At 37.8% G+C, this 72,089-nt stretch overlaps 1 protein-coding gene across 3 annotated transcripts; it reads left to right on the top strand.

The window, feature by feature from the left end:
* The first annotated feature begins 1,234 nt into the window (after positions 1 to 1,234).
* Positions 1,235 to 49,664, top strand: TRAPPC8 (trafficking protein particle complex subunit 8). 3 transcript variants are annotated; one of them, XM_084282761.1, is made up of 30 exons: positions 1,235 to 1,535; positions 6,248 to 6,442; positions 12,114 to 12,203; positions 13,426 to 13,600; positions 13,982 to 14,135; positions 15,178 to 15,265; positions 16,395 to 16,642; positions 18,109 to 18,224; positions 19,036 to 19,186; positions 19,970 to 20,070; positions 20,566 to 20,671; positions 22,192 to 22,323; positions 24,481 to 24,705; positions 25,503 to 25,611; positions 26,578 to 26,772; positions 26,951 to 27,078; positions 27,445 to 27,519; positions 28,187 to 28,313; positions 29,339 to 29,496; positions 29,970 to 30,412; positions 32,155 to 32,302; positions 33,512 to 33,608; positions 34,375 to 34,443; positions 34,557 to 34,597; positions 35,978 to 36,163; positions 36,721 to 36,822; positions 44,207 to 44,254; positions 45,636 to 45,781; positions 46,534 to 46,623; positions 48,641 to 49,664. In XM_084282761.1, exons 1-30 carry the CDS (start codon positions 1,379 to 1,381, stop codon positions 48,873 to 48,875), a joined length of 4,335 nt encoding a protein of 1,444 aa, XP_084138887.1. In that variant the 5' UTR covers positions 1,235 to 1,378; the 3' UTR covers positions 48,876 to 49,664. The 3 variants fall into 3 exon arrangements, with proteins under 3 accessions (XP_084138887.1, XP_084138888.1, XP_084138889.1); XM_084282762.1 differs by lacking the exon at positions 44,207 to 44,254; XM_084282763.1 differs by lacking the exons at positions 1,235 to 1,535; positions 6,248 to 6,442 and having other exon boundaries at positions 12,198 to 12,310.
* The last annotated feature ends 22,425 nt before the right edge of the window (positions 49,665 to 72,089 follow it).

Consider the following 72,089-nt stretch of genomic DNA (forward strand, 5'->3'; position numbering starts at 1 on the left):
ATGAGGCTTGGGTTCTTACGACTTTGTAAATCATGCGTATGAAAACACGATGTGCAGTCTCCCTCTGAACTTAAGTGATACAAGATATCTCTGGCATTTGTGTTTAGGAAGGAACAATCTTGTGCTATAAATCTTCCATCAGGACTGGCTCTCTCTCTTGTACCTGCTTCACTTTATAGCAACTTTCTACCTCTTGGCAGGCCTGTCAAGTGCACAGAAACCAGCAAGTGATTTCCAAACCTGAGTACTGAAATCATAATCTATTATAGTCTGCTCAGCATTGCTTTCCAAACACCATAGGGCTTTTTCTGTGGTCTTGACAAGTCCCTGACAGCATGTTAAAACCTAACCCTAGTATTGCAATTACTCGTTCTTAATTATCACCGCTCAGCACTGTTGCCTCCCTTCCATGCCATGTCCTTATGCAGGTTACAAATTCAAAACCACAGAATTGTAGAATACCCTGAGGTGGAAGGGACCCACAAGGATCATTGAGTCCAACTCCTGGCTCCACACAGCACCACCCAAAACCAGACTCTGTGTCTGAGAGCATTGCCCAAATGATTCTTGAACTCTGGCAGGCTCAGTGCTGTGACCCCTGCCCTGGGGAGCCTGTCCCAGTGCCTGACCACCCTCTGGGTGCAGACCCTTTCCCTAACCCCCAGCCTGACCCTCCCCTGTCACAGTTTATTTGGGCTGAAATCAGCAGAACTTTGTACAGGACCACGGGCGAAATGCCCACTCAATGTTCGCTTCGTGCGTTCAGCCGAGCAGCGACAGGCCCGCTAGCCAAAACCCAAACAATTCTTTACGCCTTAACTAGTCTTTTATTTATTTATTTATTTATTTGGCGTGAGGGGCGGGTCCTTTTTATTTATTTATGTACGCATTTATTTATTTGGCGTGAGGGAGGGGCTCGTGCCTTTATTTATTTATTTATTCACGCCGGTGCGCGGGGGCTGCCCCCTCACGCCGCCCAACGGTTGGCAGCGACGGTTGGTACCGGCCCCCCAGCCCCCCCCCCCCCCCCCGCACCCCGGAGCACACCAAGCCCCCGCGCATGCGCAGCACCCCCCGCTCCCTCCCCTCCGCTCCCCCGGCCCGCCCCGGCCCCGCCCCTCCGGGCCAATCACATGAGCGGGCGCGGGGGCCGCCGGGAGCGGGCGCTACCTGAGGGGCGCGACATGGCGGCGGCGGCGGCGCTGGGCGCCTGCTGCTGAGCCCCCGGCGGGCCGACAGCGACAACGACAGCGACAACGATAACGACAACGATAACGACAGCGACGAGGGAGAGGACAACGAGGAGGACGAGGAGAAGCCAGCGGGGCCCGGGGGAGGGAGGTGGCGGGGCTGGGTGTCGCCGCGGCGCTCGGCGGCGATGGCCCAGTGCGTGCAGTCGGTGCAGGAGTTCCTCCAGGACTCGTTCGTGCCCTTGGTGGCCGCGCTGTGCAGCGAGGAGGCGGAGCGCCTGGCCCGCAGGAACAACCTGGGCTTCGCCGAGCTGCTCAAGCCCTTCTGCCGCCTCACCTCCGAAGGTCGGTACCCGTGGGGGGGGGGGTGGGGAAGGTGGGGCCGCTCCCTGAAGGCCGGGGGGAGGCGAGGACGCAACCCCCCTGCCCCCTTTTCTTTACCCTTTTTTTCCCCTTCCCTGGGTTTGCCCCGGCTGCCTGCGGCTGTTCCCTTCTGCTCCGTGGGGTTCGGGAAGTTGGGCTTCTCCCCGAGGCGCCGTGAAGCAGAAGGTCAGGGAGGAAGGAGGGTGTGTGTAAAGCCAGCTCTCCCCGGCTGGGGTCTGCCTGGTGCCTGTACCTGGAGCTCCTGCTTTAGCTTCTCTCGGGGTAAGGCTCTTCGTAAGCTGTCTAGATATTGAAAGTCACACAGCTGAAATGACAGCTAACGTCACAAAACCCTGCACCCTTTTGCCTGTCCTGTTGTGTATGCATCTCTTTTTTTTCTCAGTGCTTCTATGAGCAAGACTTGCCCTAATGAGGGGGAGCACTGAACTGATTACATAGCATAGATTAAAAAAAAAAATAACCATGGAAAACAGTAAAACTGGGAATTGACCACTGGAAAAATGATTGGGGTCTTTTACTGTAGCATCTAAAATGTTGCAGGTAATAACTTGAAGCCGTGCTTTTCAATTCACTGCTTGTCAGAACAGAGCTGCAGATCTGCTCATCAGCATAGTGATGCAGTGGCATTTGTCAAATTTGGTTTCTGGCAGACACTTGGCTCAGAAAGACTTCTTTCTTGTGTTGAGAAAGCAGTGTAAGAAACTGGAACTTGTACTGTCACTTGAGCTAAATATTCTGTATTGTTCAGTGAGAGGCAACAACTTGAAAGCTAGTGTGTGTGAAAATCTACCTTAATTTGCGGCGATCCTTCAAAATGTATAAAAATGCGTTTAGCAGTAACTTCTCTATAGCTATTTTTCCTTGTCTGGTAACTCTCACGAATCATGTGAGACTGCAGAACAGATATAAATATTAAATGCAGAAGTTTCAGTCCTTGGAGTTCTGAAACTGCTGATATGTCTTAAACATTATCTTAGGTTCTTTGGCAGAAGGCAGTGCATCTAGAAAATTAACCAGTCAGGCTATTCAAAATGAAGCATCAGTTCTGATGAAGAATGCTTAGTTTTGTTGTTCCTCAATAATAAAGTCTTATCTGACTGTTGTAACAATTAAGGAGCTGTCAAACCTGAATCTTTCTTGGTGTTTCCTGTGTAAATGCAGAGCTCTGTGCCGTAGTGTGTCAATGTTTATAAATCAAGCTATTCCTTCATCCTGTTTTGAAAGTTTTACTCTATAAAGGAGTTGGTTACAGCTGAAGTTTAGACTCCATCCCTCAGTACACTCAAGGATGTTGATTTTTGTTACCTGGGAGACTGATACTGACTGGATTTCGGTATTCTTCTGATAACTGGAGTAGGAAAGCTCTGCCACTTAATGATCTCATTATGATTTCTGATGTTTCTGTGATAGGTCTTCTGTAGGTTCTGTAGTGTAACTGTATAAATAAACATGCCTGTGGACTGCATCCAAATCCCCATGGTACTGTTTTCATTTCCTAATTTCACACCTGTGGCTGTCATGAGGAATCTTTGAGAAGGGGCATCCTTGCTGGTCTTTCCAGGCTGCCTAACTGACAGTCTGAACTGCCCCTTTCAAAACCTGGCCCAGGTTTGGAGAACTGAGAAGCTGAAGCTCAGCACGGTGGGTGTGTGGCTACCCTGCTTGGGGTGTTCTGATTCAGCACACTGTGAGCTTGACTGCAGCTCTTCACTCCAAGCGTGACTTCCTCTGCTAGCTTCATGGAAAATGCATTCCTGCGTGCTGTAAGTAACTTCTTGCAACGAAAGCCAGTGTGTGTGAGGGTAAGCAAAGTGGTAGTAGTCATTTTCTTGAGGCAGAAGACTCATTAAGTGCAATAAAGTTTCTGTGAAGTTAGTGTAGCAGTGAACAATTCCTGTAGCTCTGGAATACCAGGAGCTCTGTGACAGGGAAACCCGTCTGTGGCAGTTTGTACATGGTGTTGCATTAACAGTCACAGCATAGTGGCACTGTTAACTGAATCCCATGCACCAGACTCTGGAAACTGTACATTTTTTGTGAGATAATAAATTTGGCTAGACTTAGCATTACATTTTTTTCTGTGGTCACATTTTTATGCCCAGTAAAAGGAGTGGCATTATTAACGATCTGATCATTCTACAACAGAACGTGTGTGCGCACACCTTTCTCCAAAACTGTGTCTTACGGTTCATGATTGTTTTGATGTCTTCAGACTTAGCACCAGTTTCCTTAATGGAGAAGAAAACTGGAGACCAGATTACATCTAACTTTGGGGAGAACCCCACAAACATGATGTAGGTGCAGGGGGCCTCTGCACTAAGTACTAATCAGAGCTAATCTACTGATCGACTTCTGTCTCTGAATGACTTGCTAATGTTGATATAGCCAAAAATACCTTTACAGTCTAAGGTTGTGATGTTAAGAAGTCCTCACTGCACTTTCAGAATTCTTCAGTGTAGCTATCAGAGTTTTGACTTTGACAATTAAGTCACTTATTGTTATTGAAGGAGAAATCAAGACAACTTTATTCTCCCAGTTAAGTTTTGACTTCACAGGAAAACAAAAACAAGGCCCCCAGACGTCTTTCGTCATGGTCTTTTTTAACTACTGTGTTTGTTACTAACAGTTGCTGGCTAATTTAAGTTACCTATACAATATATGTTTTCTTTAACATTGCATCCCATTCCTTTGATATAATTTAAAAATACTATCTGAACTAGTGCTGCTATGGTAGGAGAATTTGAGTATGCTTCAACTAGCATGTGTCCCTTTGAGATAGCTTTTATTACACTTTGTTTATTTGAGTTTAGTTTGTTAGGAATTCACTGTTCATAAGCGTCTTAGTCAGAGTTTGAATATCCTCATCTTCTTATTGGGAGGATGTTCTGGTACACACCACTTCTGCTTTGGGGAAAATACTTTTTTTTTTTTTTTTTACTAAAAAAAAAAAAGGCTGAAATTTTGTGGTTCCAAATATGTCCTTTGTGTCAGCCCTTAGGATTGCATCTATGCCAAAAATGTCATCTACATCCTGGATGGAAACGTGCATGTTTTTATTATTATGGCTATTATATTTTAGGAGAGACAGCGAGGATGAGTTTTGTTATAGCTGCAATGGGAAAACAAATTGTTCTCTAAGTTGGTTGTCCCTGCTACTTCCTCTTGCATTTGATCTTTTCAGTAATTCTGTAGCTGTAGGGTTAGTAATTTAAGGGTTGAAAATTCACCTCATCTGATGAGTTGGGGGAAGGGGGGGGGAATGAACCCTACAGTTCTACAACTGGAACTCTGTATTTACGAGTCATTTAAAGCTCAAATTATTGCTTCTGGTAAAATTATCTGTAAGATACAAAAGAGTGATTCTTTCCCTAAAAGTGATTGGGCTATGAAGAGCTAGACCTTTAACTTTTACACTTATCTGTAGTGGTCCACCCTTCTGTTTATTTACTTATGATGAATAACTTTTTGCTTTTCAGAAGACTGAGAAGTTGCTGAACTTTCTCCTACCCTACCCCCTCATCATGTCCCTCCCTTTCTTTCCCCCCCAGCTCTTAGGCTGTGGTCTTGGGACTGTTTCGTTCTCAGTGTTTTCTTTTTGATGGCTTTCTTGGAGGAGTTGGTAGAGAGGGAAATCATTTTTGGGGATAAATATCCCAAGTCAGACAGCATAAACCACTGTGCGTTAATAACATAAGGTTGATATCATCAGTTTAAAGGCTCATCTTAATATTGCATCTGCTGCTTTTTTTTGAGTATTGTATGTATTGGTGTCTACTTCCTGTAAATAAGCAACCTTTGTGCCAACTTAAACACTTGTCAGCTATTTGTAGTTCTGTCATAAACATGATGTCCATATGGTATGAACCGCATTGTCAGGATTTTGTTTTTGAGGCTGCCTGCAATAATCCAGGTATACTTATGCGTAATTCTGAAATCAGTGTTTTGTGTTCATAAGATTTCTTTCTGTTTTCAAACAAGGATTTAAAAGTGATTCAGACATGCAGGTGTTATTAACATCGACTTTTTTGGTTAATCAGCTAAAAATAGCTTATCACTTGAGAAATATAGCTTTCAGTAATGTTCTATTAAATCAGTTGCATGGTGTCTTTTGGAGAACAGGTGAATTTAAAAACCATTTCTTCAAGTTAAGGTGATCACACTTTAGTGTTAAAAATGAAAGGGTACATTTGTTAGGATGAACTAATTGTTCATCCTAAAAAAAAAAAGTTGAGTTTCCTAAATGCTGTTATTGTGTGCTAGATTTTTCTGTCACTCCTAGGAATGTGAAAGATAATGTGCCTTCCATGTGGAGTTCCTATGGGCTTTCAGTAGAAGTTCAGCATATTTCTCAAGGAAGAGGGTGTGCAGCAGTGTAGGCTACAGATCTTATGGGTACCTTCTTACTTAGAGTGGGTATTTTTTCTAAACTAAGATCCTGCGTATATTTTCACGTGTCTACCTAGGTGAGCTTAATGCTGAACATGAAATAACCCTCCCCCCCTCTTTTTTGATACTCTAATATTATGGACTGAAATATAAAATTGATGGATGGGGTTTAATGAAGTACATAACCTTTAAAGAAGGAAGTCTGGAGAAATAGTAATTATGGTAACTATTTTAACTCTGTTATACTTCTCAACAAAGCCTCTTTTTTTTTTTTTTTTTTTTTTTAGTTCACATGAGAGATCCCAATAATCAGCTTCATATAATTAAAAATTTGAAGATTGCTGTCAACAACATTATTACTCACCCACCTCAGCCCGCTGCCATTCGAAAGCTTCTGAATGAAGTGGTGTCCGTCAGTCAGCCTGCTGAAGGACTGGTAGCTAACGTGATCACCGCTGGCGATTATGATCTCAACATTAGCGGTATGTAACTGTATTTTCCTGTAATTTAAGCTGGAATTTACTGTAAGGTTCCTAACCTTGATATCAAGTTTGTGACATGTATTGAAGTTGATCTGAGGGTTGATTGGTTTTGAGTCGTTGTTGTACTGAAACTTAAATTAGTAAATATTCTTCTAGCATTTTATAAAAAACAAAACTAATGTAACTATAACTCATAACTTTAAATTTGTTCCCCAGTGTTGTGGTTCTTGTGAACTTCTGTTAAAGCATCATATTATTTTAAAATTGAAAATACTCTTTCTTTGGTTTTATGATTAGCTTATCAGATTAGAAGTTTTCCTATGTCATAATTGAGACACTAACTTGGTACCCTTGCTTGGATAAATACGAATACTGTTGGTACTAACGTATGGGTTTACTTTAAAGTTAGTCCTCCTGTCTTGTGTTTGTCTCTTTTTGCTTAATGTATAGAGTTCATAAAGTCACTGTAAACACTTGAAGGATAAGGAGATCTTTGGGAACAATGTGCAAGTCTCTTATTTTTTTTTTTTTTTGCCATGAAACTCAGTGCTTCATATTTTACTGTCACAATGACTAGAACCTTCTAACAATGACTTCTTTCCAATCTCTAGAGTAAAGACACTGAATAATGCTAATTGAGAACTGATCTTGAGAGCTGAGAAGATTAAACTCCTCCCAATTAAGACCCTAATCTATTAAAGCCTTTGAGTACATACTTAATTCAAACCATGTATGCATTGCCCTATTTAAACACAAGTAATTTATTTTACGTAGTCAGATGTGCAGTAGGGAATTTGGGTCTGTTATAGGGAAAGACAGGGTTTCTGTATACTTTCTATGAAAAATTCATGAGGATTAGTAGCTGATGTCATAGTATATTTTTTAATGTTGATGTTGAAAAATGTGTAATTCTACATCTGCGATTTCTAGCTTGCAAGCTGCATCCTCAACTGGATGTGAAATATCAATAGTAAAGGAAAAGACTTGACCCTGAAAACTCTAATTTTTGAGCTTCTGCTGCAAGCTGTAGCCTCTTTCAGTTTCTGTGCCCATTCTCATCTGAGAAACTGGTTTATTTGCTAGCTATTTTAATATGGAAACTTTTTTTTGGGGTTGGAAAGTCTGTTTGAATTCTAGAGATGAAAGCCATTCTGCTTTCTTGGGGTCATCTAATAAAGTGAATGTTCTAAACTGAGGCCCTTAGAACTATTACAGAAGTGGGGGGAGGAAGAGAATGGGTAACAGTGACTTCCTCAAACCAGAGAAGCTGTGGATGTCCCATCCCTGGAAGTGTTCAAGGCCAGGCTGGATGGGGCTTTGGGCAACCTGGTTTAGTGGGAGATGTCACTGCCCATGGCAGGGGTTTGGCACTGGGGGATCTTTAAGGTTCCTTCTGAAACCATAAGAAACTACTGTGTTTTTATGATTATTTGTAGTTTTGGAAGCAAATAGCTCTCCTTTTGTTTTCCTTATTTGCTTCTGGAGCCTCAGATGTGATAATTCTCACATGACTGTGTTCTGTCTCAATGGTTAGGTTCTTATTTCTGTTCAAACTGGGTGTGTGCTTGGTTGACAGAGGAGGGAGTATAATCTATTTAATGTTGTGCACAAGGAGACAGAAGCATGTGATAATTTCTTAGTTCTGTGGTACGCCTTCTTAAGATTTTAGCACAAAACATGAGCACAGTGTCCTTGATTGTGAAATTTGAATCCCATTATACAGTATATAGGAGGATATATGGAAGTCTCTATCTTGTCAGGTAGAGTTTTTCTGCTTAGAAAAACTTTGAATGTTTCCTAAAATTTTTCTCTACCTTGTTAGAGCATTTTATTAAAAAAATGATGGAAGCATTCATTCCTGGCCATAAAACACACGTGTGTGTATATATATTTTTGCATGAAAATGTAAAATATACTGATCTCTTTAAATTCGCTGCTTTTTTTTGGTAAATTATTTTTTTAGGGTGGCAATACTGAAACATATTTCCTTGATCTTGAATGATGCAATATATTTGGGAGGAATATATAAAGAGAGGGCTTAAGAAAACTATGCATGGGTATTACCAACACTGGGATCACGATACTGCTCTTTTTCAGAGAAGTTCAGGCACTGCTGTAGTGAATGGTTTTAATTGGTTACAATCATTCTTTGTTACACTTGTTAATAGTTGCATTCATAATTCCATCATCTTCTTGTGCTGATGGACCTGTTTGATTACTGGAAGGGTGCTTGCCTTCAGCCATGTGTGCCTCTCCATTGTAGGTGTGTGTGTGTGTGGGGGGGGGGGGGGGGGTGTGTGGGAAGTGATCCTACTAAAGGACTTGTATTTTTCTTCCAAATAGCTTTCAGCTGGGTCACTGCTGTGACTGTTTAGGGCACGACGCTAACTCTGGTGTACAGCAATACAGGAATATGACAGATACAAGGGATAATGTTGGAGCAATTGTTTTCAGCAGTGGACCTCTTCAGTTCAGTTGTAGTTCATTACTACAGGCTGAGAAATCTCACAAATTGGTGGCATACTCCAACTAGAAAAATAAGAATATATTTATATAGAATTCTAATTTTCTACTGCTTCATAGACTTATGTTATTCAGGCCTAGAATTTGGGTGGAATCAGAAATAAATACTGGGTTCTATTAAAGTACGTTGTGAAATGTGGCCTGACAGGGGTTGTCTGAAATCAGATGCCTTTAGTCTACTATGGGCATGCATGGTACAGGTTTTCTACTTCATGCTACCAGACAGTAAAAGCCAATAGTGTGTTTGCACCTGACCCTTTTTAGTATAATAATACCATGTTTTTTCTGTCAGATCGCTCAGTTAAGGCTAGTGTTCCTTGGTACAGTAATTGGAAAGAGACACTGATGGAACTGAACACATCCACGTTTTATTCAGGTATTTTTTTTTGTGGTTGGTGCCAATTTGCCAAGTTGCCCTATATTCCTTTTTCCATGTGCTCCATCCACCTTTCCTTACCATCTTCTACAACTGTTTAGCACCTCTCTTGGCGTAGATGTGCATTCCTCCATTTTTTCCCCTAAAATAATAAAAAATAAATAAATAAAATTGTGGTGGTGGTGGTTTTGATTTTTTTTTTTTTCTTTCAGTTGCATTTCTACTGCTGTTAACCTAAATTGTTTGGTCTTTCCATGGAGTCCAATAAGTGCCTAGCTGGGGCAGGGGAATGGTCTGATGCTGTAAAAGCACTGTCTTGTTTGATCCTGTGGGAACATCTGCTATCACTGTTCTGTATTCCAAATGCAAATACTTTCCTACTTCTTCCTAGAATTTCCTTTCATGGGACAGCGGCACTCCTTCAATTGAAACTGAAGAGTTAACTGTACTAGAGCTCATGTGATTCTGCCATATTGACACTTTTTCTGGTGTATGACTTAAAAACAAAACACTTTGTAGCGTGTCTTTTAAGATCTGTTGCTACCAAAATGCATTGGCTGTTGACCTCTCAATTTGTAGACCACAACATAGAGATTCAATGTAAAGTAGCCAAGTTCTAATGTTCTTCAGTTTTAAACATTAGCAAAGCTTATGCCTTCAGTTAATAGTAACTGTCCTTTTGTGGTGTCCATTCAGGTGCTGCTAAATACTTTCTGAAGGTACTAGCATACTGGTATTTGTGGAATTCATCTTAGTGAGGTAGCTAAAAAGTACAAAGCCTAATGAAGCAGACTTCTTATTCTTAAGCTGTATGTATGAACAGAAAGTATCAGTTTCTGAACATGGTAGCAAGTTATTTAAACTTCAGTTCTTCTTGATTAGCAACCTATAAACATACACTGGAAAAATGCAGAGCATACAGGTTCCTAAATGACAGTGTTGCTATACATTGCTGAAACTTGTATTATATATGAAACTTATATATGTTACATTTGAAATTTTTCTTGGGCACTGTTTTTGTTTTGAATGTGGTGTATGTTTATTTAAATTTTGAATGTGAATGATTTAACAGTATTCACTCAGAAACGTTTTAGGACTGTGAAGTTTGTTGTGTCTGTGTTCAGGAAAGTCAGTTGCCTTTATAGGCACTTCAAGGTTCTTACTAGACAGAGGGGGTGAAAAATAGATGCAGTTCGTTCTTGTTTGTGGATGTGTCAGACTTTAACTTCTTTGCTTGTGTTCAACAGAAATAGAAAACTGAGAATAGAGCTTCAAAGTAAAATCAACTTAATGTTTTTACTGTAATAGTTTAACATTGTTGAACTTGAACCTGAATTATTATAAAGCTTTGTTATATGTGTGAAATTTGTATTTATCACTTTGTTGTGGTTTGTTTTTAATAATAATCTGTTTTCCTTTATTTAAATAGCTGGAATATATATACTTGTTAGCCTTAGTTAAAGCAAAATGATTGTTCACACCATAAATGAGTGTTCAAAGAGCAGTTGGTTAGAAAGACTGTAGTCAAAAGCTAGCTGTTTGCCTTTTATTGATCTTTTTATGAAGTTAGATGTGCTGACTACTAGACTGAGTTCAGATGTGTAGTGTATCTGACCCTTGTGTGGATGAAGCTGATATAAGATGGCCAGACAATGTAAGATTAAATGAAAAGCATTAACTTAATGCACTACAAGAGAATTCCAGTGTACAAATTAAACTCAGTTTGTTGAAGTTGGCTAGGAAATCAAGGGTTTGGGAGGTGGCAGGGGGAGGCTAACAAAGCTTTGGAACTTGTTATGCGAATCAAATCAAGGAATGTACTGGGGCTGTATGTGGAAAGCATACCTTCAATACCTTATTAATGCATTTTTGGTACCAGTTACTGTTTTCTAGTTTGCAGGTGAGTTTACTCAGGGGTCTAACTGCTCATTGTGAAACCTGGTTATTAAAAATGGATTAACTTTTATCTGGTCTTTTTTTTCAACTTAGGCAAAGGAGTTGCAGAATTCAGATGGCATAAAACAGGCTTGAAAGGAGAACAATTGGCTAGATTGTTGTTGTGGAAAGAGACAAGATTAAGTTCACATGTTATTTGTATGTCCCAAACATGCTTGTCTTCCTTTGACTTGATATTCTTAAATGTTAAAGTCCCCCTTGTAAAAGGCCATTTGAACATGACAGGTTAACATTATAAGGCATTAATGGCACAACTTAGATCTGAGATTTCAGCTTTTTGGTTCTCTGCTTGGCAAGCTAACAATGAACTGTTGCTGTTTTTATTTATTTAGTAGAGAGGAGGAGGGGGACTACTGTCAAGCCAATTTACAACACCTTGCAAAAAACTGGCAGGTTAGGGTTTTGGTAATCCTTAGTTCCTTTGCATAGTCAAAAATTACTTTTACTTCTCAGTCAATTGTTACATTCCTAGCCAAGACAAATATAGTGATCATCAGAATAACTTTTCTTTTTTTGCTTTCCTAAGCCTCTGTGGTTTTAGAGGGGTGTTAAGGTTCTTTAACAAGGACTGAATATGTGAGCCTGAAATACTGAAGAAGTTGGTGCTTAAGATGCTATTCAGTTTCACAGGATTTAATTCCAAGTGTTTCTCCTACTTGTGTATATTTTTGATTTCATTTTAGACTGTTTCCCCTTCCTTTCTGTCCCATGCAAATCTTGTCAGAGTTTAGGCATAGTATTTTGTATTTCCTTTTTATAAATGACTAAACGGTGGTTTGGCTAAATACTTAAATTTGGTCTTATTTTGTGTTTCAGCTACTACTCCTTGGTTTGAGTCTTACAGAGAGTGCTTTCTTCAGTCCATGCCTGCATCAGATCATGAGTTCTTAAACCACTATGTTGCATGTATCCTTTGAGCATTACAGACATCTTTGGTGGAGACTATTACAGATGGCTGCAGAAATGTAATGCAGGAAACTTTGGAACAACTTTTTGCCACAGTGCTTTGAAATGTACCCTTTTCAATATGTCCAACTATACAGACTAATTTTGTAAGGGGTCCAGGTTTTCTCTGTAGTAAAAGCCACGCTTCAAACTGAACTCTGAGCTAATATGTGTAACACTTTAAGATGAGTGAATTTCTGCCATAACTCTTTAGGTCCTCAAGCACAACAGAGCTTGTGTGGTTGGGATGCACCTGCAGCCTTTTATAGCTTTTGTAGCAGATGGATGAGGGAGGCTGGGAAGGGTGTGTTGAAAAAACAGTGGACTCTTAGCTGTTTTGGACAAAAAGAAGTCTGGAAAGATGCCTAAATGCTTTCAGTGTTTCTGTTGCTGTGACTTAATCTTGACTTGTTTGCCTGCAGGAAAAATAAAAAATATACACTGTTTCATGGTGTAGCTGGTGTTAAGCTTCACAATAAACATAAGGCTGCAGGTTTCATAATACTTTGTTTCTAACATTTAACTAATTCACAATTTCAGCATGGTATACCTCTGTATAAGATTTGACAGAATCTTGTACAGAATTAATTTGACAAAATATTGAATCTGGCCTTTGTGGTAGTGTGAAGTACAACTTGCTTTCTGGCCTCTCTTATTTAATTTGGTGAATACATGTGGCAGAGCAGGTTATTCCTCATTAATGATAATGGAGTTGCATTGAGGTAAAAGAACACATCTGTTTTTTACTTAGTAGGTGTTGCTGTGTTTATGAACACTGGCTGTTGTTGCGCAGGTGATGCCCTAAAAAGGAAGTTCCAACTCTTCGAACATTTCAAAGTGAGCATTGAAGTGAGCTTCAGCTATATCTCTACAAAAAAAGTTTCATATGGGACCTGGATTTGAAATATAATGAACTACTAGCTGTTATATGTCAAGTTAAACTTGGGTTTAGTTTCAGAACTGGAGCTAGTTACTGTTTCATTTTAAAGATGTTAACAGTTACTTGACTGTTTAAATAGTGTTTTTTTTTTTTTATTGAGACTTAGGCCAAGTTCTAGTTGCACTTTTATGGCAGTATAGTTTATGGGCTTAGAACAGAATGAGTGAAGTGTTTATATGCTGCTTATTTTATCGTCAGTGGCTGTTCCTGGGCTCTTGGTAAATGTCCTTAACATGAATTTAGGTATGCTTGTAGTTTCTTCTAGTGAACCGGAGCCTGTGGAGCAATTTCTGAAGCTGTCTCAAGAACAACATAGAATTCAGCATAGTAGTGAATATATGTATCCAAAATGGTTTATACCAAACACGCTCAAATACTACGTGTTACTGCATGATGTAAGCACAGGAGAAGAGCAAAGGTGGGTCTTCTGTTTTCAGTGAACTTAGAGATAAATTTCTCGACTGAAATGCTTGCAATTCTAAATTACTGTTGAGATTAGGCATATGACAGAATGTATTAACCACTATGCAATTATCAAGGCAAATTTCATTTAGTATTTTAAATCTACTTATTGTGTTCACATAAAATAAAAAGAATCAGTCCCAGGTTCTTGAAGTAGAAGCTTTCTTTGCTAGCTCACTGAGTAATTTGTCAGAGATAGTTGGTTTAACTCTTGCATAAAACACCACTTTAAATTGTTTTTCTTCTTAAACTATACGTGTAATAGTCTAGAATAATTTGTTGTGGTAAACACCTAGAATTGATTTAATATCAAATAATGTTGCTGTGTTTTTTTCAGAGCTGACTCCATTTATGAAGAGATGAAGCAGAGGTATGGAACTCAGGGTTGCTATTTGCTGAAAATAAATTCTCGGGTGTCTAACAGAGGAACAGATGAACAGATACCAGATCCTTGGAGCCAATACCTTCAGAAAAACACTATCCAAAACCAGGTATTATAGTGTTAAAAAAACAAACAAGAAAAAAAAAGCTAGTAGGTAGAAGAAATTAAGGCAGTTACGTAAGATTTCACTTTTTTAACCTGCCTTTTTTGTGAGGGCATTAGGTGAGTCCTTTTTCAGAGAGCTGTCTTCTGTGGTACTTAGTGACTCTAAGAAGTACAGAAGTGCTAGACTGAAAGGAACATGGAAATAGTGGATTCCTGAGGTTGCCTGCAATGCATAAAGCAGAAGTCTTTTGTAGTAACCTTTTACCTTCATTTTGACTAATTTTCATCACTTCCAGAATGTTTCTATTTACAGGTCCATGTAGTTCACTAAACAATATGGCTATTTTTTTGTGGTAATTTCTTGCAGTCAAGTATAGCCTGTAATCTGCTTAGATAGCAAATGATAGTGTATGTTCAGAGTTTTGGATTCTGTTTGCCATGAATGTCTATTTTTGACTTCAAGACCAAAAAACGTGCCTTCTTGAACTTACTTTTGACTGCCCTGCAGTTCTAACAGTATCTGATTTAAAAGATGTCTGTGGAATCATAGTTCTTTACCAAATCTAGCTGGCATTGGAAAATCAAAGCTATTCATATTCTGTAAGCTGTTAAGAGGAGCAGTGAGTAATGTTCCACCATAAACTAGTTAATCTTTATTTTTTTATTTTTTGTTCCATGTCAACTATTCCACACTGTAGGTTTTCTGAGTTTGTCCAGGAGTTGCTTTAGGGAGCATATTTTTATGGCTGTGGGCATTGCTGTGTAAGAGTTCCAATCAGCTGCTGGAACTGCTTGCTTTAGTTGACCGTGAAGCTATTTTGAGCAAACCAGAAGCAGCTTGCTTCATCTGTTGGTGATTATAAGTTTCATCTTTACAATAGGGTGGGACCTTAAAGGCTCAAAACATGTTTCAGTGATTATATATGAACATTAGTTGAATGCACTTTCCTAATCTAGTTAACTGCTATAAAGTTAACAATTACCGTTGACTGGTTTTTGTGTGTGTGTTGTATTATTCTTAAAGTACTAACTTTCCCTTCCGGTAGGATTGCTATGAAGACTGTTCTTATGCTGTCACTTCAAACAAGAGTACCGATCACTTGATATCGGATGGCTTAGATAATGAAATTAAAGGTATTTATATAGCTTTCATCAAACTTCTGGTGTGATAGCTTTTATAGAGCTGCCTTGTCTGTGATAGTAATTCTTTGAATGCTGGGCAGGTTCTGCTGTGACATTATATATACTGCTATGTTAATTGTTAACTATATTGGTTTAAAACTCATGAATATTTTAAAAAATAATTTTAATACATTGTAGATTTATGGAACTTTACCTCAAACTTAATCAAGGTATAGGATAAATATTAGGTAGCCCATAAACTGAGATTGGAAAAAAGTTAGTAATTATAAACTTTGTGTTTTGTTAGGAGATTATAAGTAATTTCCTCAATGCTCAAAGGTAGTAACTGTATGTCAATAAATGAAAACATGGTGTTGATTTATTAGACTGATATTAACTGGAGAGTGTGTCTGTAATGAGATGGGTATTGAAGTTTTAGGCTTGTCTTTAAGACTGTTGTCACTAAATTGTCACTAAACTCTGACAATTAATAATTTGCTTTCACAGCTCAGCTTTGCTTAGAGCTAGCAAGGCCCAGAGAAAGCAAACTGATATAATGGAAGGAGATTATAAATTTGAGGATTATTAAAATCTGAGTGAGTAGGTGTCTTGATGTAGATTGGCTAGCTAGATGCAAAAGTAGTTACCCTTCTTATTGAAGTAAGGTGACTTCAGAGGAGGTTCTTTTTCATCATGATTTCTCAGAAAGGCATGGAGAACTACAGCTTTTAACCCTAGAAATAGAAAAGAATAATTGGATCCATGTTGTCCACTGCATCAATTGATGCATTTCCATCTTTTCATGAATATTTGACTTAAACTTATTGTTTCATTGTTTTGCTTCTGTACTTTTGATACTAATCAGCGTATTTGGGAATTCTTTGCACTCTAGGCTAGAACTGAAAACATACTTTCTGAGGCATGTTGCGTTTCTTAAGACTTCCTGAGCTTTAATTTAAGGAGTGACATAATAATCACATAGTTCTCTGCTGATACTGATCTGTAGTGCAGAATGGCTGAATAGCTCTGCCTAACAGAGGAAATAATAAGGAAAATATTAAGGTTAAGAAAAATAACACTTAAAACCATAAATATTTCAATAACTTCATACAAGGATTTTCATGTTTCAATCTCTTAATAGATGGTCTGTCAAACAACTTCAAGACTCATCCCTTACAACTGGATCATCCCAGCGGCAGTTTGGATAGCAGTGATTATTTGAAGGCTACTACATCACTGCAGGAGTCAAAGAAATTGAACTCTGGAATGCCTCATGGTGCTTGTTTAACACTCACAGACCATGATCGAATTAGGCAATTTATACAGGAATTTACATTTAGGGGGCTTTTGCCACATATAGAGAAGACAATACGGCAACTCAACGATCAGGTCAGTTCACTCTTACATACTCTTAGTCAAAAACAGTTGTGGTATAAATCCAGTTACTCAACAGTCTGTTCTGAAATTAGTACTTCCCTGTGCATCTAGTGATTCAATAATTTTACTGAAAGCTGTAAGCAAATTTAAGAGAAGCCTTTTGGCTCCATTTGTCCTTAAAACAAAAAAAACACACACACCAAAATCCAACACCTGTGTCAATAAAACTTCAGTACAAAGGCTTGGTGAAAGCCTGTCAGAGAACCCTTTGCTCCTAAAATCTTTGTTAGGCTTTTACTGGATGCTTCTAGCATGGAGAACAAAATGTACTTTCTCAATACTTGAATGCACCACTAAAGCTAAGAAATGTATCTTTGTCAATATGTGTCTCCAGAAAAGCTGGACACTTCAATTGCTGCTTCTTGGCAAGGAAAGGAATGCATGGACATCTTAAATCATGCACTTCTGTTCTGATATAAGCATTTTTTGCAGCCAAGTATTTGTCTCTTTCTTCCAAAGTATTCTTTGGAAGTATGCTATTTAACTTCATGCCTATTTCAAGTCATGGGCATGCATTAAAATTTTTTCTCTCAGTAAGATCTTTTAAGAGAAAAGTATTTCAATTCTATGTGTCTTAAAGAGCTGAAGAGACTGACTTAAGTGTAATCAAATTACTGGATTTAGCAGTTGACATGGACCCAAATATCAGTCTGTTATCTGAGCTGTCTTTTAGCTGAATTGTCCAATTAGGCTGTAGTTTTTAGTAGAGGGTTGTTGAGAGTAATGCAGTATGCTGTGAGGAGCACAGTCTCCCTGATTAGACTTCTGGAACATAGTATTTGCTGACTGTGTTTATGTTGGGAAAGTTTTATGGTTAAATAAAGTGTAACCTTATGGCTAGGAATGTAGTAATATATTCCTAATGCATTTAAAAAAAAAAAACGTAACTTTTTTTTACACTATCTTTAAAAAGAGATGTAGCTTTTCTTAGATCTGGAGGAATGGTAATGGTAATTCCCTGTGGAAAACGTCTCATTTGTTGGACTTCCTGAAAGAATAACAAGGTGTAACCTTGCTTGCAGGTATAACTAGCACACTTGACACTGCAAAAGTATTGCAATGTGGTGATGCTTCCCATGGTGATAGGGAGAATGCTCTCTCTTGAAATATACCAGGAAATAGGTGCTCTGTATTCAAGCAAATACATCAGACTTTTTTTTTTCTGGATTGAGATACCTGAAATTTTACAGCAGCAATAGACAGTTTTAGACAGCTGAAGTTCATTAAATATGGATTACGATGTATGTCAGTGATGCACTCCAATGATGTGTGTTTTTTTGCTTTTTTCTTCTGTTTTCTTGAAAAAAATAGAATTTGGGAATTATTAATGGAGCTTGGATCTGTAGTTGGGTGTAACTTATTCATATCCTTTGCAGTCTAGCACTCTAATTTGTTTTTTTTTTTTTTTTTTTTTTTAGTTAATATCCAGGAAAGGCTTGAGTCGATCATTATTTTCTGCTACTAAGAAATGGTTTAGTGGCAGTAAGGTTCCAGAGAAAAGTATAAATGAACTGAAGAATACTTCTGGTTTGCTGTAAGTTATTTCAGTCATTACCTCTGAATCAAAATAAAAATGTACCTCTTTCTTGGGGTGGAAGCCCATGTTTATTAACGGTATTCCTCAAAGTGAACTAAATCAGCAGTACCATAGAAGGCTTAGATTGGTGGAGGAATCATGCAAAGCACTCTGCCTTGTTTATAGCTTTATATTTGTGTTGTTTGTCTTAATTGTCTGATGGCTCATAATCAAGCTGTTCTTCATTTCAATTTTCTATTTTGAATTTGTGAGTATGGTTTGCTTCTCACAAACAAATGTGTGTGAAAACATACTGAATTTGCACTAAAGATTTGTATATACTGACTGGCCAAAAGTTGCTGATACTAGCAGAAGACAGAAAATTGCTTTGTGTTTTGGCACAAGGCATAATTTTTCTAAAATTTTTCTTTGTTGAAGAGTAGTGGGGATAAATAACTACAGCTAGGTGAACAGTCTGTAAAGTCTTATTTTTCCTTCTCCTACAGGTTTCTTTAGCTCTAGCAGTTAATCATAGTCAGCAGCTTCAGTGATAGCTGCATACTTGTTTCAGTATTTCATTCAGAGGAATGCTTTCTTTGAATATTAGTGGGATAGTGAATCTTGTTAATCAGAAAGTAGGCTGCGAAACCACGTTACACATGGCAGAAAGGAAGCAGCTTCACTTTTCTTAGTAAGTTGTTTTTTGGTAATGTTGAAAGTAATGCAGATTATATTCCTTCTCTCTGAATAGAAATTAAGATGAGAATGAAATATATTATGCTCTATATATTGAAATCAGGGCTTTAAATTGAAGTGTTTGTACTTATAGGTATCCACCAGAAGCACCAGAACTTCAAATCCGGAAAATGGCAGACTTGTGCTTTTTGGTGCAACACTATGAGCTCGCATATAGCTGTTACCATACAGCAAAGAAAGACTTCTTAAATGATCAGGCAATGCTTTATGCAGCTGGAGCGCTGGTTGGTACTTCACATTCTAAATATCCTATGACTTTTTCACTATAATTTCTAATATGTCTGGAAGTAACAAAACACAATCTCTTCTCTCCACATCCAAATTTGTAATGGTCTTGACAAACTTACGGCATATCTTCGGCAAGTCCTAAAGTATTCTCAAAGCTGTTGGCTGCTGTTTTACGAAGGGAATAAAAGCATGAATAAAAATAGGAGACTCAATTCTTAAAATCTAAAACACAGAAAGGAGAATGCTTATAGTGTAACCTCTAGCAAAATGGGTCTTTAAACTTGTCTAATAACTCAAGTGGGTCAGAAGCAACTTAATAGTATATCCTGTAATAATTAGTCTTGACTTCCTGGCAAATATATCACTAAATATGGTGCTGTACAATTTAGAATAAATACAAATTTGATCAGAAATATTCCTGCAGTAGATAATTCGCCTCTTAGACTTGTAAAGCAGTACTGAATCATCATTGCTGCATACTGTTGAGGTGTGCTATCAACTGAACAGTTGTGTGAATGTGTATAACTTTTGCTGCTGTTTAGTTAATTAAAAGCAGAGCTGTTAAGTAAACTATTTTATTTAAGTAAGCTATTTTATGTTAAGCAAGCTATTTTATTAAACCTTCTATCAGTTACAGTGTGTACGGTGCATTCTTATATGCCAGTAATTGATAACATGAATATTTTGAGACAGTAGCTGTTGAGATGTGTTCGTCAGTGTTTGGAAATTTTCAACGTGTTGAAAACATCTGCAGTGACAGTACTGACTTTTCCTTGTAGGAAATGGCAGCAGTATCAGCTTTTCTTCAGCCTGGAGCTCCTAGACCTTATCCTGCTCATTATATGGAAACAGCAATTCAGACTTACCGAGATATCTGCAAGTATGTTGTTTACTTTCATGGTGATCCTATGAAAGATGAATTAGTTGGTAGCTTAACATTCTTTCTGCAGACAGTGGCAGGTAACTGAAAGATCAGAAGTTGATAACCTGTTTAAAGAGTAAGTTACGTTAGCTCATCTAGGAACGACACGCATGCTGTTCTTAACAGAGTACTTATTAAATTTGTTTCTGATAGTTGGACTTCTTGTTTTTCAGATCATTTAGTTGTCAGTTGCATTATTTTAGTTAGTGTTTTATAAATATGATGTACTCAAAGGTTTCCTAGCTTTGACTTAAAGCTGCTGTTACAGGAAGATGAGACGCTTAATGGTATAAGTTCTTCCCTTACAAAACAGGTTGACACTTAACCTTTTTTAAATTCAAAAAGGATAAATAACACCAATCTGTAATGTGGAGGAAACTTGTCAGACTTGAGGTGAAAAGTTTTCCGATGTTTCTTTTCAATAAATATTCAATATATTTGTTTTTGCTTTAGGAACATGGTTCTAGCTGAACGCTGTGTACTTCTCAGTGCTGAAATCTTAAAAAGTCAAAGCAAATATTCAGAAGCAGCTGCTCTTCTGATTCGTTTAACCAGTGAGGTAAAATGCTAGTTTATTCCACTCATGTCCTCCCTCTACTTGTGTACTTACTGAAGTGCTTTTAGGTGACACTGCTTTTTATCCTGGGGTACTTCCTTTCCAATGATGGCAAATGGCCAATTAAAGCTTGAAGTGAAGAAAGCTGTTTATGCTGCAAGTGAAAAAATAAGTACTTGATTTTTTTCTTTCAAGTCAGGTGACTTACTTGATTTCTTTAAACAGCTGCTAAATGTGCATTTGTTGTCTTAGGCTTTGGAATTAGTTTTCTTTAATATCTGCTCAGCTTTTGTGTGTTATATTTTGAATTTAAGAACTTGTGGGTTAAAAATACTAGCATGGCTTGCCAGAGCTGTGATGAATACTGTCTCTCATATAATCAGAAGTTCTCAATAGTTTAAGCAATGAAGCCATAACTGCAGCTTAGCTGCTATGAATCATTAGAAGCTTACTGGGTAAGTGAAAGCTAGCCTGAACACTTCGGTAATACTAATTGGTTTAAATTAGGCATGGAACTAGTTCTTAACAGCCCAGAAAGGGTCTGCTAAACTGTTACTGGTATTACATCTGTTTCACACTTTCTCAAGCTGTGTAGCTTGGAGGAAAGTCTATCTAGCAGTTAGTTCTAGCTTTGTAGCAAGCTGCACCAAATTTGATGCTTCCGAGAATTCCTGGAATTTATTAAGCATGGAATAAATTTACTTAGTTTCATAAGTTATTCTCTCAAGTGTCTTTATAGCTTCATTCTTGCCCTTTTACCTTAAACTTGGAACCAAATTTCTATGTGAGCAGTGTAAGTTACTTACATTTAAATACTAGTGGCTGTGTGCGATCATATTTCTTTAAATTATATGTAGTATACTTTCATTGTCTTTTGCCAGTTGCAAGGAAAATATAGGATACTGTAAAATTGTCCCAGAGTGTATTTGTAGTCCAGGCACATACTTAGACGCTACTGATAACAGACTTGAGTGGTGGTAAAATCAAACAGATTCTGTTCTTATTGCTTGAAGTAATGTAGCTGTCTTGGCATGAGAAGAGGGTAATAGTAAGGAATTGTATACTGTAAGGAAAGCATTCTGGTTCTTGTGATCTAAATTCAATAAGCTACATTTCCTTTATTTTCCCTTAGTCTTATTTTTTATTTTGAGGCTTAATAAAATTACCTGAAATAAAGGGAGAGAGGGAGGAAAAAGGATAGAGTCCTTCATAGCCTGAGTAACTGAAGTGACAGAACATATTTATATTAATCCACACTGGAGCTGGTTGATAAATGGGGATGGAGGCAGGTGATTGTTAACAGCACTTTTTGTGATCACTATTTGTTTATCACTATGCATGTGACAGTGAAAAATACTTCTAGTCTTCATTTATTTTTGTGTTCATACATACAATGTTTGCATTTAACTTTTCAACTTTACAGCAATGTTACATCTTTTTCCTGTTAGCATTAAAACAAGCTACTGTTACAGTTACATTCATATTTGATTTTGAGGCTAATTCTCCTTCTCCCTTTTTAATAGGATTCGGATCTTCGTAGTGCACTTCTGTTGGAGCAGGCAGCACACTGCTTTATAAACATGAAAAGTCCCATGGTTAGGAAGTTTGCATTTCATATGATATTAGCAGGACACAGGTTTAGTAAAGCAGGACAGGTAAGTCTTATCTTTCCAGATGGAAAATATGATAAGTATTTGATACTTAACACATTTAACATGCCATTCAGATTATTAGTTTGGTAAAAGACATGGAGCTTCTGATAGTTTTGTGTTAGAAGTGTTGAGCTCCGTGATCTTCTGAGAATGATTCCTGCCTTGGTCTTTTATATTCACTGGAACAGGCTCCCCAGGGAAGTGGTCACTGCTCCGAGCCTGTCTGAATTTAAGAAGAGATTGGACTGTGCACTTAGGCACATGGTCTAAACTTTTGGGTAGACCTGTGCGGTGTCAAGAGTTGGACTTGATGATCCTTAAGGGTCCCTTCCAACTCAGGATATTCTATGATTCTATGATTCTATAATATTTGTATTGTAAGTAATATTGAAGATCACTGGCTTGAAATTCAGTAATGCCTTTTTCATTTCTTAGTCTCAATTTTATCCCCAAATAAAGAGTTGTATTTCGTTGTGTAAGGAACTATTTTTATTCTTGAGATGTGTGAGTTGCGGAAGTTAATTTTGTTAAACGCTATTAGAATAATACGAAGCTTAAATATACAGCTAAAGCATGAGGAAGACAGGATACTTTTCAGTGGAGTTTTAAGTGTATGAATAGTACAAGACAAACCTTAGAATCTGGTTATGGATCAATTCTACCAATTAAACCACTACAAACTAATTCTACTTCCACTCACATTCCTGGGCAGGCAGCTCTAACTCTGTGATAAAACTCAGTTTGGACACAAATCATGTGCTTTGTGTCTCAGTTGTGCGGTAGACTCTATGGGCATCTTGTTTGATTTCTGTTGAGCTTAACCACTGGAATTCAGTTATGGGGCTGTCCACAAATAGTCAATTTCTTTTTACTTAAAAGCTGCAAACCTGTGATATAAGGCATCAATACAACTTGTATTTCAAGTCAATAATACAGGAGAACCTAGGCATCAGATCTACATTTGAAACCAAACTGTGTGTGTATAGAGGTGTTTTCAGATCTCCCCTTTCTTCCCCTCTGGCAAAAATAATAAGAGTATTCTCCCATTTTGTTCTCTTCTTGCACTAGCTTTTTTATCTGTAGTTCTGACAGTGCTGCTGATAACTAGCTGCTGATCAGTTTTTTCTATTTTAACTTTTTAAAATCTAATTCTTCTGCCTGGGAAACTGCATACGTTTTGTAATGCTTTGAGTCAATATTCAGGTAACAGCTCTGTTGCTTGTTTAATTCTTGTAAAGATTCTGTTTTCCAGGAAATGCTTTTCAGTGTTACAGTAAATATAGGCTATTTTTTTCAATATCATTATAAGCACCAAAATATTAAAAAAACTACTGAAAAGTCAGCCAGGCTGCTCAGTTACATACTACAATACTAAATATTACCATATTAAAATATCCTGATGCTAGGCTATTACTGCTTGTCCTCTGCTGTTGTTGCCATGCTTATTTGAACTTATCTTGGATTAATTCCCATTAATGATGTAAATAAGGGAATGTTTTGAGAAGCTGTGACTTGCCTGTATAGTGAATACCTATGAAAATGTTCAGTATGTAGACTTGGGGTTGAATGCCCAGGTCCTGATGTATCCAGTTAAGGAGCTGTAGAGGTCATTGGGAGTAAAACATATATTTCCCATTGGCTGATGCTATTGGTAATTTTGTCCTGCATGTACTCTAGGGGCTGTTTGTTGCTTTACTTGGTGTGAATTTTGTCCTAAGCGTCTTTTTTTTTTTTTTTACTGAACAATTAAGTGGAGACGTGGCATGAAGATTCAGTTACTAGAGTGAGATGTAATAAATGTAGTTTACTCTAAGGCTTGCTAATAGGCCTCTACAAGCTCCTGCAGTCAGTTCAAAAGTAATGCAGAACAGTATTTTTAAAACTAGTCTTCTCTTGTTTTCTAACTCTACTGCATGTTACTGATATTGGAGAACGTGAACTTTATCTGCAAGCTAGGCACTGCACTGTAGGAGCCAACACAGAAATAGTGTTTAGATTAATGCTGACCATGTTCTATGAGGTACAGTTCTGCAAATGTTGTTATGCTTAATATAGTGGGGATTGTGGTAAACAACTTGCTGTTCAATCTTCCTGGTATTACAGTTGCAGTGCTTGGTTAATGGGACTATCTGAGAAATAATCTTTTTATTTTTCTTTCAGAAAAAACATGCCTTACGTTGCTACTGTCAAGCCATGCAGGTTTACAAGGGGAAAGGCTGGTCTCTTGCAGAAGATCATATTAACTTCACTATTGGTCGCCAGTCCTTTACGCTTCGTCAGCTTGATAATGCTGTGTCTGCATTCAGGCATATTTTGATCAATGATAGTAAACAACCTCCAGCTCAGCAAGGAGCTTTTTTAAGAGAGTATCTTTATGTTTATAAGGTAAATGATTTTCTTTTAATTCCTGAAGTGGTCAGCAATTTCATTAATGGTAATTTCTTATTACATGTATATTACTGAATGATTTTCTGTCACACCTGCGTTGTTCCAGGCTTGTTTTTTTTCTAGTTGATATGCTTATTTTTTACTTTAGGTTTCAAAAAGCAAATTTGCTCCATCTAGTGTGTGTGTGTGTGTGTTAAGTTTATTTACTTAACAGATGTTAATTTAAACTTCCTAACGGAAACTTATTTACTTAACGGATTTACATGGATGAGTGTATGTTACAGGGTGTTTTAGTGCTGATATCTCCACACAACTTGCGGTCTTCCAGTTGCTTAGTGTTCTCTAAAGCTTAAAAGCAGAATGATTGTAGTATTTGCTATTTTATGTTAGACCTTTTTTTGAGACTGGTGTTTGAATCCACAGTGTGGTGAAAGTCTATCAAATAGTGGTGGTGTAGTGAATGTAGCTTATCAAATTCTGAGTTAGGCCTTGCATCATAATAAAGCTGGCAAAAGCCATGCAGTCACACCACTGGTTAGATTACACAATGGAGATTTTGTTTAACTTTTTTCTGTAGACTTCATGGACTTTAAGATCTTATTGAGAGAAAATACTACCTAAAACTGAGACAGAATGAGCTCTCAGAACAGTTGATTGAAATGACTCATTTCATATTTAATAATAATTCAAGTGTTGAATGCTTAAAACTTGGTCTCCTTATCATTCAAACATTAGTAACATGCAGCATATATATTATGCACTTTGATAATGATTCTTTTCTTCCTTTACTCTAGAATGTAACCCAGCTGTCACCTGATGGTCCTTTACCACAGCTTCCTTTACCATATATTAACAGTTCAGCAACCCGTATTTTCTTTGGGCATGATCGAAGACCAGCAGAAGGTTAGAAAGCTTTATGTAAACAGCTTAAAATTATTATTTTTTTTATGGAACTAAAACCTATGCAACTTCTCTTCTTAAAAATCATTGTTACATAAAAATGTAGCAAGATAACTTCTGAGGTTGGATTTTAAAAAGAAAAGCTTCAGCTTAGCACCTGCTCTCTAAACATATCTATACAAGGAGTCTGAATATGAAATCCTTATAGGCAGTTGTACTGAGTTTCATTAGCTTTCATAGCTTGAAAGCTTCAGTGTAAGTCTGTAATGAACTTCATGAAAGGGATTTAAATGCTTTAGTAAATGATAGATGCTAGTGTCAGAGCTAGAAATTATCTTTACAGTTTTCTCTAAGGTGATGTTTGAAACACTGATTCGTGAATGGAAAGCATGTTGAGTGAAAATTCTTATTTAAACTGGGTCTGTATTGCTGAGTATACTATATAGCATGCTAAAATCATAGAATTCCAATATTTGCACTTAAGTGTTCTCAGTCCTTGGTAACTTCTATGCGTGTATCTCAGAATCATATGATCATTTAAATTGGAAAAGACCTCCAAGTCATCTGGTTTAACTATCCCCATACTGCCAATATCATCCACAAAACCATGTCCCTAAGCACCAAGTCCAACCTTTCCTTAAAAATCCTCACGGATGGTGATACCACCAGTGCTCTGGACGACCCTTTCCAAAGCCTGACTGCTCTTTCTGAGAAGAAACGTCTCCTAATTTCCAACCTAACCCTCCCCTGGGGCAACTTGAGGCCATTGCCTCTAGTCCTATTACTAGTTATCTGTGAGAAGAGGCTGACCCCAGCTCCCCACAACGAAGTCTTTGGCAATCTGCTGACTGGTTGATTAATTGACTGAGAACTGAATCTTTTTAACATTGCTTACCAAATTGCCAGTGCAGCCCTCTGCAGTTGTATGCCGAATGTTATCACTTTCTAAGATTGCCTTACTCTTATTAGGTGAAAAGCAGGCAGCAACACATGTAAGTCTGGATCAGGAGTATGACTCGGAGTCATCACAACAGTGGAAGGAACTTGAGGAGCAGGTTGTTTCTGTGATCAACAAAGGAATAGTACCTGCAAACTTTCAACCAACGCAGTTCTGCTTAAATCGCTATTCAGATAACTCCAGATTTCCCCTTGCTGTGGTAGAAGGTAAAGTTGAGATTTATACAGTTAGTTCACTTATTTCTGAAATGAATTTGTACAGTGTTTTCTGCTCTGTTGTAGATTTAAACCAATTTTTTTATTGTATTGGCCTTCTGAGTTAAGTGAGCCTTCAGAATGATGGGGGGTAGGCTGTTGTCATTATTTTCTTGTATTTCTTTAATAGAACCAATAACTGTAGAAGTCTCTTTCCGAAACCCACTGAAAGTTCCACTTTTGTTGACTGACCTTTCATTGCTGTGGAAATTTCAACCCAAAGACTTCAGTGCTAAACATGATGAAGCAAAAGAGCCGGTAAGGAAAGCGTTATCTTTTTCCAACCCAAAATAGGCAGTTACAGTTAAGGAGTTATAAGTTTGGAAATTTAAGTTTTTGAAGTTTAAGAGTGTGAAAACAGCTCTTTTTAAAACAAACAAACAAACAAAAAAACCTGTTTAGATTTGAAAGGCGGAAGGTGTGGGGAAAGGGAATTCAGAAAGTCCAAGAGGATGGGCATGCAACACTGCCAATTTTTAAGTCTGTAAACTGGAATGTGTGTTTTTTGTCCCTGAACACTCTAGGAAAGCTGCAAGAAATAGTATATATAGTATTATATATACTATATATAGGCAATCTTCCTGTCTAGGAGTAATATCTGAGAAGGTCTGCCTTCTTTTTCAGGGAAAATGCGATGATGATATGATAGGAACTGAAGCAATAGCAGAATTTCTGATTAATAGCGAGGAGACAAAAGTGGTAAGTACCACTTTATATAACATTGATAAGACTATTCTAAAAAAAAAAAAAAAAAGAAAAACAAAAAAAACCTTTGGGATAGGATGGAGTTCAGTCATGTTACAACCTGAGTTCAAACTTAGAGGAAATGTTACTGTGTGTGAAGAACTGGATCTTTTAGATCTCATCAGTGTGTATAAGTAACTGAAAGGAGAGTGAGATAGGACAAGATGCAATGGGCACATACTGAAACATGAAATATTCTGTCTGAACATCTGGAAGCAGAGCTTACTGTGTGGGTGATGGAGCATTGGCACAGGCAGCCCAGAGAGGTTGTGGAGTCTCCCTCAGGGACATTCCAAACCTAACTGGAAGAGGTTCTTGGGCAAGCATCTTCAGGCGGCCCTGCTTGAGCAAGGTTGTCAGGCAAGAAGACCTCCAGTGGTCCCTTCAAATCTTAAGAATTCTGAAATTGTGCCTCTGTTCAAGTTAAGTTGTGTTACAATTTAGGATTCTTTTCTTATGTAACAAGTACTTTCCAGCGAATGGCCTGTAGTTACTATATATAGTTATATCTAATGCAACTGTAAAGTAAATGTAGCTATGAGTGTCTTTAGTAATTGGACATTTAAATGTAATATTACTTACTTAGTAGCAACAACACCAAAAATTTAACATATCTCCACAGGCAAGACTAAAGCTCTTTCCCCATCAAACAGGGGAGCTACATATTCTGGGAGTCGTTTATAATCTTGGCACTGTTCAGGGTACTGTGACATTAGATGGGATAGATCCTTCTATCGGATTACAGGAAGGTAAGTGTATTATTCCTTCAAGTATGTGTGTCTGGAAGGGGGAGTTGTGAATTCCATTGAATAAAAAAGCGTTCAATGTTTTGACAATGTAAGGCCTTTCTTTAAGTAAAGATATAGAAACTGGAAATAACTGGAACGGGGAAATAATGAATTGGCACCCATATTATTACCGTAAAAAAGGAAGTAACTTCTGCAAAACCTGTTCTTACATTCTTTTCAAATCTTTAGAAATTCTGAAACCCTTAAATTCATATATTCTATCTATGGTGTTTATAACAAATTTATTGACTCCTTTACCATTTATTTTTGTTCCTTGTTTTACTTTTAAATTCTTTGTGTTGCACTAAACATTTTGGTATAGATTCCCAAATACAAATTTAGCTGATATAGATTTACTTATCTTGACTTTTTTTGCTTGTCTTGCCTTTATATTAACATATAAATGCCTTAATTGCATGTTCATTAATCTGTTTTGTTGTTTCATTCATCTGAAACTGTCTCACACAGGGAAAATTTATTTCTTGAATTAAGTGGGGATTAAAGTACATACTTGCAAATGTCTAAAAGAAATAAGCTTAGTTAACTATATATGAATTGGAAATTTGTGGAAAAGACTTTCAAATAAAAATCGTTTTAGTGGCCTGTTCTTGAAAGAAAGTGTTCTGAGCAACTTTTCCCTAGCTTGGCAGAGGTGAAATGGATCACCTTCACTCAATAGCCTTTCCCACTTTCCCAGTCAGTCTGGTATCCCTATTCTCATTACTGACAGAACTTTTAAAGAATTGAAGTAAAACTTAAAGGGCAAAACTTAAATGGATACCTGGCTGTCAGAACTTGCAATAGCAATGAATTCTGTGTCACAATAAACTGTGAATATTTCTTTGTCAGTGACGCTGCTTAATAAGTGAACACTGCATGTTCACAGTAGCAAAAATCAACATGATGTGTAAGATTGGGAAGGGAAGTTCAGATTACTTTCTAAAAAGAGTTGCTTTAAAAAAGAATACTTCTAAAAACTGTTTCAGGAAAGTTTGTCTCCAATGGGTTATCTGTACGAGGACGACAAGACTTAGAAATCCAGGGGCCTCGACTTAATAACACAAAGGAAGAAAAAACATCTATTAAGTATGGACCTGATCGACGTTTAGATCCCATTATTACAGAAGAAATGCCTTTGTTGGAGGTATGTAGCTTTTTCTACTGGTAATTTTGAGCAAATTGCTGAATCTAGAACTATAAATATAGTTGTAACAATGAAGTCTTAAACTTTGTTTATGTCTAAGTTTTTCCAGTTAAATTTGGCACTGACAGGTCATAATTTGTTTTACTTTCCAAAGGAGACCTGAAGCCTCCAAATTAATATAATTCTGAAATTGTTATGCTCCCTTTTGAGTTTTTAGTTTGCAACAGCTTTTGTAGCCAAATTATAACTATGGGTAGGGAAGAGTCATAGGTATTTTTGTTTGCCGTTCTTTATCTAGAACACTACAATTTGGTTGGTTAATAGAAGTGGTAGCTTTTCTTCCTAGTGTTATTGAAGTACTCTTAGCTGGCTAATGACAGCACTCTGTAGTTTAAATATTAGATTTTTTTTTAAGATCATTCATAACTTTACTCAGTGTTCAGTTTTTTCTCCTCCTGTTCTCTCCGATACAGGTGTTCTTTATAAACTTTCCTACAGGGCTTCTCTGTGGAGAAATCAGAAAAGCATATGTGGAATTTGTGAATGTAAGCAAGTGTCCTCTTACTGCGCTGAAGGTTGTGTCCAAACATCCAGAGTTTTTTACTTTTGGTGGAAATACTGCAGTTCTAACGCCACTAAGTCCTTCAGCTTCTGAAAACTGTAGTGCTTACAAGACTGTTGTGACAGATCCTACCTCTGTGCGTACAGCACTGCTATCTTCAGCTTCTTCTGCAGACTTTGGGGTTGGCACTGGAGGTCAGCCTGAGGTAATACATGTCCCACTTCCTGACTCAGTGCTTCTTCCTGGGGCATCAGTGCAGCTGCCAATGTGGTTACGAGGACCGGATGAAGAAGGTGTTCATGAAATAAACTTTTTATTTTACTACGAAAGTGTTAAAAGACACTCAAAAATGTGGTAAGCTCTCTACCTTTTTCTCCTACTTACTAGGCTGTTTATAATAAACACCATAAGCATAAATTTAAAACCTACTGAAGTTCTCTGAATTGCCGTGAAGATATATGTGGCCTATTATTGGCTGTTCTAAGCAATAATTTTACTGTATGATGCAATTTTCATGTGAAACTATATAGCCTATACTTCTTCCGTCAGAGTGCCAATATTTCTTAACAGAGGGAGAGTTAATGGAACTGTTTAATACAGACGCTGTTCGTAGTTTGGGTTTCTGGGAGCACATCACTCTGTGAGATAGAAGAAAAGCTTCATGACTTTTCTGTACTTTACAGAAAAAGTCTGCTTTAAACCAACGATTTTTTTTTTTCCTAATTAAAATATGGCTAGTGCTTGTATTATGATACAAGGGGCTAAATACCAAGTTTGACTTGCATGCTGTTGTATAGCTCTTCTTTGGAGCATTCCTGGGATGATGAACAGTTGAGTTTGATACTAGAGGCTAACAATAGCATTTTTAACTTTAATTTTACTATTGCTTATTCTAAAGTCCCACATGTTTCCTAAGCTAAGGCAGCTCAGGAGAACTTATCTTGAGAAACCTGTTTTTCAAAGATTCTGGGGTAGATATGCCTTTGCTCAGAAAGCGAAGGTATCAGCCTTTAGGAAGGCATTTCTGAATTTATCTGTTTACTAAAGCTTCACTATGAAGACTGTCTATTCTCTTCACCTCCTGCCCCTACAAGCTGTCTTTCACTATTTTATAAGTACTGTGCTTACATTATTATTTTACAACTGTTAAAGTTCAAAGCTAGAGCAGAAAGTTTTAATAGGCTTTATCTAAATTTAGTTTTCAGTCCAGTAAGAAATCTGGTTGTGGACTTGATAAATGTTATTTTGTGGGGGAGAATTTCATCATGGAGATATGTGCTACATTGATTTGTCTGGAGAAGTGCATCTCAGCCTTCCTTAAGTAGCAGTGCAGGCTAGGAGGAATACATCTGTAGCATCAGGGCTGAGGAGTTGCCTCCATATGGTAGATATTAAGGATGATGGTACCTTAGGTAAGCTCTAGTCCCATGGACTTAAGCTCCAGCCACAAGCTGACATTGTTTTTCAGGCTAGTTCTGAGAAAGAGCAAGTGAGCTTGGCTTCTGAGACTTTTTCATCCTGTAAACCAAAGCAAAGTAAGTTGAAGACTGTCAAGAGCAGATCAACAGCATGTTCTTGAAAATCAAACTACAATTCATGTAAATGTACCCTTTGATAATTCCCAGTTCATAGGAATTTGTTGAATGTGGTGGTGTTTCAGTAAGTGTTTGTGCAGGAGGTGTGATTCACTAGTGGGCCTTTTATGGTTTACTTGCTGAAAAACTGTATTTCCAAAGCATGTGGTGAAGTTAAATTGCATCCCTCTGCCAATAAATGCCTGTTTGCTTTCATTATGCCACTTGTCTTATAAGAAATATTAACAAAGTATTTTTTTTTTTTTGTCATGGTAACTTCTGAACTTTTTTCTGGTATTTTGAACTGGATAAGAAACTGTTTGAACAATGCCTACCCATTGCAGCATGGTTGTTTAGCATCCTATCAAAATGATATGTTGAAAAGAAAAATGCCTTTTTGGTCGTTGAAGGGAATAAATTGTTTAATAGCTTGATATTGAAGAGAAATCTAAAAGCTAGACTTGTTGAGAAGCTATGGATGGCAGTCCTGGTTCTTCAAAATGTTTTTTCTTCCATTTCTAGTCATAGAGTATTAAGGCACACTGCAGTTATTTGTACTAGTCGATCTCTACATATTCGAGCTACTGTCTGCAGAAGTAATGCACTTGAAGATGATGAAGGCAGAGGGGACAACATGTTGGTGTTTGTGGATGTAGAAAATATCAATACTGTAAGTTCTTTTTCTTTTAATGACAGTACTACTCTTAAGCTCAGCAGACATGTAAACATCTCCAGTAGAACCAATATTTAATTCAGAGCTTTTATACTAGCACTCTGACTGGAAATATTAAGTAAGCCTTGCATATTTAGACTTTTCAATTAATGTTGGAAAGAAAGTACTAACAGTAAGTAAGTTATGACTCAAAACTAGCTTTGGATATCTGCTAGAACCACCTCTACGTTAAATGTATGTGATTTTGAATTCGTCTTCAAGTTCCTTTTGGAAGACTTATTCCGAATTTATGGATGTTCCTAATGCTTGCGACTTCCTGAATGAGACAACCTGTGTTCCTTCTCTGTGCTACACCCCCGACAGAATTAGTGATAATCTGAAGGAAGTTTGTGTCCGCATTCATTAATAAACTCTCACGTTTTTGGAAGCACAATCCAAATGCAGATATGTCTGTTGGCTTAGCAAAGCAAATGTTAAAGCTGCTCTCATTTTGTCAACAACAAGGCCAGGAAATCAAATCCTCTGCTTATTAGAATTCCTGGACACTTAAATGGTAGTGGAATCACAGAGAACTTTGGAGCTGTTTTGTCATTTCATGTTAAGTGTGTAGTTCTTCTTCAGATATTAAGGTGAATATTGCCAGCGTTCTTTGAGGAGGAGGAAGTGTACAAAGCACTCAGTGAGTTTACAGATGATATTGTGTAAAAGTTAACTTTCCACTGTCATTTCATTCTTTCCAATAGAGAAAATGATCCCAAAAGCTACTTTCCATCATGTCTATATATACACGTAATTTTAAGAGTTGTTGAATTTCTGGGATTTGTTTTTTCTAAGAATCTTGAAGTAATCTTAGAAATTAAGTCCCCTTCTGGACAGTGGTCTGCACTGGAGTTTAAACAAGTCTAGGTTTTATTATAGTCATGTTATTCTAAAATGCCACCTCACGGGAGTTTTTCCATAGGATTTTTTTCATCTTCTTATAGCTTTGCTTACTGGAATTTGAAGTTCCTGGGAGCTGGGACTGTTTTATATTACAGTGGGTCTTCAGTCTGTTCTTGTCTCCTTAGTACTGTATTGCAGATGGTGTGAATGAGGAGTTAAATGAAGATTTCAACAATACCACTTTGTGATGAATGCTTACTGTGCAATGAAGAACATTACAAGTATGACTGGTCTTATTTGACATTATTTTTGTCTCTTTCTTAGAGTGAGGCTGGTGTTAAAGAATTTCATATAGTTCAAGTTTCGAGTAATAGCAAACACTGGAAGCTTCAAAAATCTGTTAACATCTCTGAAGACAAAGGTGTGTATCCTTAGTACCAAAAAGATAGCAAGTCCAGCTTCTGCCTGATGAGAAAATTAAGCTTCTAAGAAATTGAACTTGCATTTCAGATTAACCCAGCTATAGGTGTTTTTGTGTTCCTTTCAAGTGAAATGTTTTTTAACTTTCATTAATTAAAAAATGGTCTTAAAAAAATGGTCTTAATTTACAGGTAAATTATTTTAAGTTTTGTGGAGAAATCCATGTTTAAGTTGGTTGATAACTTGCCTTACAAGAAAAATGTCTCATGGCATTTTTTGTTTGTTTATATCAGTGTAATCAACAGAATATTTCACAAATGCTCTATTCAGTTATTAGAAATATACCGGAATTGCTAGTGCTGTGTATCCTGCCTGAGCTAATATAACCTAATAATTTTTGAAAAGGCAACCCAAGAAAATAGACATCTATTACTGTATCTGATGTGCTATCTTTACATGCATGCCTATGCTTTATATATTTAAAGTAAATCTAGACAAATCTTCCTCTTGCATTAGTATTGAAGGATGTGATTTTACCTTCTGTTCCTTCTTTCTCTTTATCTGCTTTACATAGTAAAGCTTGTTTTGTGATAAACAAGTAAGTGGAATGGGTTAGCAGAAGGTCATCTTTACTTTCTGCTTGTTCAGACATGCTATGTAAGTGTCAGTGTGGTTTTATTTGTGAAGTTCAAAGGCTGACTTATGGCTAATGTGTGATCCTATGTGATTATGCTGAGGGGAAAAAATCTTGCAATTTTTTCTTTCAGATACTAAACTTGCTAGCAGAGAGAAAGCAAAGCTGTGCTTTAAAGCAGTAAGATGCAAAAACTCAGAAGGTAGGTTCTCTTTTGAATGAGGTAACACTTCTGAAGGGGAATACAGTTGGGATGTTGTATACTGCAGTTGACTCTGTGATGCTGAAATAACGCCTTCTCTTTTTATCCCTTAGAAAACTACACATTTGCAGATATTGTCTTTGGAAATGAGCAGGTAAGTTAACTGGTACAACTGCATATTTTGTCTTTTGCGAGTAGCCTAGTGAAACCCTTTTTTACTTATCCTATTGCTTTTTTTTTTATCTTTTCACAAAGATAAGTTAAAAATTCTAACTCCAGATTATTGTAAACAGTGGAAACCTCTAATGAATGTAGGTACTGAAATTTCAAAAACCAGTAATTTAGCTTGCAATCAATTCAGGGAGTCTATTTCTCTGATTTCTTGAAAGATGGTTAAAATTACAGGCTACCCCATCCTATTACTCTGTTTAAGCATACAAATGTCTGAAGAAGAATCAGTTTAAAAATGATCTTGGTACGTGGAATATTTTTCCAAAACCTGAGAAAATAAGACACTGTATTGGATCAGAAATTACACGAGGATAGTGAATTTGGTTAGTTGGATGTTAGTACTAGGTTGCTTGTTTTATGTTGAGATTGTATTTTCCATGTATGCACCTGGCTTTTAAAAGCCAAAGAAAAGCTACTCAATGCCATTTCTCTAATAGATGTATAGACATATACTCAATTTATGACTGAAAATCTGGATAGGCTTCATGAACTTGCGCTTTCTTGTAAGAAAATATTCTCCACTTGGCCTGTGGGAAGGGTTCTTTCCCTTCTAGACAGTTACTTCAAAAAGCAGTTTTTCTCCTTGGATATAAGTATTCTGCTGAGGAAAAAAATAAGCAGCTCTGCAAGAGAGTATTCTCGAATGTCTAACACTTTTTTTAAATGGAGGTAGTCTTATTTATCATGTTTGTCCAGGCATCATTGATGTCTGTCTTAACCATCACTTCCTTAACAAGCTTTTGATATTTGTCATAGCTTATGCTAAGCTTTTCCAAACTTGACAAACAGCACAGTACTTCTGTACCTGTAAAACAGGTGGAACATGCTATGCAATCTCTAATTTTTGCTAGTAACGTGTACGTTCCCAACTAGCAGTTAGGGTAATTAACTGGAAGAATCTTATTATTAACCTAATAATTAGTCAAAATACTAATCACTATTAATAAAGCAATAGTGATTTGCGTATATGTTAGTTCAGAGGAGACACTCCAGCTCTCTCCTCCACACTTGATTATATCTTGATAGGCTGTCTGGTAATAATCAAAGACCTTATTTCTGAGTTCAGTACTTATGATTTTAGACCAGTGATCTGTAGCTCTGTTCCCGTATGTTGCTTTGGAAGCTTCACTATGTAGTGTTGATGGCTGTAAAAAGAGCAAGTATTGTAACCAAAATGACATATGCTACGTATTTACAAGAGATTGTTTGAGAATGGAACTGAAATACTACAATGATAAGTTCTGTTAGAGAAACGTGTAACAGCTTGCATCTTTTCCTGAGAGCACTTTCTTTCATCTTCCAGATAATAAGTTCAGCTAGTCCTTGTGCAGACTTTCTTTTTCAAAGCTTATCCTCTGAATTAAAAAAAACACATGTGCAATCTCATACTCATGGATCTCAGAGGGCTGTGAAACAATCATTTGATGATGCAGTCAGATTGGTACAAAGATGCAGTGAAGTGGACTTGAATGTCGTTGTACTGTGGAAGGTACGTATAGTTGCAAGCTCTCTGGAATTTGAGTTTTAACATGTAGAAAATAATGTGGCATCCTGAACTTTCCAGCATACTTGTACAAAACTTGCAGATGTAACTTTTTAAAACCAGACTAATGAACTAAAAAAGTGGTAAGTAAACAAAACAGTCCTAATACTTGTAGTAAATCACTTAAATGGTTTTATGCTGTCCTAGATGCACCCAGTTCTTATCAGCTCTTTTTTTTTTTAAAGAGAAAATTTAACAAAACATACATTTTAAGTTTTCATAATGCTTGCTTTTATCATAGATCTGTAAGAGTGACCCCGTCTGCTTTGAAGAGGAAGACCCAATTTACCAGAATGCAAATCTTAAGTAGTGGCAATTAGCAGTCTGAACCACAGTTGTTGTCTGTGCTTGCAAAGTTTAAAGCATAAACATAAATATGTAAGTCAAGTTAGTATTTAGGTTTTTGACAAAACATCTTCTAGTTAAGGAGAGAATGTTGACTATAAAGCTTAACATATATTTTGGTCTGCTAATGTCTGTGGTCTCTACTCTGTATTTTGTAGGCATATGTTGTGGAAGACAATAAGCAGCTTATTTTGGAAGGTCAGCATCATATTGCCCTTAACACAGTTGGGAAGGAGGCTTTTTCATTTCCTCAGAAGCAGGTAATCTACTATGAAACTTTCCTTTGCAATTGCTTCTTTCTCAAACTGCATGTGATCTGTTTACTTGTAAATGGAAGTAAGTGGAATCATTTTGTGTGCTTTTTGTAAAATCTAAAATAAGACTTCAGTGAGGTACAGCTATGTCATTTTGTAAACTGTTCTGTGGTATTTCAGACTACATCTAGCAGCTTATTAATGGATTAAGTCAAAGTTAAAACTAAGTAATGAAGTGTTAACAGGATAAAAATTTTGTGAATTCTACTACACACAACTTCTAAGTGAAGGCCTTTATTGTAAAATTTTTAAAAACAAAAGCAGAAACTCTGGGGAAATTAGTTAGACATTGAAATATTTGAATATATAAACTAATAATATATTTCATTTTCAAATTTTATAGCCTGTGTGGTTATACAAAGAAAATAACATCTGCAAGAAATTTGTCTCTTGGTACACAAACAGTAACAGTTAATGAGAGTTAGGTTTGCATAAAAACATGTGTATGACAGATGCAATTTGTGTATGAAAGTGGCTCATGTATAAAATAAAAAACATAATTATTTAGTTTTCTGTTGACCAGTACAATGCCTTTCCTTCTTGCTTTGGTGCTGGTTTCTTTGTTTTTACCAACATTGCATTTCATATATAGTGAGCCCTCTTACTCTTCTCTGGTAAGAAAGCATTAAGACAAATATGACTTTCTATAGAGATTGTTATAGCACAAATAGTGAATTACTTGGATATCTGAAGCTGTGCATTTGGCTTTGGTTCATAAGCCTGTAAGTATTTTACATCACTAAGACTTTTCCGTTTAGTCCTTTTATGCTATGAAATTTAAACAGATCAGAAGGGACATAAGTTTGATCTAAACCTGCTGCTGTTCATTCTCACTGAAGAATCAGAAAATCTAAACCCAAACTTCTGAAAAAGCTTCTGTTGCAAAAATAACAACAGAAGCCTCTGCATGTGTGGACTGAAGTTATGCTGTACAATATTATGCTTTATTAGTCTGACTACTTCCCATTCTAATATTCTGTCCCGTATTGTAAAGTTGTATGTAGAACAGTAGATCATACTGTAAACATCTGAAGTTCCAAGAGAAAATGCTGTTGACTTTGCTCCTTGATCTCATTGAGGTCTTGTTCTAGCAAATAGATGGGGAGAGAAGTAGGAATGAATTGCATCTGCATCCTAAAATAAACATATCACCAAACATTAGACATGCTAGGCATAGGGGTTTTCATTTTTTGTTGACTGTATCAGAACACTGGATGCTTGCATTGAGTTCAGTTGTTTCAAGCTAAACAAAAATGATCACAACTTGTTTTGAGGAGTGCATGCTACCCTCTTAAAGATTAGAGGCTGCATTCTCATCAATATTGTTGTTACAGCTACAAATAGATGCTACATTGATTGTATGTACCTTCTTAATGAACAAATTCTCAGAGCTTCTTTTAAACCATTCTGTTCTGCGGGAGCAGAAATCTATCTGTACTGTCATGCTATTGAAATCTAGTTTAAGAATAGGGTGGTTGTTTTTAATAAATGCTCAACTCCTCTGTCTTCATGGTAACCAAAGCTCAGGTTGAAATTGGACTTTAAGAGCCTGTAATTTCAGGATGGCAGAAGGAGAGACTTTGTATGCTCACATACAATTTTATATTGTGAGAAGACAAACTCTGAGTTCGAGGGTTGGGAAAGACCTTCATGATCAAGCCCAACTGTGAGCCTGACGTACGGAATCCCTACCCTGTCCTTTGGTGTCCATATGTCTCTTGAATACCTCCGCTACTCCCATGGGTGGCCTGTTCCAAAGCTAGACCACCCTGTCCACGAAGAAATATAAACCTCCCCTTGTGCAATTTGAGACAGTTTCCTCACATGCTGTTATTTGAGAAAAGAGATGGACACCCTCCTTATTACAGCCTCCTTTAAGGTAGTTGTGGAGAGGAATGAGGTCTCCCCTCAGCCTGCTGTTGTCCACACTAAACCCTGGTTCCCATGGTTGCTCCTTATAAGCCTTGTTTTCTGCTCCCTTCACCAGCTTCAGTGCTCTTCTCTGCATACACTGGAGCAAGTCAACACCCTTATTGTAGTGAGGGGCCCTAAACCAAACAGTATTTGAAGTGTGGTCTCATTGGTGCCCTGTGCAGGGGTCCAATTACTTCCCTGGTCCTGCTGGCCATGCTTTTTTTTTTTTTTGTATGGGTCAGGATGCCTTTGGCTGCCTTGGCCAGCTGGGCACACTGCTGGCTCATGTTCAGCTTGACAAGCGCCCCCCAGGTCCTTTTTTGCCAGGCAACTAGCCATTCTTTCCCAAGCCTGTACCACTGCTTGGGGTTGTTATGACCTGGGTGCAGAACCCAGCACCAAGCCCTGTTGAATGTCATGACTGGGATCCATGTTGATTTAGCCTATTGAGAACCCTCTGCAAAGCTTCCCTTACATTCAAGCAGATCAACAGGCCTGCCTAACTTGGTATCATCTGGAAACTTACTGAGGGTACCCTCAATCCCCTCACCAAAATTTTGATGAAAATGTTAAGCAAAACTGTCCCTAAAACTGAGCCCTGGAGAGCACTACTGATGACTGGCCATCAGCCAGATTGAACTCCTATGCACTGCGACTCTTCGGCCAGTTCTTCACCCAAAGAACTGTACACCTGTCCAAGCCATGAGCAACCATGTTCTTCCAGAGAAACTATAGGAAACAATGTCAAACGTGTTACCAAAATCCAGGTAACATCCGCAGTCTTGTCCTTATCTGCTTATTAGGTCATCTTGCCTCAGAAGGAGGTCAGGTTAATCAAGCAGGACCTACCTTTTATAAACCCATGCTGGCTACTTCTGATCAGTTGATTGTCCTCTGTGACAAGTTAAATGAACACAGGCTTTGCAGCAGTTAAATATGTGGAGCGAATGAAGTTAAGAATTAAAGAATACCAAAAAATCCCCCAAAATAGGATTAAATGAGGCTATGCAGGGAAAATAATATACTTCATCTGTTAGTTAAGGCTTGCATATTCTGTTTAAAATATGTTGCTCTTTAGTTAAAGTTACACAAGCAGTGAAATGGGGTGGAGGAAATCACGAAGTCAAACAGTACTTGTGCCATTATGTTTTCAGTATGTAGCTTGTGGATTTGCAACAGTCAAATAGTTTCTGTGTAAATCTGTGTTTGTTTTGTATAAGTCATCAACAGGGTTGGAAACTAGGCAGTTTGAGTGTCTTGGGCTGACAGTATAGCATTTAGCTGTTTTCTGTCGACTAGACAGCAGAGGGAGATGGAGATGCATGCTTTCTACCACCAGTAAATGCTACTCAGTTCTGGAAAGTAGATGTATGCAGATTCCAAACAGTGGTCACCTAGGATGCAAGAATCTGATCCACTCCCTGCATTTCTTGCTATGTTTCTGCTTGTTGCTTTTTGAGTGGCTTTTTTTCCTCTTTACTTGAACTGCTTCTGCTTCATGGTGTTGTAACCACCAACGAAACTGTTGCTTCTGGCAATACAGCAACTCCCAACAAAGAACAATTTCACAGTAGAGTTCTAGAAAACGTGAATAAAACTGTACCCCGTCCCACTTTGTTTTGTATTATTAATTTATTTTAAAGTAAACTCCAAGTGATTCCAATCTTAATGGAATTCTTCAAATAATTGCATTAAATAAATTTGGATAGCTTGCTCTTGGGGGGAGGGGGGGGCGGGATTAACTTCTCTGTACTTGCTGACCTCTGCTTTGTCAGTTACTGACTTAATTCTTTGCTAGCCTTTAAGGGTTTTGTTTGGAGTTGTTCAAACTTGAATGACTTGTCAGAGAAACAAAGCTTCAGTAAAGGTCTGCATTAGAGAAGTGCTGGATCTGCATTCATTGACATGTTTCTCAAGTTCTTTAGGCAGTTGCTGATAGATTGGTAATTGCGTGTGCTGATACATAAGTCATCTTAAGGTTTCTCAGCTAAAATGTTAAGTCTTCTGACCGAAATGCAAGGACAGGTTACTTCCATTTGGTTCATTGTGGAACAGACAACAGGATGCGATTATTCCTGTAGCACAGCAACATAACTTGGCAAAACATTTGATTTAAAAAAAAGTATGGTTTCCACAAAATACAGGATAATGGGGTTAAGGGAACGCTTAAAATGTTTCTGGCTAAAATTTCTCTATACCTTCTCTATAAAAAAGAGAAAAAGTGAAATTCTATATGAACTTTATTTGAAAGCTCAAATGCACATGCTTTACTTTATTCCCATGTGTGTTCAATATATAATTACAGACGTTAAACTTTTTTCATTATAAACAAGGCAGTGATAACTACATCTTTGAAGCTTACTGGTTTTCTGTCACTGTAGAGAGACTTTTTGTTTACACTACGATGTTTTTATCTGCAAAATTGAGTAGGTGATTAAATGTTTTTGAGCATAGGTTGCTGGACACAGTAGGTATGTCAGGTGATGTGAGGAGCTATTTGCATCTTCTAGAACTTCAGAATTGGAACACAATGCTGACAGAACGTTTAACGAATACTGATTCTGTTAAACCAGAGGAAAGTTTTTATAGAGAGGACTGTTTTTTATATATTTATATAAAAGTATATAAATAGTTTTATATAGAGGAATGTTTTTATATGTCATATAGAAAGCTCTCTGAACAGTACAGAAAATGTTTATCTTCCTGTCCTTTCCATCACATGTACTTTGAGGGGGGGGGGGAACTTTTGCAAAAGGTAAGAAAAAAACTGCTAAATACAGCTTTTTGCTGAATCAGAAACTCAGAGGTGCAACATGGTATGTGGCCTAAGCAAAGTAAGAACCTCACTAATAAAAACTAACTGGTACTTGTAGATAATGTCTTTTTTGACAGCAATACTGCTAGGGAGTCTGTTTCTCTTTAGAAGTCTGTTTTCAGAAATTCAGCTGTGTTAAATGGAGGTCAAAATATGACTGCATCTAAAATACAGCTATTCTGCCACTTGAGTTCTTTACCTCCCTACCATAACTTAAAGGATAGAGTAACTTCAGATGTCTTCAAATGTCCATTCTCAGCTAGGGCTGTTGCTCAATACTACTTTCTATTTTTTTCTCCTATTTTTTTCCTAATCCAGTCAATTCAAGCAGAAAGGTTCTGAAGCAAAAGCACAGTGCAGTCAATATAGTGGGGTTGAAGTAGCATTGCAGGCTGGGGTGTTTGCTGTAATTTTGATTAACAGAGACTTGACCCTGACTAAAGATGAGGAGCAGCCTAGTAGAGACTTAGCACTTTAGAATTTCATCATCATCTTACACTACTAGCACCCATACCTGTGGAACGTCTTAGCTTATGAGCGTGATTTAGTTCTAACTTGTTTACGTGAGGTTATGTATGTATGAGTGCCTTAAATCAAGCATACTTTAAGTGATTCTATTCCCATGTATGGCTCTCTCCTTTTATTGTGGAGGGGTCCTGTAATGCACAAGCTTATAGATTTCTTCCAGAGAGGAATAATCTGTGTACGTCCTAGGACTGCGCAAGATGTGCTTCTGGGCTGCTATTTCAGTTCTGTGGATCGGACTAGGTCTAGCCCAAAGGAAACTCCATGAAGTACTTAGGGCATGGATGAAACTTCAGAGATGATCGCTTTTGGTAGCGCTGCTTCTTAATATCGATGTAACTCGGGAGTTAGGGTGAATATAGACAAATCATGTGGTAAGGAAAATCAGTTTAAAACTGAGATTTAAAAATGGTACTCTGGTTTTATTTTTTTCTAATATCTTTAAGAGCACGTTGACCCAATCATTGAGAAGATTGTCTCTGAACTTGAAAACTTTAAGTTGTCCAAAACTCCTTAAAAGAAAAAATTAAATGGTTGCATGTAAGGATACCATAGTTTCTGCCCATCTGATGGAAAGGAAGGACTTCGTACTTCAAAAGTGCCTTTTAAAGTTAAAGGATTTATTATGGGCAGACCTATCTGTTACACGTATCATATAATGCAAAAGCTATGTTGATCAGTGTGTAAACTTTGAGTTTTCTAGTTATAATTAGTTTATTAGTGCAGTTTCAGGAGAAATCAAAAACTGGTGTGAATAGTACACAATTTCAGAAGTGTAACTAGGGATAATACACTTTGTTTCAAAGAAGCAAAAAACCTCACTCTAATGGTCCTTTTTTTTTAATAATTACAGAATAAATAGCAAAGTTATGAAGATTATTCTAGTTGGAACAGTAAGCTTGTGTTTTTCTATAGGTGTATGTTTTAAGCTGACCTTTGTAGATGACTTTGGACAGTAAAAAGGTTTCTATTAACAGAAACAGCTTTTCTAGTACCAGTCGTACAGTTCGAAGCTATTGGAAGGCACATGTGGGAGCAGTGCAGATCTGTTGCTGCTATCTATTGAATGTTTCCATTAAAAAAAAAGTCCAACTTAAAGTCCAACTTAAATGCAGCTATAGTACTTGACAGGGGAAAAAAGGTTCTGCTGTAACTGTCAAGTTCAATTCTTCCAAACTCTTTCTATGATGAAATCCATTCCGTTCGAGCTTGTCTGTGTTGCTACTGTTACAATGTTGAGATCTTCAAATTGCGCCTAAACTATTATTTAAAGGGAGCATGCTGAATGTCGTTGTGGCCTTCTTGTATGGAACATACAGTGCTTGCTGTGTACTGTGGCCCACAGAGGCTTTACAAAGAACTATAATGGGTCAACAAGCTGACTTTAGGTCTCAGAACTTTAAAAAGGCAAAACTCCGTTTGGGTTGGTGTTCTAGAATTTGAGCAACAAAATACCGCTCATTTAATTTTTGGTCTTGTTTTACTTTAAGTGTGACTTGAGGCTATTATCTGTTTGGTGCGTATTCTTGAAGGGGAGGGTACAGGTACCCAAGTGAGTATGGGTTTCTTTTTTTTGGTAGTTTTGATTCAATTTCTGAAACTCCAGGGTAGGGAAGGAGTTTAATGCATCTTTAAACTTGGCATTTCTTACTAGGTATCTCTAGGTAGCTCCATGATCTGCATGCAGATCTTCTTGGTTACCATTTGTAAGTGTTTAATTCCCTCCTGAAGCATGAAGTAAGAGAATCGTGCTAAATATCATACAGCCCTTGTTACAGATAGATTGCAAAAAAAAAAAAAAAAAAAAAAGACTTGGGCAGCTGAATGAAGAAATGAATGAAATGAATGTCTTTAGCTGAATCTGACACCTAGAGCGTGACTGGAATTAAAATTTAGCCCTGTTATGGTAAACTGTTAATCTTGCTACCTTCCAGTCCTTCAATAGAGGTGTAGTGTTAGAAATAGAGATTTGAAATATTACTAGTATACTGCACTTTCACCAGTAAATGTTCCTGCTGCATTTCATGATGTTTTTGTCTATTTGTAGAGATAAATCTTCGTATTTGTCTTTTGTAGGGTTTTAAAAAAATACTCGGGAGTTCTGATTGGGAGGACTTGGAACAGGTAATTAACTCTAGGGCAAACTACAGTATGTAGGATATTGGTGTATGGTCAAAGAGGTTGTTATAATTTGAGATACATTCAAATGAAAAACTATAATTCGAACTCTCAAAGGCTGGTGTTTTTCATGCTGTCAAGTTCCATCAAAATAGGTACATATAAGGTTAGGGTGGAACTAATAAATTCATTCAGGGCTTAAAGTAATTTGGGGGGAGAGAGACTACACAGTAACAATGAAATATATTTTAAGAAAGCTACTTGTACTTTCAAGAAGAAAGGGGAAAAAAAAATAACACCAAAAAAACCCTGGCTTATCTGGGAAATCAGAGGCTAACATTGATGTTTACAGATTGCAGAATGCTTGCAGATTTCACTGAGCCCCGTGAGTATGTTTGAGTCAGGTTTTATTGCCTTTAGTATTTCTGTTCAACTTAGAAGGTATAATTCCCCATCCTTAAATGAAAAGTATTACTTTGCGCAGTGTACTGTCTTATTTGTGTGTTTAAATCTTTCCTCACTTTAAGTAGTCACATTTATTGCTGTAAAATCTATTTTTTCTAAAGGTGGACTTTTGTAGAATAGTTTCTTTAGACAATGAAGAAGGTAGCCCCTGCCTCAATAAATCCTGCTTGCAAAACAGATTAAATGTTGATCAGAGTTCAGCATTACTGTAATGCTCGACCAAATGTAGCCAGATTGTCTCATTTGGTGTTGCATCTTTGTCATCTGATTTCTTCTGCTTCAGAGATTGATTCTGCTTATAATGTTAGGATGAATCCCAAGTAATGACGGTGCTTTACTTGGGCTTTCAGCTGGGGACAAGGAAAGGCAACTTCTGTGTCTACAAGAGCTTGATATACAATTCTTAAGATATTCTGTGTTTTCAAATCCTCCTGTCACTGCTAGCATGTTTTCCATAAACTTGTTTGCTTTACTTTGGATCTGTTCTGGGAAACTTGGTTATTGGCTTTTCTGTTGTGAACTTCCCAGGGTAGGTGATGGTTTTTTTTCTAGTTACAGCTTCTGAATTAGGGAACTAAACGCTGTCCCTTTTTCTTCAAATAATAGAAATAAAAGAAAATAAAAGAAAACAAAACCAAAACCAAAACGCATCAAATTACCACAACACTAGCCTGCTTTTGTGAAACTTGCACAGATAGTTTTTTCACAGTCAACTGTGAAATCTCTCTCAAAAGAAGGTAACTGATAACCATATCATTTCCTTACTTAGAATGCTTAAATACAAAAATTGGAATAATTAAGCTGTAGGCATGTCCCTGGAATTAGAGTTCATAATAAAAACTTGTAACTTCTGTGACTGGATTTACTGTGTTACATGGTGTTTCATGCCAGTGTTTTAAATGTCATTCTGAATTTGTTTCAGGAGTTACCGGAAATGGCTCTCTTAAAGTTTTTTCGACCAGAAAGTACACCAGGACCTGCAAGACCAACACCAGAGCAGCTTTCCAGTCTTATCAAGACGAGTCTTCATTACCCAGAGTCTTTCAGTCATTCTTTTCATCAAAAAAGGTTAGTGGAATGCTTTCTGCAGAACCTTTTGAAATATTGTTAATTTGATGTAAATCCTGTTGAGAGATGCAATGTGGATTATAGTACAGAAGACAAAACAGCATGAAATCTTGCTGAGTTCCTAAACTTGCTGCTTAGGTAATGCATAAGTAAAATGGAAGTTTAGAGTAGAAAAAACAGGCTATAATATCACAGTTTGCAGTTTTAATGTTAACTGGTAACTTACTGAAAACAAAATAAATAGTCTGGTGCCTTTGTGTGCATTTTGGTGGGTGTCAAAGGAGGAAACAGCATAACTGCTCTGAGGAGCTCAGCAAAGCTACAGTACTCTTAAATTAAAAGAATTGCTATGTCTACAGTATATGACTTGTCAAGATCAGCCATTGTTCAGACTTATGTCAAAAATAAAGATGATAATGGTCTAGATTGCTTGGGCTCCTGGAAGAATCTCAAAATTAACCTGTCAAATAGACGACTACTAGGGTGAATTAGTTGATACCTGCAAAAATGCTTGACTCTCCTAAAATGAAAATGATCTGAACAGAATTGGCTTAATTGGCTTGATAGTTTTTTTACATTGAGTTACTGACACTAAGTGATTGTATTATGTACACTGTCTCAGACTGTTGTATAATAGACAACTACATGTTAATTTTGCATGACCTGAAATTTCTTTTGACTACTTAAATCTTATTCTGGATAGTCTTTAATTATACTTTTTTTAATTGCTGTGAAACTATTTGTCTTTGCAGCCTCTGTCTGGTACCTGTCACTCTCCTACTTTCCAATTGTTCCCAGGCTGTTGTAGATGTGATGATTGATTTGCGGCATAAAACAACAAGGTAATGCATGGATGTTAATCAAAACATTTCCTGAGATTGCTTCCTAGTTTTAGGAAGTTTTGCAGTTTAACTACACTGAATATCTAGAACAAGATCTTTATAATAGTGGCTTCAATAGAAGAATGCAAGGTGATCTAGGCTTCATACAGTCAAATGTCTGTCTTCAGTCACTTACCAATTTTTGTTTTGCTTTTGGCTGTATCTAAGAGAGGGCCAAGTAGTTAAATTAAACTTTGCAGACCTTTTCTGGAAAAAAAGTGGAAACATTCTTAAACTTGCAGAATACTGGCTTTAGCAAACTTCCATTACTAAACAGGTTGCTTTTTTCATTTTTAAAATATCAAGTCATTTGTAGAAAACAACTTTTGAAGTATAAACTTGAATAGTTTATGCTGTAATGTGATCTAGTATAAAATGTTGTCATAAAAATACCTAAGGTTCTAAGATTTCCCCTAGTATTTTACCAGCTTACATGTATTCTTATTCTATGTAAGAATACTACACTGGGGAAACATTTTGTGAATTGTTTCTAAAAGTTTTAGATATTTCAGTGGGATAGATGGAATTCAGTAGTACTGAGGTACTGTTAGTTTTCATTTCTGTTAATAAAAGGCAGTTTAACTCGTGTAAAATTCATGTGAACCCTAATCCTAGATACAATGCTACCTGATTTACCTTGATTTACCACAAAATAAACCTGTGGGACTCTTGATTTGAATGATCTTGGGGGAGGGGGTAGGGAGGGAGATGACATGACGGATTGAGAGACATTGAGGTCTTGTTTATGGGGAATGCTTGCTTCTTGCCAATGGACTGTCTTACGTGGTAAACAAGAAATTAAAAACCCAGAGCTTAACACACGGGTTCAGAAACAAAGATTAGAAGGATAAAGTCTTCAATTTATTGGTTAAAACTGGAAAGCTATTCACTGAACTTCGTTTTCATGAGGTGGTTGCTCTCTTAAAGCATTATAAGACCCAGTCTGACTGGGTATTGCAGTTACATGCCTTGACACTTATTTTAAAAAAAAAAATAAAAAAAGCAAAATACCAAACCACCTCCCTCCACCGTAACCACCAAATTACTGCAGTGCCTGTGTATATCCATGTTAACTATTTCTGTTGATGTGACATGATCTGTCTCTAGTTCATGGGACAGGCCTTAAGAATGCCTTATGCAATACTTTTTAAAAACTGACAATTGGTATCTTGTTACCTAGGCTATTGTTATGTCATGGTTCTATAAAAGCTGGCAGTACACTGGAATTTATAATTACAAATAGATATATCAAGTTTTGTGTATGGTGTGCAATATATTTAGAACTTAATGTATTAAGAATATATTAAGTTTTTTAAAGAAACTGGTCCATCTAAGCCAAAGGAAGAATAGTTGTAAAAGTTCATGTGAGTTTCAGAGCAGTAAAAAGGTATTTGGAAAGAAGTAAAGAGGACTCAGTTAAATGTACCCGATGAGTGGGCGTTGAGTATCTTAATGGATCCCTAAGGTGATGTCGTGGTATGCATGGTGGGAAAGAGGACAAACATGCTGAAAACAAACATCTTGAAACTGTGTTTAGCATCTTGGTTAAATGTTAAGCACACTTCTGTCTGTATCTTTGATTGCTATTGCCTTTCAAAATCTAGGCTTGTCTTCCTAGAAAAATCATAACCTCTTAATGATAAGGTTGGGAGGGTGGAACAATGAAGTATTTGAGGAATGCAGTGATTTAAGGGAAAATATTATAGGCAAGTAATGAAAAAGACCCAGCAACTTCTAAGATTCCGAAGAAGACCAACGGTTCGCACTCTAGCATCTAAAGACTGCCAGAGTAGGAACTTAGTTGTCCAATTCCTGGTTTTCGGTTAGTTTTCAGAAAGCATAAACGAGCATATTTGTAAGGGGCTGATTGTGAACACAGTGCATTCGGAAGTTTTGGGAAAGCTTCAAATTGAGGGGTTCGTGTAAACTGCTAATGTCTGAAATGCGGAGAAATAACTCCTGTTACCTTCTTTTTCAGCCCAGAAGCACTAGAAATCCATGGATCTTTTACGTGGCTTGGGCAAACACAGTACAAGCTTCAACTGAAAAGCCAGGAAGTCTATAGCTTGCAGCTAAAAGCTTGCTTTGTTCATACAGGTGTCTATAATCTTGGAACCCCCAGAGTATTTGCCAAGCTAGCGGACCAAGTTACTTTGTTTGAAACGAGTCAGCAGAACTCCATGCCTGCACTGATTATTATTAATAATATCTGACCACTTCTGAAAAATCATACTAAAAGACAAAATAAATGGGATTCTTTTCTTATATTGCTGGTTGACATTTTGCTGCAGTTTTTTGAAATAGCACCTCAAACATCTAACTTGTTACTAGAGATTGTGTAGGAAAGAAAATAGCAAAATATTCAGACTACTTGTCAATTTGTTTCTCAATGCAACGCACGTTGGACTGAAAATTCGTTTATCCTTTTATAATGTATTTCTTCTCCGGTAATTAAGATATTCATAACACAAAATAATCTTTAACTCCAAATCTGAACATATTTGTATGTCCTATGCCCTGTCAAAAACGCAGCTTGACTGCTGTTACAACTTCCAGCATGGTGTGTTTAATATTTGTGGCTGTATTAGGATATGGTTCAGGAAGAAACCATCACTGGCTTTTTCCTGTCTAAAGCCATTAGTCATGATAAATCCCAACCTTACTGTGAAGTTCAATAGGGTATCTCCAATCTGTTCCTCAATTCTTTAGTATAAAACTTTGTTTTGAGTTTTCATGTTTATGAAAGCTGATGACCTGTCAAGGTTTACATACAAGCCCCACCTATGGTGTTTAAAAAATAATTTCTTCAACCAGTTTGAGTATTTCTTTCTCATTCATCTCAGCACAGAATGCACTATTTCACAACCATGAGATTGTCATTTAAATTGTCACTTGCTTTATTATGTAACTAAAACAATTGATCTGTTTTAAAAAAAATCTACTCAAGATTTTCAAGAAATGTATTATATTTATAACAAATGTACTGTAAATAGAATAAAACATACACCATATTCACTGTATGGACTGCTGCCTTTAATTTTTTTTCCTTCCTTTTTATACAGCTTTGGCGACCTACTAGTGCTGATTTTGTATATAAATTCAGTTGTGTACATTAGAATATGTTCATTCTAGTCCTTTTTGCTCTGAAGTTTCTATCTTGTTGTCATGTGTAGTGTTGGTATACATGGAAAATTGCAGAGGTTGCTATATTTGGCTTTTGAGTTCTCACATGGTATTTCTGGGAGCAAGTCTCAGGATTCAGCTACCTGGGGAATATCAGTATGTGGTGAGGATTTTTAATTTGAGTAGTAGCTGCTGAACGTAGAGAAGGCTGTGAAGTAATCGAGTGCAGCAAAACCAGCGTAGAGTTAGGAGATGTGGTTTATGGTGGATTATCTGAGTACAAGGAGAAACAGAAGACTTCTGTCTGCTGTGTCATGTGGCTGAAGGAAATTCCATCACAGAACAACACTGACTTATGAAACAGTAAATCTGCCTTCAGAAGCTTTTTTTTTTTTTTGACACCTTTTATGCAGCACTACTGTATGTCTGTTTCCAGGACTTAAATTCCTGAAAAGTCTTTGAATTCATTCACAGCACGTGGCCTTTCATAGTCATACTTAATGACTATGCTGATGTATTAACAGAATAGTTGAATATTATAAAACAAACGTGCTGCTTCTGGGGCAGAGTTCTTTTCTGCTGTTGGGCAGCTTTCAAGGCTACACTTGCTAAATTTTTCTTGGCATTGCACTGTGTCATGAGTGCTCTGTCTTGGCAATCTTTTTAGGAGTGAAAGTGTTATTTATGCCAGCCAGCTATCCTGCTGTAGGCCACTAAGTAGTAAGTCACATCTGATGTGTTTTCAGCACTTCTTTGAATACTTGAGTGGCAGAAGTCACATTATTCAGACAGAGGATGTTTCCACGTGAGTTTTGTGACATATGAGTCAGAATTTAACTGACTTTCAGCATGTCAAAATAAACTGCTAATAAATATCTCGTGACTTGGAAGTTCCACTGTTGTAAAGAGTAGCCTTACTGCTGACTCAATTAACTGCTGCCTGGCATAGTTTTTTTTAATGATCCTAACTTTTAGATTAAGTAAACCAGTCCTTGATGTTTCTACTGGTGTATATCTAGGTTTTTAAAACAAAGAAACTGTCACAGATCATGTAGCTTGGCTTGAAAGAACTACCATATGTAGATCAACCCTTCATGTTTCTCAATGCTTATAGGAACAGGGTGAGCAGGAGGCTTAAGGAGATGGAGGAATGTTTTATTCCGTATGGGCAAAATTAGCAGCCTCTTCATCATATACTTATGAGATGCTTTTCTATGTCTGTTTATGTAGACATGAGGTGTTTTTTTTCCTGTGCATAGCAACTGTTCCCAAGGAGTTCTCAACTAAGCAAAACTCAGAAAACTCAGCATTCTAAGCTGTTTCAACCCTACAAATAAACCAGACTTTGATTATGCTGTTGATATAATATCATGTTGCTTTAAAAAAAAAAAAAAAAAAAAACCACCAACAACAAAGCATTTGCTTTCTTTTCGCCCTTCATTGAAATCTCCCTTTTGTTCTCTTTCCCAGCATGCTGCTTAAAAAAACTGAGATTCTCAACTTGTCATATTCTAAAATAACGATGGAAGGGTGGTATCTGAGTCTAACTCTTTAAAGCATGTTAGAAAAGACTGTTATGATGTGTCTGTGGAATGACTCTATTGTAAACATTAAACCACAAACCAAAGTGCTTTATTTCCAAATCAGCATCAGTTCCTTCATGCAGCGTTGTCAGTTGTATAGATCATGTTCTGTATAAAGCATGGAGCTGACCAAAGAGATCAAAATCTCTAAATTCAGTAAAAATGTACAGTTTCACAAATTCTCTACCACGTTCAAAATGAGAAAATTAGACTTGTATCAAGTAAAACATAGGAGTAGTTACACACCTTTGTGTACCTAAATCCTAATTTATTTTTTTTTGTGCTGTGTCACCAACTAGCATGGTCCTGGAACGAGGTGGGTGAATTTCTGTCATCTATTCCATATTTAGGAGTGTGCCCTTCTAACATCCTATGCTATGGGGAAGCAAATGATGTGAGAATTCAGCTAGTTCCAGGCTCCTTTGCCAAGATTTGTTGAAGTGCTGCATTGACAGGTTACGATTTTGTGCAATGAGTATCTGGAATAATACGGTTTTCTAATGTCTTCAATACACGTAGGCCCTGAATATGACTTAGAAGGCACACAACACTTCTGAAAGGATGGTTTGAGAATGGTGGGAACATCAGGCCATGTAGTTGGTGGCTTTTATGTTTTATATCACTTCTGAAGCTTGAGAGGGAATTCCAATATTTAAATTAAAATCTAAAATTACTAAATTAAAATCTAAATTTCTTGTGATGGAAACGCATTTATAATGTCTTTGTCTTAAACTGCATTATTTAAATCTTGTTTAAACATTCAGTATAATAGAGTAAGGCTTTAACTAGCAATAAATACCAAAAAGTAAGCCATATATTGCAAATGCACAGGATTCACAGTAATTGTCTGATCTATGTAGAAACTAACTTTTTTTGCTATTATGGTACTGAGTGTAGATAGCGTCTTACAAGGAAAAAAATTTGGAAGATTTGGCCTTTGTCACAGTCTTCATTCTGACTAACAAAAAATTATCTTCAGTCCACTTGATGTAAAAGTTACTTCCTAAAATTAAACTGTTATGTTTCTGAAATTATATGCTTGGAAAAAAAAATAATTATAATGTCTCTAGCCACACATGGTCAGTGATAAGTTTAGAATGATAAATGAGGGGAAAAATGGGGAAAACTGGTTAACAAGTTAAAACCATTGTGAAATGAACTTTTTTTTTTTTTACAACTTCAAAATATAAAAAAATTATTTTTATAATTAGGAAGAGGACACTGGGATAGTTTCCCCATCAGATTTTTGTAATATCAAAAAACTTTCCCAAACAAAAGAACTTCTGCAATTAGCTCTCCTAGAGGCAGTGAAAATGCTTCAACTTTTTGGCATTCAGTTTTTAGTGATAAATAGGGTAGGCAATATCTTGTCAAAATCAAAAATAAAATCAGAACGTCTGACAGTGCTGTCCAAAAGCTTAGATAGCTCGTGGGAAAAGCACCATGTATATATAATGAGGAGGTTACAGATAAATCCTTATACCTATACAATGTATTCACTACACTGGCTTTAAAGATGTGTAGACCATTATATGGAGGGAAAATAATCTTATTTTAATCTTTACGAAGAATGGGATGCTTGATGGAGGGTTACTTTAACTGAGCTTCACTTCTATTCTTACAGCCCATATAGTTTCTTTTGGACCATTCAGTATATGGACTGTTCTTCCAGCAAAGAAGTCCAATTCTGAGGCTGAGAGAAGCACTTCACATCATACGCAGTCCAAAGATAATCATAGTTATGCATTCTGTGTATTTCAAACAAAGTTGGCAGAGAGATGCTTCTGATACTTACTATCTTTCCATAACTCAAGACCTGGCACCTGAGGATTTTTGTAATGTATCAGGAGAGGGCATCCCAGATTTGTAAAGCTTTGCTTCTTAGATTGTTTGGCTGTGCATTTTCTCTGGCAAGAAACTGTGAGTCATATGTTTTTGGCTGTTTGTATAACTGAATTTACTTCTCAGTGCTGTTTCCTGTAGGTGGGCAGGGGGCTGCAGTAAGTGCAGTTGTGGGAGCCATATCAATATAGCCAATGATATTGTCAGGGATATCCACAGTGACAGTAGACATCTCTCCATCACATATGCCATCACAGAAGTCAGCCTATGCAAAAGAAGAGACATTCTGCTGCTCCAGAATTATATGCAAGAGTTATTGGATGTTTCTGTCACATAAAAGTCCAATTTCTATTACATTTGCACTGAAAGCCAGCACATGTGAATTGCTGCCTGTCACCAAGTGAATGAACATCTTGTCAGGCTTGGGCACAAATAGAGTTTTCAAAGTCATATTTCTATGCATGTCAGTGCAATAGATATTGTTCCCAAAGTTTCCTGTGAGGATCTCCACAGTGCAGGACTGCTGAGATTTCCAGACTGCTAACTTCAAGTCAAGTTTGCATTTCTTGGTCATACAGCTGAGAAAAAATTGCTGATCACAGGGCTGAGCATGGTCAACCACCCTATCTCTTCAAATGATATGTTTTTCACATCCATGTTCTCATCCATGGCAACATGCATCATGCTAGTGACAAGCCTGATGCTGCTACAGGAGATGTCCATTCTGGGTCAAGGCTACAATTTGGGAGACACCTGCAGTTACAAGGAAGAAACCATTGTCAGGAAAAGTAGTACTTTGAAACCTCTTTGAAGGCAGGACAGCCACTTCTTCCATGATCTAGCAGGATCATGGAAGGATATAGATAAAACATTTGTTGTCCAGAGAATGATTAAAATCTTTGGGGACAAGGTTCTGGATATTCCAAAGCTTATTGGTGCCTGTGGGCAGCAGGTGAAAGATGGGAGAGGTATGGCTGGACATATGTCTGTTCATGGTGCCATTGAATCTGAAATTGGTCCCTGCTGCTACCTTCCCTGCCTCATCCTCTCCAGTTCTGCTGATAAGCAAGCCGGTCATGGCAAGGGAGATGAAGTTGTAAACCCCAAACAGTGCTCTTTGCTTTCTTATATTACTCTTGATAGATGTAAATGTGTAACTCCCATCCTCTGAAACAAAGATGTGACTGTTGGAGACTGAGCACCTGGTGTCATAAGCAAAAAGGGTCCAGCTGAGCTCCTTGCACTGGGAGTCTGCCCCCATGTAGCAGCAATGTGTGTACGAGTGTTCAAACACAGGGGAAGTGACTCCTGCTGGTGGGATCCATCTGTCAAGGCTCTTGAAGTACAGGTAAACGTGACCATTGATCACTATTGTGACTGTGTGCACACAGGTGATGGCGCTGATGGCAGCTTCTTTGGCCTTAAGTTCTTCTGGGATGGGGAGGGGGGAGATGCTGCTCTCAGAAGCATTCATGCTGATGAAATCATCCTTCCCCAGGTATGTGGATACCTTTGGCTGCTTCTTAGAGCCAAACCCTTCATGGGGGTGCTGCAGGATGGTGGGGCTGGCACTGTAGTAGCTCATATAGGTTCCTCTCATCAATGTCACTGTGAGGCCAAAAAGTATCGCGTATGCCAGCTACGTGTGGCTGCAATCCAAGGTGTCCCTGCTGCCCTACGAGCAGAGCCACAACCTGGCCACCAGTGTCCACCAAGGCTAAAGCACCGTGTCCCTGGCTCCTGGAGGGCTGAGGGCCGTGCTGAAGGGCTGGGACAAGTGGCAGTGGGGGCTGTGCAGAACATGGCGGCAGCCGGCTCCTCCCCTCCCCTCCTGGTGAGGTTTCTCTGTGGCAGAGGCGGCTGCTGCTGAGGGGTGCCCTGCCCAGGGGACCCCAGACAGGGACAGAGTCTGGCTGGATCGGGGTGGGGATGTGCTGAGGAGATGAGTTCTTGAATGAAGAGAAGCTGCTTTCATCAGAGTATTTCTCCAGCAGCAAGGTTTCCTCATGGACTTTCTCTATCATTGCCTGAACAAAAAGCTCCACAATCACACTTTTTCAGTAGGTCTTAAGACACTTCAACCATCTGGAGTTTAAGCCTTATCAAAAACAACCACTAATTGCCATTAATTGCACAGATGTTGGCAGTCCTTGGCACTGTGGGGTTTCTCATGTGTCTTCCTCCTCCTCTTCAGCAGCATCAGGGTAGTGCTGGCGCTGCCAGGGTAGGCAGGCAGAGGGGAGAGGGGTGACATCGCCCAACCAAATGGAAGTGGGAGGTAGATGATGGGACAGAATTATGTACATGCTTGAAGTGACATAAACCTCAGAAGGGAAGAAAGAAAAATGAAAAAAAAATATTGAAAACAAACAAAAAAAACTTGGGAGCTTTAAACTTTTAGGGGAAGCAGTACTTCTGTCAAACAAGGTTAGAGCTAGGACAACCATTCTGAAATAAAGCAGCTGTCTATCCAGGCAAGCAAGGTGAAGACAATAAGATGTCATGAGAAGCAGAGGGTAAACACAAAGAAACATCTGGTAGGTCAGGGAGTGCAGGGTACATAAGGCAAGCTTAAAATACAGGGAAATGCAAAGTACTGGAGACAGCTGAGGTCAAGTTAACATGAAAAGCAAGAAGGCCTTGAAATGGATCACAGGAAAATGTGATGAAGCAAAAAGATTGAAAAAAACGATGATGGACATGGGAACAGGCATGAAAAGAGAGTGGAAGTGAGTATTTATCTAGGTATGAAGGAGGGTAGAGAGCGCCCTGTCCCAAGAATGTCCCCATAGAACCAGTATTTCATGGGGTTCTTTGAGTCTAGGCACTTTGTATTTTTTCTTGTCTGTATGCAGGGTTTAATTTAGGAGCACTGTATTCCAGTTCTGCAATATTTTTGTCTCTGACATTGAAAAATGCATTCAATAGTTACTACTAAATTATTACGTCATGTCATATTACTACTATTCCTGTTTTATATCGGCATGAAGTTGGAAAATCTTGATTCTGCTATTGCCTTCTGTATTCACTGGCATTTTATCAACAGTTTTGTGAGATTTATCTACGTTGTCTTTAGTTTTAAATTCGTGCCTCGGGTGCCATGGGAAATACATAGAAACTCCATTGTATTGCTGAGTGTGGGTGGCTGCTCTCCTACTTGTGTATCCAAATTATATGAGTTAAGCACTGCTGCCATCTAGTGCTTTCAGCTCCTAAACGTGTTCTGTCTCATCAGTAGGTGGACGTGACTTTTTATTTTCAGGAAAAAATTTGTTAGGTTATATGATAAAAGACTCTTCTCCACAAAAAACAGAGGAGCAGAGAAGACCAATGGCAGGTGGAGGAGCCCCAATAATCAATCTAACCAGAGAAATGAGGCACCATGACTTGGCTTCTCCCAGAGCAGTCCAAGGTGAGCCAACAGCCCCATGGTCTGTGTGTGATGCCCACTGAGATAATGGGGCAGGTTCCCCAAATCCCCTGACAGATTGAGAGGGGTTACTGCCTAGGGCTATGGAAATCTCTATGGGATGCAAGGAAAGATCCTCTTGGGACTGTACAAAACTCATGACAGTATATTTGGAGAGGGGAACCCAAGGTGGGAAAAGAAAAGAGATCACAGTGATTTGTGGAGGGACAAACATGGGGAAAAAAGGACAGAAGGGATCAGTCTAGTGTAAGCAAGCTGCTGGTCAGGGTGCATGTCCAGCCATACCCAGTGCCTGACTATCACGGTCTGTCCTGCATTGTTATTAACTCAATTTCTAACTATTTTCCTAGGTGAGGGGATTCTCAATTCTGCAAATATGTATTTGCAACTCCTGACATCATGTTGCTATTGTTCAGAGCTTCAGGTAAAAGAAGGAAAAAAAATAAAATGCTTGATTCAGCAATTAGAAAATTTTCAAGAGAGAGGTTTTGGAGATCTATTTCTCTGCCAGTGAGACCTTCTGTAGAGAGCCAAATAATAGTCTTCATTCTTCTTGGTGTCGTAGATCATAGATAAATGTTACCTACTGTCAGGATTCAAGATTTAAAGACAGCAGAGAATGAGTACTGATTTACTTTGAGTAAATCCTTGTCAGTCAAATTAAAGATACAAATTTTCTACTGACTTGTGCCTTGAAACATCTTTTTCATAATGAGGATTATATATTCCTTGGTTCAATGTGTTTAAAAACTTTTGTTCTAGCTTTGTTTACTAAGTAGCTTGGGAGTCCTGAAATTAGCTGTCTCTACTCAGGATAAACTACATCAAAATATACCTAAACCATGTTTATTAGTGTAATTTCTTGACCTTTGGGCAAAGTTCTTAGTATTTGGAAGTGACTGCATTTCTTGAAACGTATTCAGCTACACTTTGATTTCACTTTTGAAATTGGCTTTTGCTAAGGTCAGCAGCAGAATACAGAGGTTTAGAGTAATTGTTCTTTGACACTTGCTTATATTGTGTATTGCTCCAGGACAAACACAAAAGGTGTCAAAATAAAAACAGAAGATTTTTCACATTTAGTGTCTGTTTATTGACAGAATTACTGTGCAATAGAAATAATACTCAGTACCTGTGGCCTTTGTGGGTCCCAGTGCACAGTTTGTGTTTTGAACTGTTACCAAAAGGATTCTCTTTTCTGTTGCCATTTATGTACAACAAATTTGTTAAGATAAAAAGATAAGTAAAATCAATTGTTTTAAGTTGTAAGAAACACTCTGCCAAAGTGGTAGAATGAGTGGAAAATACCTATACTTTGCTGAGGGAGCTTGTATTATAAATAATACAATGAAAATAACAATAATAAAAAATACAGGTTTTGGATGGCTTACATTATTTAAACCTGAGGTCATAATAACTGAACATTTTGAGGAAGCTCAGTAATAAACCAAAGCTTCCTTACTGATTTCCTTTTCAATCCACCGATGAAACCACAAAATCAACATTTCTAATATTCTTTTTGAAAATGGAAGTGTGACTGCTCTACTGGCAGCAGCCATCCTGTCAGTGAGACTGCTTAAAGGAAAATGGAATCATGTGGTAAAGTCATGGCTATGATCAGGTTAATGGGGACAGAGTTTCTCTTCAAAATTATTATTCTCAATTATATTTATGAAATATGTAAAACCTACCTTCCAATTTTACTCAAACGTTTTAATTTTAAAGCTCTTCTATTTCAGCATCTATTGTGATACAGAGCTGTCTACACGGAAGTGTCGTCTAGCACAGATAAGAGAAATCAGGTCTCTGAATTGCAGTGGATATAGCAATGACTCCTGGATCTTTTCTGCTTATTCTACTGTTACTCCAGTGAGGTAAGAAATTATTTTTGAGTATTGTAAAATATATTTTCAGTAGTGGAAATCCACCAAAGGAACTTCAACTTTTCTTCATATGCATATTGTCATTATCTCAGTCTCTTAGTATTTGCTGTCCTTTCAAACTTATTACCCTTGAATAATTTCATGGAAAAGAAAAAAAAAATAGAGTAAAAAATAGGCTGGTGCAGAGGATAATCATTTTCTCAACAATTCTGTTTTAACCATGAATGCTGATTAAATGTATTCCAGGACTGAGTGATTTCCTGATCCCATTTAAATCAAGATTTATTTACTATGCATTTCTATCGGTTTACAAGAGTAAATCATCAATTTGTAAAATGTCACTTGGTTAATGACTTCTGCTAATTGCCTTAGTAGTATCTGAAAAAGTGAAAAATTAATGTTTTAAAAATGTTGCTTATAGACTATAGCAGTGTATAAATCAATTCAGCTGATGCTTGTGAATTTAGTCTCTTTTTAAGTTAGAATAGATGTGGTGTTCTCCTCCTGATAACTGTGGCATACTTCCTTACCCTGTTTCCTCCAGGAAAATGGAAATGCTGCTCAAAAAATAAAATAATAATAATAAAAAAAAAATAGAATTTTACTTACTGAGGGAAATAACTTAATGATAGTCCTTAAACAAATGTCTCTGGGTATTTTGATGCCCTAGGCCACAGAAGATATTTTTGTATGTTGAGGAGATTGCAGAGAAAGTAACAATTACTTCTGACCAAGAAAATAAATACTTACACTTGAATACATGATCTGAGTGTACCAAAAAGCTCAGCAGCCACAAGACAAATTAAAAATAAAACAAACAGGCAAAACATTGCATCTCTCCCTATTGTGCTGCCATGGGCTACCAAAGGGAGCTGCTGTAGGAGGGAAAGGGCAGTGGTGGCTCAAAGCACTTCTAGCTCTGCTTGGGAGAAGGAGTAGGAGGAAAGAATACTCCAGAATGTTTTCCTGTTGTGACAGAACTGATTGAATGCATCACTTGAGTTCAGGGGATGTGGCTCAGGGATCACAACTAATACCATTTTTCATCTTAACATCTGTCCTTAAAGATCACAGTTTTATTTTCCAGACTGCAGAGGAGAGATGCCTTAGAGGTTCATGCTCTGTTTCTGGCTGTTTTTCAGATCCTCCCTGGTTATCTATAGGTCAAAAGAGCCTCAAGCATTCTGAATGAATTGTATTCTCAGCTACACAAAAAACAATATTATATTCCTTTATTCTTTTATAGACATATATTACAGCAGAACTTGCCTTTAACTTACTGAAATCCCATTTAGAATTATTTGCATTTTTAGTATAATATGTAGAACTTTTATGTAACAGGACCTTAAAAGGTTACAAGGAAAAAAGGAATATTTTATTGTTTGTCTGGGTCTTTTATTTTTTTTTCCTACCAGGTAAGGAATTTCTTCTGTACATGCTAGGGTTCAGAGAAAATGAATGGGTGCTGAACATACTCATCAGAAAAGTTACCTTTTCTTCTGTCCAAGATATTGCTATAGTTTTGTTCAGTATTTTATTAAACTGGCTACTGGCTGTAACTTTTCTGAAGACTCTGTACCTATTTTTAGTATTCTATAATATCCTTTCTGAGGGTGTGAAACGTGGTGTTGATGAAGACTGCCAAGAAAAATCTTAAATTTTCTCAGCATTGATAACTTCCCATTGAAAACAGGTTGTTTAAACCCCTTTCATTGAAGATCTTTGCATATTTATATGCCTCCGCTACACAAGAGGAATGAGAATGTATGCATTGGGATGACAGTGGCAGGGCAAGTATGTAATGGAAACTTTCTTCACTATGCTGCCATCTTCCTCATTACTTTGGCTGCTAATTATTGATAGAAATTAGTGTTTTTTTTTTTTTTTTTTTTTTAAAAAGCAGCACTGCTGCATATTTTCTTTTGTCTCAAACATAATATTTACAATGAAAATCCATAAACTTAAGTGTAAAGGTTTAAAACTAAGAGACCTTATCCAAGTGAATGTTCTGCCTGAGCTGTCAGTGCTCTGTATCTCAGTGTGAATGAGGACACTGAGTGACAGGGAAGTGCCAGCCTTGCAGAAGCCCTGTAGTAGTGCCAAGCAGCTTTGGAAGAAGAGTATGGAAATAAGAGCTCAAGCTCCTGCTCTTACATTGATCATATATTGAAATGACCACCAAGCCAGCTGTACCAGCCAAAGCACCAGTGTTAGCATCCTCAGGAGCAGATGGGATAGCAGTCCAGAAACCCATGCTTGCTAGAAGAGCTTACGTTGCTGCACTGTCTGGTGGTAAATGACTGTACTCTCAACAATCTTAACTAGTTTGAACAGTTTACCAAATAGAACTGTGTCCTGAATATATATATGGCTCTGCTCATTATGAATGCTGTGCACCAGCTCTTAATAAAAATCTTATATGCTGCAGTAGACAGTTAAGTTTGTTAAACAGGTAATTATTCTTGTCAGGAGGGTTTAGTCAGGTATGGCTTCCTAGGAATGATGATAATATTTCAGCATGGTGTTACTTAAACAGTATCTGCATGATAGATGCATTAACCAATGTAGCATTTCCAAAGACACCGAAATGAGAAATAGATCCAACCTTGACAGCCCCACAGTGGACACTGACTTCTGGCTCAGGAGATTAAAGTCTTTATTTCAAGATACTGCTTTTATGCATGAAGCATGCAAAAACAAGTCTTTGGCACTGGATACCACGGACTAATAGAGTCCCTGTCCATTCATAAAATGAATTTGAAATTTGCTATATTTCTTTAAGCAACAAGGTAGGCAGGTTTGGGGCTGAACTCCAAAAAGTGAAGGGGTAGATTGAGAACTGGGAAAAGTAGTGACTTTCCGGACTCCTGGCTTTCTGTCATTATCAAATGCAGTTGGGAAAGAAAGGTCTCCCTGATTTATTTATTTATTTATTTGTCATTTTATTTTTTTCCTGGTAAACCACTAGCACTTTTTTCCTGGTAAACCACTAGCATTCTGTCATAGTATTACTTCATTTTAATTATCAGTGCAAATCAATTACTTCATTTTAATTATCAGTGCAAATCAATCCCAATTCCCTGAATATTAATTGTACAGGTCAAAAGTGCCAAAAGGTTGTATAAAGGTTCCTAGGAAATTCAGTTCTCTTTACAAATGCTGTTTTTGGAAAGCAAGAGAGTGTTTCAGCTACACATTGTAATTTTGCCAAGAACTGTTATTTTGTTGAATCCTTCTGTGGAGATTTTAGCCAGTTGCTGAGGTTCTGGAAGGACATTAAAGGAGAAGACTCTCTTTTCGCTAATCTATGTATGAGAAGCAGATGAAACTAAATTATTTTAATAAGAAGCTGATATTGTTTTGCAGCATCCTTTCAGTTAGTACCCAGAATGTTTTAAATGAAACACAATGTGACACTTCTGCTAATGGGATCTCTACTTGGTAGGAAGAGTATAACAGTACTCTTCTGGGTAGCATCCCTGCTTGTGTCAGTGGAGATGGAACTACATGTAGATGATCTTTAAGGTCTCTTCCAACCCAAGCCATTCTATGACAATGGGCAAAGATCTACATATGAGGAACAGACATATATGAAGAATGCATACTGCAGCTGTAGGAAACTGCACAAGGATGCAAATAAAAAATAATAATAATAATCTTGTCTGAAAAAAACTGTCCATGGGAGATCAAGGCATGAAAAGGCAAGTCAAGTTTTATTAGGAGAGAGAAATTATTTAAGAAATATTATTACAAAAATTAATAATTAAATGCTACTGTAAAGGCCAAATGATTACCTTTGAACTGTTCTATGGCTGCAGAATTAGATTTTGATGACTACAAACAAAACAAAACAAAACAAAGGATATGATTAAGCTGAGATCTGATACCCATGTACAAATATGGGCATGATATTCCCAATTAAAGACAGGATTGCTTGTGATACTTAAGATCCTAGATAATGCGCTGTTGACAGCAACAGATTAGACACTGTAAAAGAACTTCCAAATGAAAGGTTACTGGTGTTCAGATACTGGTTCAAAGTAGTTGCATTCATTAATACAGGACCAGATATGTTGATTCAAGCTGAAAAAAAAAACAAACACAAAAAAGCAGAGCAGAGACAGAGTGACAAAGAAATCATTTGTAACCAAGAAATTGTGTGTGTGTGTGTGTATGTACACACACGGAAAAAATATGAAAGATAGAAGAAAAAAAAGCAACCTGAATTGAGTAAGGATATTAGAGGTTACAATTAAGATGATGTGAGTAATCTAGCCATAGTCTCTCAAGAGGTGCATGCTGCTTTATCTTCTTGCATGAAAAAAACAAACAAAACAAACAAAAAAAACCCCAACAAACAACAACTTATCATGATTGGTCTATATCTCATGTTTCTGATGTTTTATTTAACTATGTTATAAATATCAGATTTTTCCTATGATACTAGTGCTATCTTGGATAAATATTACACTTATAATTGGCAGATTTTATAGAATTCTCTTCAGCAACAAAACAGGGGAACTTTTTGACTAAAAGCCCAAAGAAAATTTATTGCAATATTTTATATAGGCAAAATATTTGGCCTTACGAACCACTACAGAAAGTGTTTCTGAGGCCATAATCCATTTTTGCACAAATGCCCTTCTCAGATATGTTATTTAAGTTATTGCTGAAAGCGCTCATATTTCCAAAACTATGTTGCTGCATGCTTATAGAGTTGTTTTAAAAAAATAACTTTTGTAGGCACCCGTATTCCATTTATTGTAAACAATGTGACTAGAGCTCAGTGCTTTCTCTTCAGTTTCTTTTTTCATTTTCTTTTTTTTTTTTTTTTAAATAAATCTTTCAGGATCTTCATTTCATCTTGAAATTCTTCAGCAGCGTTTTGAAAATCTATCTTTCTAAATTTATTTGTAGTACCTGAAAATCTTCATTTTCTCAACTGCATATTTCAACAGCGTTTCGTATTACTCCAGTCGAGAAAAAAGTGATGAGCACTGTTGAATGGTTCATGCTAAATGACTCACTGCACAATTTATTGTAATACATAAAAACCTCTTCTATGGTAAGATATTTTGTTCCACTGGGAAAGATATTTTATAGTCAGAGTGGATCAGTAATTACCTATAGGTCCTTCAATTCCACTATCTTAATAATGTTGTGATATATCCTCTAAACAATAACATCTCTGTATAAAAATAAATTCTGAGTTTAGCATTAACACATTTTGAATGTCTGCCTGTAACAATGATGACAATCTTGTTTTTGGGTTCTCGTGAAGAACACATGCATATGGATGCATATAACCATTGATGTCCAAGGAACCAATAGGGCTCATTTCATATTGTGTTCTTATGTGCAAGTCAAAAAAAAAATCTTAATTTGAAGGATGAAATTTAGGGCCTGGTAACTTAAATAACCACTGGATATTTAAATAATCACTATACACCCTTGCTAGTAGTGCCATATAATTGTAATGACTTCTATAACCCCATAGGTGTCTCCTGAAAGGAGGTGGTACCTTTAATTTGAAGTCATACAGCTTTCAAACCCAGTAAGAGTATAAGAGAAAACTGATTCTCAAACCTGTATTTTCAAGGACCTATTTTAGTCATTTGAGTTTGCTAGAAAAAGAATAAGAAAGTTATGGAACCTAATGTTAGAGATCAAGAGAAAGCTTTAATTTTGTCTACATAATAAATCAAAAAACTCCACAAAATTACTTATATTTACTAACAAAATAGACCAGCAACTATTGTTTTTATTCCAGAATTTTGCAGAATCTGACAGTTAGTCTGGAAAAGTGGTTAGTGGTTTTACTATACCTATTCTATATGAGGAATGTATATTTTTCTATAATAATGTAAGCTTTTTTTTTTTTTTTTTTTTTTTTTTTGCTTGTATGTCATCTACCTTTAATTGGACACCTAAATAATTCAAAGCACTTATCTAGGCAGTTGCTAAAATATTTAACAATATATTCAGCATTTATTCCCTAGGGAATTGTTCCAGTCCTTGCCTGATGCTGCTATTTTTCATTTCATATGTGTCATTTGGGCACAGGAGGGAAATCTAGAATTAATAGTTCAGATCCATGACTTTAAGATCATTGAAATGCCTCAAAGCAAAGAGTATACAGTATGTTTTCTTCTTTGTCTTGAGTAATGGGTTGTCATTTATTACAGTCTACTTATTCACATCTGAAAATCGTCACTTCAGATGCCAGCTGTCTCATCATTTTTTGCATTTGGCAGACACAGATCCTCAGCTGGCGAAAGCTATGGTAAAATCATTCAAGTAAATGAAAGACCGTCCCATTAATGTCCTCAGTGAACATCGATGCATCCAACGGAGGTGGATGATGAGAATAAAGTGACAGTTACATCAGTACTGCTTAGCAGTAGGAGCAATGTGGATATCTCTCATCGTTTTGATTTCTCTTTAGAAGCTCTTCTTAGCATTAGGAAAATGTAAATGTACTAAATGAGAGAGCTCATACAAGACTAAACCACAAAACCTTTCATGGTGTATACCATCTTATTCTCGAAGGCTACAGAACACATGGATGGGAGACTTTGATCCTATTAGCACTGCATGAGTGGAAATCAGCAAGAAAACAAAACCCCGAGTTATGCCAATGGGAAAGTCAGTTACATAAGTAATTGTCTACAAACACAGGAAAAATGCCCTTTCTTTTACAAGGAACTAAGGTCATCCATGGCTAACTGGAAAACAAGGTTAGTCCTTTGTATCTATTGCCCTGCCTGTGGCATTTTTGGTCCCTAAGGACCATTCCTAAATATAGCCTTGTTCTTCAAGCATACCCAGCTCCTGTCCATCACAATATGGTGTAGCTGTCTGGTGACACGGGCCACTCTGAAGGATCTAGTGTGGGTTCATGGCCTGACTCTTTGGAGCACATCACAATTTTTTCTTTTTTTCCTCTTATGCAGAAAGTAACTCTCCAGCTGTGCACATCTGCCTAGAATGTGGTTACAGAACTTTCAGAATATTATTTCTGAAGTTATTTAAGGTCCAGAGGAGATTTAATGTGAGGATCTGAGTATCCCAAAACAGCCAGAACCACCTATACTGCTGCTTACTGTCCAGTGAAGATTAGATAGACTTGGCAGATAGGACTCTAGACAACTCCAGGAGCTACAGAAACTTATGTCAAATAGAAAACCTAAGAAAAATACAATGGCCTGCATATGAGAACTCACAAGCCACTGGCCAATTGGCTATCTCACACTGGGGCTGAGTCATGATGTTCATCCTTCTGAAACTTTTAACACAGTGAGTATTGGTGCCCTGTGTTACGGATGGAAGAAAGAAGGTGAAGATTAAATAACTTGATTGCAGCCACAAAAAAACTGGTGTCCAAGCCAGAGGTAAAGTACAGCAGACTTTATTCTCAGCTGACTGAAGCTCACAGTACCTTCTGGTCTTGAGCCAGTTTTTTCAGGTGCAGAGGAGGCATCCCCAAACATTCATCCCCAAATTCTCATTGTCCATCAGTGCAGCAGCAGCCAGCATAACCACATCTTGAGGCTACAGAAACTACCTGTCTTTTACTTCCCACATTTTAAAAATCTGTGGAGTGCATCCCAATTTCATAAATATAAATAGACTAAAAATTAATCTGATTTGACTGCGAAATATTTTAAATAGTTTTTGCCAGCTTGCTTGACCGAGAATGGTATCTATAACACCAGTGAATTAAAGGATCCTCACTCACATGGATTTTAAAAGCCGAAAGTGAAGTACTCTTGAGAGATGAGCAATGGCTTTGTGTGTTGATATCCTCCCACAGAAAAAGCTAACAAATCTTAATTAAAAAGGGGAAAGAGAAATTGATAAATATACCTGGACTGATAAGTATGAGGCCAAAGTTACACTCAGTTTAATGAAACTACAAGATACACAGCTCCTGGATAGTTAACTGTGCTGGGTCTGAGATAAATTCATGGTCTGCAAGGTAGAAATATGATGACGGTTCTATTACAAAGTCTTTAAGAAGTATCTATGTTATTATGTTTCTCAGAACAGTGCACTGGATTATAAAATATGTTTTATGTTATATAACAGTGATTTGTTAACTGGTTAAAGCTTACTAAGCAGTTATAGTCTCCTTCTTCTTCCACCCAAAGGATTTTTTTTTTTTTTTTGTGGGAAACAAAAACCAGCATCTAACTTCTTTTTCTCTAGATTTCAATCCCAGAATTTCGGCAACATTACAGTAAAAAGAGTTGTTCTCACATAGGCTATTATTAGGCATTTTACTGTTAAGGAAATGACCTAAAACGTATATATGTCTTTCCAAATTACATTTGAAGAGGTAAAACTGCAAAACTGATTAAGAAATGGCAAGCAGCCATTGAATGCTACTCACTTAATTTGAGTCTTACATCTGTTTTATTCTCAAGAATTAACATTGACTTGGATTGAATTGCTCCTGATGCAAACTGGGGTGTAGTAACCTCCTAATTCTGCATTTAATGAAGCCAGTGGTAGATGTTATTTCAATGGGTACAGTGTCAGCCTCTGTTTGTGAACAGCAAATCTGTGTACCTGAAAGAGCAAAACTGAGAGGTGCAGCACATCTCAGGTACCAAATTTAAGATTGCTCTGAGCAGCTCTTGGAGGAGTGTGAAGGGCAAAGGCGCTTATCCAAAGTCAGAGGACTGCCTGCCCTTCTTGCTGTTATCCCACAAATGTTCTTTCACAATGTATAGCTGACTTAAACCAATCTATACACTCTTGCCTTTGGCTTCTTTTGCTGTTTGTATTAATACAACTGTTTGGGACCTGTATGATAAATCAGAGATTAATTAAGGAGGATTAAGAAGACTCTACCTTTTTCTGTTGTACACCTGAACCAGTTTCATCTGAAAGCATGTGGTTGCACAGAGTCAAGTCAAGGCTCCTGCTCTCAATGAGATGTTTCAGGAGGATGATCTAGTTGCTCTTATAGTTTTGTTTGAATGGCTTGAATTCTCTTAATCTTCTTGCGGCTCCAAGAGATGGGGCAGCACTGCAGCTGTGCTGCTTTGCATCAGCTTTAAACTGGTGTGGAACCTAATGCTGAGAAAAAGACCCCTTGGGGGCAGCGTTTTCATTGCCTCCTCTTAATGCTGCAAAGACCGGTGTTCAGAAACCACTAATAAACTCACTACAGTACCAAGGATGGACCACAGCTATACAGATATTTCCATCCAGGCCTCATTCATTTTATGAAGGGATGAAGAGAAGCTGAGCAGCCAGATTTCTCCTTCTGCCTGCTAAAGTTTAACACAGAGAAGCAAGTAGTGATCGCTGCAAAGGCAGAGGAAGATGCTCTCTTAAGTTCTAAGGGTTTCTAAACTGAGGAGCGGTGGCCTTGGAGACTGGGGGATGTGGAAAGGCTCTGGTAACAACAGGCGTGGAGGCATAGAGAGGAACTGGTTAGCATGCTGGTGTCCTGTGAACTGCTGCTAGAGAGTGCTTGGATATCTGCAAGGTGAAGTTCAGAGCATGATGGTGATATTTTGGAGGTCAGCTGATAGAGTTGGCCAAGTCAGAGCAGTTTCTAGATGTGTATTAGTTTTGAAAAAAGATTTAAGTGTTCTGGGAGGTTTGCTTGTATCTGGGAATTGTACACCATCCCATAGTTATGTTCGTAACATTAACAGTCTACGTGACTTCTTGCTTTGTGGGAATGAGAATAAATCAATATAGTTAATATTAATATCCTGATGGAAGGAAAATAAAGAGGTGAGATCAGGTTTTGACTGGCATCCTCCTCTGTTTCAGTATCAGAGTTTTACAGGAACAAATGCGAACTATAAAGAAAATAGTTTCTTGTATAGTTTTTGCCACATTTGACCTCCTGTAGAGCCTGTGCAACCTAGAAGAGGTTGTCTTCACCAGATCCAGAGGTACTTGTGCTCAGGTGCTGCTGGAAACCCAGCTCCCTGCTGTGCAGCAGCCAAGCGTGGAGTATTTGGGCTTGCGGGGTGGGGAGCCCCAGGCCCCCGTCCACAACACGGGGAGTCCAAGTCCGAATCCTGTGCTCTTTAGATCTGCCTCGGTTGTTACAGCAGCCGGGCTGCCTCTTCCCCTCGGTGCGCAGAAGATGATGTCGAGGGATGGGCTTTCGCGAAGCGCTGGGAACATACCAGTTTTTATGGCGAAGATAAGGGGGCTGGTTTTATTTGGCTGTGTTTCACCCCAGTGCCGAGCTTTATTACTGCTGCTCTTCCAGCCAGATCTGCGCGGCCACAGCTCCGTCCCGCCTCAGTCGCGCCCGGCGGATTTGGGGCAAAGCATCCCCCGGAGGGACCGGGGGCACCTGGCCGGCCCCAGTCCGGTTTTGGGGCGGCCGGGCTCGGCTCCCCCTGTCCCGCGGAGCCCCCCGGAGGGCCGGGCTGCCCTCGGTTCGGCAGCAGCGCCGCAGCCCGGCTCCGAGGTGGGCGGCAGCGGGGCTGGGGCCGGGGGGCTGCGGGGGCTTCGTGGGGGTGCCCGGAGCCTGCAGGGGCTGTGGGGGACTCGCGTGGGGAGCCGGCGCCCGAGGCTCTCAGGTGCTCGTGTGGGGAGCGGCCGTGCGTGAGTACATCCCCCTCCTCCTCCTCTTCCTCCTCTTCTTCTTCCTCCTCCTCCTCCTGACTTATTCGAGCTTTGCAAACCCGCGAATGCCGGGTTTTTAACCCAGCTGTTTCACGTAGTGTGTCTTCTCCACGCTTTGACTGCTTTTTTTTCCATCCTGCCACATTGATGCTTTTGGGCCACCAGTCCCAGGATTCAGGGAATTATAGGAAAATCCTACACTGAAATTAATTATGCTGCTATCCATTCAGCTCAGTCTCTCAAACCATTAGACAAAGAATGCAAATCTGGAATTTACTCTTAAAAATCCCATGATCTATAAAAAATAAATGATAGCTGAGGGCTGAACTGTGTGGATTGAAAGCTCCTGAGGTTGGTAGGATGGCTGATTTAATTTATTCATTTTGTAGTGGCTTTGAGTATTTTGTTTTCAAATGTATTGCTGCTTGTGGCAGCTTAGAAAATTGTTTCTCTGAGTCTCTGGGCATTTCTTAACAAAGTTGAGCTTTGATTAGTGAAGGTATGGGACATGGATTTGTTTGTTGTTTCTGCAGCCCCTTGTATACTGGTTATAGCTGGATGTGAAGCAAAAAATGTTTCTTAGATATGAAACAAATCTCAGCTGTGAATTTCCAACTTGCTTTTTGTGAACAGCAGCTCTAAATTCTGTTCAGACGGCTTCCAATCAAAAGAAAGCTGAATACCAGGAAGAATAGTTTTATTCTCATACAGAAATAGATTACTGGTTTTGATATTTGTCCGCGGGTCAGCTTCCCTTTTTCACTGGTAGTGAGGAAATGAAAGATTTTTAAAGAAGGACATGGAGTAGCACTGTGTGATGCAGCCTTTGTGGGTACTAGTGGCTTACAGAGGTATCTGTTATCTTTTGCATTTAGAAGTGGTTGCAGCCCAATCAACAACCAGAAGGACTCGGATATGCACTTTTATGCCAAGACTATTTAACAGTGATGCTGCTCAGTGGTTCTGAGCTAGTTTGATTACCGAAATTATCAGATACTGGGGGAATATGACAAGTCCAACATTTTTGTTGACTAAGGCTGGTGTCATGGTGTTTGCATCCTGGGAACAAGGCAAGATCTGTGGGGCAAAGTAGAGTATAGCAGAGTAATATGTATTTCTATATATATTTCTATAGCAGAGTAATATGTATTTTCAAACTATCTGCAAAAGTCCAGCAAAATGCGAGTGCTAGCAACTGTGCCTGCCTTCGCTTTGATACAACTTGTCATACAGGAAAGGGATAATGCTATTTTTTTTGCAGCAATGTGTTTTAACCCTTTTCTGCAGAGAGAAGCAAGATCTCTGTTGTGTAATACCGAGAAATGACGCAGCTGTGCCTTTGTGCATTTGGGCAGACTTTCCTTGAGCTCTAAAAAGGTTTGTAGAGAGGGACTCCTTTCCAAGAGCGTAGCCACCAGGCAGTGGGGTGCATGGTTTTGCTGCGAGTAGGGTGTGCATGGCTTCAGGTTCAGGCTGCAGCAATGATGTCGTGTGAGCTGTTTTCTCTGTTAGGGTGGGGAACTGCAAGTGATTCACTCTGGGAGAGAAAACAGCTTGTAAGACACTATGGAAAGAAACTTCTCCATAAAGGAGAATTACCTGGGGTGGCTTAAAGACATCTGTTGACAGGACCAAACCCAATCTTAAGTTTTTTCCGCTTTGTCTCACCATCCTCCCGTTCCCCAGAATTGAGGAAATACCTGGGACGAGCTATACCCAGATGGGATTAGTTTTGCTGAAATGTAGATCTGCAGCAGATTCTCTTTAGCACCCTGTAGTGTCTCCCCATAACACCAGGCCAGGAATCAGTGTAGTCTCAAGAACCTCTGAACTCTAGAAATGGAGAAAAACCTTGAGGCAGCTTTCCAAACATCCTGCAAGACCTCAAGGCTAACAAAAATATCATGAGACGTAAGAAATGCTCTCTTGAGTCACACACAATTAGACTCCTTACTCCATACTTCAGAGCAAATGCGTCTAAGCCTGATGCCATGAAAGAGATCCGAGGGCTCTTTTAAAGCTGCCCCTGAGGAAGCTCATGGAAGGAGAGTTCTTTACACTGTTTTCCAGACATATGCTGTGAGTTTTGTAGTGTCAAGATACTACAGCCAATAAAAATTTGAATAAAGCAAAGAGAGGAAGAAGGCAGGAGAGATATGTGATCTTCATACGTAGCTTTAAAACATGAAAAGGTGTCATTGGGAAAATAAAAAAATCAAAATACGTCAAGAAGAGAATAAGGGACAGCTAAGAGAAACAGCTGAGGACAGTGACTGGCACAAAAATGATACAGTTAGACGAAAGGATTTTATCTGTCCTATTAAGAATTTGGACAAGGTAAATGAGAGACAACAGAAATCCTTAATTATTTAAGTAAAGAGCTTTGAGTATTGAAGAAAATTGAGTATCTTAAGCCTTTGGTGTGTAAAAAAGTCTTTTAAAGGGCTGGTGGAATCAAGGTGTGAAAGCAGCTGTGACTCAGCTACAGATAAGGAAGAATATGTCCTGGCCAAAGACAGATGTGAAAGTGTGCATGAAGAAAACCTTTTCTAAGAAAATAGCTCTATGTTCCAGAGAAACGAAAAATCACAAGGATAAAGCAGATGTTCTCTGGAGAAAACTTACTTAGCAGAACGGGAAAGGATGGTTTCAAATAGAGGTTTTGTTGGGGTTGAAGCAACGAGTGTTTGTTATAAGTTTTCAAGGTTGATTTAGAGAGACATCAATATAGACAGTGGCCTTAGTACGTTTTAACTGTCTGAAAACAACCTGCAGATTAATGCAGAGAACAAAAAAGGCTAGGGTAGCGGTTGCTAGCAGCCAGGTGATGGCAGCGCATAGGTGGCTCCTCACTTCTTGGGAGTAAACCCACATCTTTCCCTCTGTGGAATAAGATGTATGAAGTGATTGTGGTGCAAAGGAGACAGATGTGACCCTAGACTGTGATGGGTATTTCTGATA

The sequence above is a fragment of the Netta rufina genome (assembly GCF_964035555.1).
Source record: "Netta rufina genome assembly, chromosome: 2".
NCBI lineage: Eukaryota > Metazoa > Chordata > Aves > Anseriformes > Anatidae > Netta > Netta rufina.

Excerpts from the sequence above, each read along its gene's own strand:
- TRAPPC8 (XM_084282761.1), top strand. The coding sequence starts at position 1,379 with ATGGCCCAGTGCGTGCAGTCGGTGCAGGAGTTCCTCCAGGACTCGTTC. Across the intron at positions 19,187-19,969 it reads TTTATGCAGCTGGAGCGCTG|GAAATGGCAGCAGTATCAGC; the intron begins GTTGGTACTTCA and ends TTTTCCTTGTAG. Across the intron at positions 33,609-34,374 it reads TAACATCTCTGAAGACAAAG|ATACTAAACTTGCTAGCAGA; the intron begins GTGTGTATCCTT and ends TTTTTCTTTCAG.